We start from the raw sequence: 72,089 nt of genomic DNA on the forward strand, positions 1-72,089 counted from the left end.
GTGTAGACCTAATAGCCATCAGGACAAGCAGTAATCGGATGTCCCAACTAGGCCCGGCATCCTCCACAAACTTGTTTAAAATACTCACAATTGTCTTGTTGTATCTCTCTACCCCCCTGCTTGAGGCTAGGTGGTAGGCAATGTGGAGTTTTCCTTTTACCTCTAGAATCTCCCACATCTTTGCCATCACTTCATTAGTAAAATTACTTCCTCAATCCGACTCAAACCTTTTCAGGAGGCCGAAATGGGAGAAGATGTGGTTGATCATTAGTGCAGCAGCTGTCTCCGCCTTGCAATTCGGGGCTGGAAGACATTCTACCCACTTTGTGAACAAGCATGTTACAGTTAACATGTACTTGTTTCTTCTAGAGGAGCGAATCACTGACACGATACAAGCGACTTGCAAATCTGACCAAGGCAGTTTCATTCCCCTTTTCTGTAGGGGAGCTCTGTGTATGAATGAACTGGGTTGAAATTGAGCACACACAAGACTCCCCTTTAGGTAAATGTCAAGGTCCTGGCCCATTTGTGGCAGTAGGCAACCTTGTGCAAGATTTTTAATGTTGTGTAAAACCCCCTATGATGGGCAGTGGTCGTGTCATGGGCAGATCGGGCTCTCCTTACCAACAAGCCATCTTGGATCCGGAACATCTTGGAAAAACTCAACAGCACCCAGTGATCCTCTTTACGGGCATAATCCGATTCTGTTAGCAGAAAACTCACTGGGTCTTTAACGTGTCGATAACATTTCCAAACAATCGGGTCCTCTTTCTGTGCACTTATCAAATCTGCATCTGGGATATCTTTAATTCCCAGGGCAGTCAAGAGTTCACTGTTTGCATGGCATTGTGTCATGCCTGCGCCATGGGCGCATCCATTTGCACTCAATATGGACTATTTGTTTATCATTTATTTACAACAGACTCTTGGATCAATCTATATTTACTTTGGGGACTTTATTTCCCATTTGCGAGACTTTGGTGCTTTATTATTTTTTCCATCAAACTACACATACCACAATGCACTTGGCTATAATCATCGATTCCTGGCTGTTCCTATTGGTCATCAAAGGAACTACACCCCCCAGATGCCCTAGGGTTTGGCTCTGCTTCCACCAGCTCAGGAACAGAGAGGGAGGTGGGCGATTGTCTGCAGGTGTGCTTAGCCAGGTGCAACCAATTAGCCTGCCTCTGTGCTGGGCTAGGCAGTATAAAAGGCGGCTGCCTGCAGTGGCTCAGCCTCTTGCATTGAGAGTCCTACCTCCACCTTTCGCGTCTTTCTACGGATCTTTGTATGCTGTTTGCCATCACTCCTGCTTGGACCCTGCCTTGCAGCTTGCTACACCCTGCTGTCTACAGCCATAGCCTTCCAGGCTCCCTGCCTCACCGCCCTTGCCCTGCCGGGCTCTCCACATTGTAGCCAATCACACTCTGCGGCCTTCCAGCCTCCGCCCTTGCCCTGCCGGGCTCTCCACATTGCAGCCGATCACGCTCTGCTGTCTTCCAGCCTCCGCCCTTGCCCTGCCGGGCACTCCACATTGCAGCCGATCACGCTCTGCTGCCTTCCAGCCTCCGCCCTTGCCCTGCCGGGCTCTCCACATTGCAGCCGATCACGCTCTGCTGCCTTCCAGCCTCCGCCCTTGCCCTGCCGGGCTCTCCACATTGCAGCCGATCACGCTCTGCTGCCTTCCAGCCTCCGCCCTTGCCCTGCCGGGCTCTCCACATTGCAGCCGATCCGCTCTGCTGCCTTCCAGCCTCCGCCCTTGCCCTGCCGGGCTTTCCACATTGCAGCTGATCACGCTCTGCTGCCTTCCACTCTCCGCCCTTGCCCTATCGGGCTTTCTACATTGCAGCTGATCACCCTCTGCTGCTTTCCAGTCTCAGCCCTTGTCCTCTGAGCCTGCCTCACTCTGGCTGCCTACAGCCCTTGTCCTCTGGGCTTCCTACTTTGCAGCTGATCACGCTCCGCTGCTTACTACCTACCCTTTTCCGCTGGGTTCTCGGCCTAGCAGCCCTCTACAGTCCTCTGCAACCTTCTACGGTCAGTGGCCCTGCCCCTCAGGGCTCACTCCTTGCTGCCCGGTCCTTCTGGGTTCCTTGCCGTGCAGCCTGCTTTACTCTGCTGCCCTAAGCCCTTTCCCTCTGGGCTCTCTACCTTACAGCCCTGCTCCTGTGGGCTTGCTCATTGCTTTCCTGCTCCTCTGAGCTCTCAACCTTATTCCTTACTGTCCTCTGCTATCCTATCCTGTTACACGACTTTCCCTTCATTTCCTTCTGCTAGTTTGCTATCAACCTCCTTTTCCTGGATTTGTCTGTAAGTATCTTCTCTTGTCCTATTTGTAGACCCTTTTGTACAGAGATTGTCTGTTGGTTCCCATCAGTCAACCTCTGCCCCTTCCCTTGTCTCGTTTCTACATTACAGACACCCATAGCTGCTGTTCCAAGTCATGAGCAAACAGCGTGGGCCTCTGTTATAGCAAACTGTGCAGAAGGCTTGAGTATTTCCTAAGGTTCGTGGAATACTCTTTTCCTATATCTGCATACACCCCAAGAGGGAATTCATTCTGTACCTTTTCCTTGCTACTCTTGCCTACTCTTCGTTCTCTTTCCTTTCAGCTGTGTGTGTGCTTCTCTGTCCACTTTATTTAGGCCCAACCACCCAAACCCTTTTTGGGTGTCCTGTGCCACTCTTAATAGAGTGCCATCCCTGACACATTGTGACCTGGTGACAGCACTTGGATTTCACCTGGCAGGGATTCCTTTTCTATGAAATCAGCTTGCAGTGTTCTGGTTTTAGCCAACTGGTTAGCCACATCATTCCTGGTCTTATCTAGCCCCTCTAGTTTGGAACAGCCACTTATTTTCTTCCAATAGATGGTCATCTCATTAGAGGTCACGAGATTGTCAATTGACTGGATCAATTTGCCATGCTTTAATGGTTTGTTGTTGGCACAACATGCCTCAATTCTTCCAGTTAATGAGATGTTCCATGAACCCAATCCTGACATAATCAGAGTCAGTCATTATGACCAGTTTGTGGAGTTGGTGGTGCACTGCAGTGAGGATATCTTGATGTATCACCATCAACTCTGCCACCTGACTACTTTGGGGTCCTATTTTGTAACCAGCAGAGGGTTCCAGGGTTTAATTCACCAAGGCATTCCCAATATCCACCACCAGTTCTTTTTCCCCATTATTGTCAACTTGGTAGGAGCACCCATCCACATGAACTGTGGGTACACCCTTACATGTGTCTTCTTCATAGACCTTGAGCTGTGAAGTTAGGTACGCCTCCATATTGTTGTTGGTCATCAGACTTTCCTCCTCAAGACAGTTTTCTTGAGCACAATCATGCAAGTCTGCCAAGCCTTGCGCTAGAGGACTCTTTGTGTTTTGGCCATATCTGACCTCTACAGGAAAGCCTTGCATGGACATAATCCAGGAAGCTGAACTGGATAACCCAGCCCTTTAAGATGAGTAGCAATTACCCTGGAGATGGACAGGGATACATATTTGTATTCATACATCAAATAATAAAAATGACTCAGTTGGTAAAAGGAAAACTGTTTTAATATCAATTATTTAAAACAGGGAGTACAACGAACATCAACGAATTCGCTCGATCCTCTTACTCAATTCATTCTAGAAAAAACTGAGATTTTATACACAAAACTAGTCATCAATGACCTTATCCTGCGTTTTTACCAACGTCATCCTACGTGGCAAACTAAAAAAACCTATGAGTATGGTTGATTGGCTCTGAGTGAACATCTAAGTATACGAGCTATACTAATCTAAAAAAGTGTGACTATGTGATTGGTTACTTAACATCAGGTGAGGCAACTAAGTCCTCCCCTAAAAATGAGCACTATGAACGTCACTAAATACACAACGTACCATTGGTTTACACAACTATAGGACCCCCACTTAAACAGTCTCCTACAATTGGTTGGCACTCTAACCTCTGTCAGTACTTTTCCACCTACGTCTAGCAGCATGTAGGCCAGCCATCCAGGTGCTGTTGAGCTCGCTTTAACCATTGCTTCCCACCAATTAGCATATCAATCTTTCAGCACCTCAGTGGTCTACTGTCAATTAGGCTTTGAAACTGGGCCTTGAGATTGTTCTTAGCTCTGTGAAATTCAGGGAGTTAAAGCACGCTCTGCCCTCATGCTTAGGTGTGACCATCTTGTTCATCCAACATCATCCTTCCATGTGACTGGAGACCATGGAATCGAGCTTCTGGTGCTTTTTAATACTATTTTTTAACAGACCTCTGACGTCTTCCTTGTTTTGATCTTGCCTTCTGAATAGGAGTTCTGTTCTTTCACACGATTTGTATCCAATGTCAGTTTATCCCAGTTTGATAAGACCTTGGCATCTTTGGCTCATCCAGCATTGTCTGCTGAGTTTCACGTTGTAATTCAATTTGCTTTTCAACTGCAACATTCTGGAAATGAGACTTTCTCAGCCTTCTTGCTAAAGTCCAGCACTGCTATAATGTGTAGTGGAAACATCCATCCTTTACTTGTCCATATGCATATATATATATATTGGCGCTTGCCGCAATCTATTCATTATAAAGCTAGCCTCAAGATTACTTTGTCTGCTTGCATTTTTTTTGCATCTGTACACGTGCAACATAGCTTGATGTCTTCATCTGTTTCTGTGGCATAAGCTTCTCCACCTTGTTCCCAAGATGTCACTTATCCTTGTAACTTTTTTGATGCCTTATAGAATATGCATCTCTTCTAGGTACGTCAGTTCAGCTCTGTGTGACAATTACTTGGTGATGGTTGGTGATGTCACCATTCTTCCTTACCATTTATTTGCTCTGCTTCTTCAGGAATCTTATTTAAACAACCATCATATTTCCTCGTATGCTGGTATGGTTTTCTCAATGGGAATCTTGCCTCTAGGATTCCTTTTGGCCTTTGTCGTTTCAAGTGCTCCGTGTATGTCACATACTCTGGTTTCCAACATACAGGCAATAGGGTAGGAAGGGTTGAGGTGGGGGTACTTGGCTCCTCCTCTACAAAGCAATTCTGTAATTACTAATGTTCCCCGCCCAGATTCTTTCACTTTGTAGATATTGCAAGGGTTGGTCAGGAGTCTCGACAATTATGTACCTCCCCACCCCCCTGGATGAATGGACAGTAATTATTCAATGCCCACACTGGTGCTAGGAGTGCCTTTTGGCAGTCATTGAATTTTTCCTCCACAGAGGACAAAGATTTGCTTGCATACAATATAACTTTGTTGACCTTGTCATACTTTTGATAGAACACCAATGTTAGGCAAGTATCTGAGAAACCCATCTCCAAGAAGACCTCCTTGTTCTTTATGGGGTAAGCCAAACAAGGATCCTGGGAAAAGCTTATTTTCACTTGTTTAACTGCCTCGGCTTGTTCTGGTGCCACCTCCCACTTTACTCCAGCCTTTAATAAATGGACCAAAGCTCAAGAGACCTCTGCATAGTCTTCAGTGAACCTTTGACTATGATTAGTGAGTCCAAGAAGCCTTCTTAATTCTTGCACAGTTTTAGGGTCTTTTAATTCAATTAAGGGTTCCACCTACTAAGCCTTGGGATTGAGACCCCCAGGGGTAATCTTGTGCCCTTTGAAGTTCACTCGAGTCTTACACCACTAGGCCTTCTGAAAGGACAGTTTTGCTCCGCTTTCTGCAACGGGTCAGACCATAGCGGATTTCTGCTATGTGTTCCTCCACATTTGAGCTCTTGATCAGAACATCATCTGCGTAGGTCGGTCTCCCCCTTAGCCCAAATCGGTCATGTCCTTATGCTGAAAGATGTTGAACCCATTGCCAGAGTTTATATATCCAAGGGGGTTCGGGTCCACGTGTATTGCTGCCCCTTATGGTAAAGGCAAGCTTGTATTGGCCTTCCCTACTCACAGGTACTGTCCAGTAGCCATTGGTCAAATCAATGGCAGTGTACACCTTTGACCTTTGGATCTGTGCCAGCCCTTGATTGAGTAGGGAAGTTCCCACCTGGACATGTGGACCCATTTGTTCAAGTCCCTCAGGTCTGCACATAGTCTTCATTGGCCATTTGGTTTGAGTATCCCCAGTACCAGGTTGCTAAAGGTGCTGTGGATCGGACAAAGCATCCTACAAAATTCTAATGTTTTAATAATCTCTTTAAGGGACTCCATGGATGTGAGAGGTAGCTGGCATTGTTTCACAAATACTGGAGCCATCCCATGGCCCGTGGGTTGTGTGGGTGAATTAATAGATGTGCATCCATAATCATATGAGTCCACTGAAAAGATATCCTGGAATTGCAGGAAGACCTGTTTCAGTTTTTGTCTCTGGTCCTCGGTCTCACAGGTATCAGCCAGATTGATCCATTCTTCAACAATCTGCTTGAAAACGTGGGCATGGCAATTTCAGTGGTATCTTCTAGTTGGGTGGAGAGATCTCTTGTTATGATGTTTTCCTGGACTGGAGGTTCCAGGTATGGGAGGAAGTCGTTATTAACTCTGAATACTTCCCCATCCCGCCTGATGTCACAGTTCACCTCTTCGACCCTATAATGGCAGGAAGAGTACACCAAGAAATTCCCCCCATGCTTGGTAAAGATCATTTCTGGAGGAGTATCGTTGCTGATGTCAAAACAGTCATTTGGAATCAGTCCAACGATTTCAATACCTAAGTCAATAGAATAATGTTCAGCATCAACGCCATTCCAATAAAGGTGTCTGCGTCAAAAATGATACTTCAAGGGTCGCTGTTACCCACCAAGATTCAAATGGTGTTGTGTTCTAGACCGACTAGAGGTGTTGGATTCAGAGACAAACCTTGTTGTTGGAGATGGGAATTCAAATTTATGTAGGCATCCTGATATTTGAGGTTATTTCCTCGCTTAATTATGATGTGTATTGTGAATTGTTGCACCTGTCCTGGGATGGTAACTTCTTCTCGCTCTTGAACTTCAACCACATAAGGCAGCAATTGAGCTGACCAGAATGTTTTTTCAGTGTTGTCGAAGTCCATGTGGTTACCCCCAGTCATGACCAGAATTTATTATTAATTAGGTCCAAATTTATTGAGAATCATTTGAGAAGGTCACTACCTAAATAAAAAGCAGGAGGGACATCTCTCACGACCCATCACTTACGTTCTATGCTTTTGTCACCAATGGAAATGTTTAGCATACACCTGCTAGGCAGGAGCTGTTTGGAATTGGGGTTTTCCAGACCTATTTCCTATTTATCAATCAATTTAAATGTGGGAATGGTCTGATCTTTTGGAATTTTCCTGAATAATACTTTGCTGATGAAGCTCCTATTTGAATTGGGAAAATGACTGTTTGCTCTTTTTTGAATGCACGTCAGACATTGAGCGGTTTCTTCTTTGTCTGGTTTCACAGGACTCAAGGTTTCTTCTGATTTTGGACTGGTGTAAAATGTTAGTGTGTTCCCTTCCAATATGGATTGCCACCTACAACTGGGAGGAAGGTTGATTTTCAAGAATGGATTAAGGGTTTTCATCACCAGTTTGTTCTCCTACAGCAATGTCTAGGACTTGGTTATTCTTGAAATCGAATTCTACTTTCCCGTACAGTCGATCAATTAAATGGCAGATGCCATTCAAACTCATATAATATGTGCTCTGTTTTAATTTGATAGGCAGTTAGTCTGGGTCCAGAGGACTTGGTTCACACAGACAGTCATACAAGTTGTGCCCTATGGAGTCACGACTATAACTGGATGTTTCAACCGATGTCGCCCAATTTCTATTTCCAGATCCACAGCCCCTTCGACGGAAATATCATTCCCGTTGAAGTTTTGGAGTTGTCCGGGAGTTGTCCGAGAACTGGCATAAAGGGAATTTGGTTGCCCTCCCCCATCCTGAATTGAGTTGGTCAAAGGCCTTTTTGAAGAGGAGGATGGCTTAGGATGCAGTGTCCACCAGAACTGATAATTCACACTGACTCTGCACCCTTACCAGTGTGTACAATTGTCCCTCTTTCTCCTCCAGGGTGCAAAGCAAGTGTGAGTTATTGGCCAGCCGGGTGATCATTTTCTTGATCTTGAACTCTGAAACTGTGTGATCTTTGGCAATTTTCTGTGTCAGAGTTTAGGATTCATTGGGGAATCTTCCTTCTCCCCAGCTCCGTGGCTGTCCACCTTTACCTACAGACAGTTCTCAGAACCCATTTGGGGAAAAGACATCCCATCAGTTTCAGTTCTGTCTGGTTTGCCTTTTTGGGGTTGAAGAGTTTCTTGATCTGGGTTGATTTCAAAACTTACCCAGTTCATTTTAGGGTCTTTTGGGACCCATTTTTATTTGGGAGGGATCCCCGTTCCCGAAAGAGAAGATTTCCTTACCTTAATATCCAGCGATTCTTCTCTTTCAAAGGGGATGATCCAGAGTTCCTCCACGAAGTGGGTTCTCCATTGGCCATTCAGGCTCAGGTGCTTCCAGGGGTTCGGTTCTATGATATGATATGGCATTTATTATCACCTATACACAGGTGTTGCAATGCGCGAATCCTGGTTCTCTGGTGAGAAAGGAAGCTTTGTCTAGGGCTTGGCATCTCCCGTCCACCAGGGCCCCTTCCTCTGGAACCTGTTGGTTGCTTGAATTTTCCTTTAGTCATTTTCCCCCGAAGCATCAGACCCAGGTGTTGAGGTATTCTGGGCAGCAGGTTCCAGTTGAGGGTTCGAATGAGCCCTCAGCATGCATCCCAAATCGTTGGTCAGTTGTTGGATATGTCGCTCCAGTTGGGAGACTTTTTTCTGGGTTGTAGGGAGGTCTCTGGTCATGCAAACTGCTGCTCCCGGAAAGGGTAACTTTCACTTCTCCCGGTGTAGCTCGAGTACAGAAAATGTTCCCCCATAATTTTCCATTCTGGGTCTCCTTTCCCCAGGGCTCAGGGATCTTTTGTCCTGGATGTGGGGAGAGAGAGGGATTATTTTGGAAGTTCTGGTTCGGGGGGTGGGGGATCTGGGGTAAAGGTTCAGTTTGGGAGGTGGAGTGATACTTCTCTCCTGAGGGAAATTTAGAGAGAAGTTTCCCGCTGCAGTACCCTGCCTGGTTGCCCCACCCCCCCCTCTGTGCAGAGGTAATGTATACATACGCCAAGATTGGCCTGTCACCATTGTACCTAGGGCCTACATAGGTGGGAGGACCAGAGGGGTAATTGGTCTGAGATCCTGCCTATCTACCCTTCGATTGGGCTGGGTTCAAGGGTTTCCTCTGCCTTTCATTCTGCTTGTTGGCAGAATTAGTATTTTTAGGCCACCCGTCTCCAGATCCAATGGAGGGGTTGTTTTTACCTCTGCCACCTTCGCAGCAGCAGGGGTGTTAGATGGTGTGGGGGTTTTGGGGGTTTTTTACTCTCAGTGGGCTTCTGGACCTCATAGATCCTGGTGGCCTGTTCAATTTACCCAATCCAGGATCCTGTGCTTTTGAAAATCCTGCACCAACTGAGTCATTATATATTTGGGGAGTACATGGAAATATGTAGTTATGAACTTCCTACTATTTGTGTTCACCCACCAGGAAGTCTGAGCAAATGCCCGCTTTAACCCCTGCACAAACTCCGTAGGCGCCTAATCCTCTTACATTGCAAATTATATGCAGCCTTACGGGCCTCTTGTGGGTTCCTATGGGTGGAATATTTTTTCAAAAATAGCCGCCTTATAGGTGGACCATTTATAATGATTATGTTCCTCCATTCCCAAATAGAAACTGGAGTATTCAGGAGAGAACGTCCATTTCACAAACTCCATACAATTTACATCATTTTTTGTTCAAAATGAGGACATCATTTGTTTATACAATTCTAGATGTTCCCACATCGAATACATAGCATTTTTGTGGTATGGGGTCATGAATCTCTTTATGGCCTTGATCTGTCTAGTTGGGTCTTTGACAAAACCCTTTCTTTGTTTCCTTGTCTTCATTTTTCTCTGCATCTGAGTCCATTCACCTTCTGACTCAGAGCGTCTATTGGTACTCCATTCCATATCTTCTAGGCACTCCCTATCTCTATGAGACTGTGAATAACTCCCATGGGGTCTGGACTCCTCTTGCCTGTGCGCCATGAATTCTCAGGGTCATTTTCCATGTAGTCACCTTTTGGCACAGGATAATTCTCAGTCTCTTCCTCAGACTGGCCCAACTCTGTAGTCTCCCCCTTCCAGATAGTCTGGGGAAATTCACCCATACCCCTGAATGTATGGAGGTTTTTAATATGCCCCTCCTAGGCTGTAGCTTTGAATGGTCTTTTTCAGCAATACAGGCTAGGTGGTCTCTCTGCAATCTCATTTTTTTAAGTCCAACTCCCTAATTTTCATATCCATGGAGTTTTCATGGTCGGAAGTACTCACAGAATTATTCTTGACTTCCGAGAACACATTGGTTCGGCCACCTTCCCTTCTGTGTGGTAGAGGTGAGTATTCATCAATCTCAGATAAAGCCTGGCCTTCTGGATCAGTTGGCTAGGCCTGGGTAAGTCTAGGTGCCTCATCTTTCCTTGTGCTTTGTAGGTGGAAGATATGAGGTCAGTTAAGTCGGCCCATGGGAGGTTCTGGCTAACTGGCATGAGGTTCCTCATGGGGAGGGCATCACCCCTGGATCAAAGGGCCCTTTCCCCTACTCTGATTGGACAATGTCTGTTTGTATTTTTCAATTTAATTTGTCAAACTCTCACACCTTCTCTCTGTCCTTTTTCCTGATGGTCTTCAGAGAGCAGGCTTTTTAACTCTGAAATCAGGGCCTGATTGGCCTTGAGTACCTTACTCTGGGGGTATTAATCGATCTTTCAATTCCCTGATTTCATTCCAAACTGACTCCTTTTTGTTTTGTACGGCCTGGATTGTGCATGCATATTCAAAGCGGTTTGCTTTCTAAAGACCAATCTCTTTCTCTTGAGCGTTTCCATGCCGCGCTGCCTGTAACAGGTCAGCTTGTGCTTGCCTCATACTCGCCATGAGTTGTACATTGTCTTGCCTATTTGCAGTCAGTTCCTGAGAACCTGACTGACTCCTTTCTGCATCCCTTTTCAAATGATGCACCTCCTGTGCAAGGACACTATTCTCATGGTTCAAGATGTATTTTTCCTTCACCAGTTGCATTTTCTGTTGTTTTAAAGTATTTACCTTCTGGTATATCTGATCAAAGTCATTTTGGGAATCAGCCCCTTTTATATTTAATTCATTTTCAACTCCTTTATTTGTAACTGAAAGGCCATAATGTCATCTAACAGCCCTCTATTATAAATGGTCTGATCATTTACCTTATGTTACAGTGTGCTCACATTTTCCACACACTCTTTGTGTGCATCGTCACGCTATGCACTCTCTTGCTGCTAAGTTTCTTGAATCATTTTTGCGTTGTTACTTGAGTCTTTGATTTTAACTTAAAATTATGGCTCTGCTGTGCTCGATCTTTCTGTTTAAGTTCTTTCTGCGCCTCATTTAGAATCTCAGTCTGGATCCACACTCTTCTGCACTCACGCTTCACTAACTGCAAGTGGAAGTATTAATAAGCTGTGAGGTAAACCATTTGACTAAGTTCTTCTTGAGCATTTTGGGCCTAATAAAATGCCTCTAATGCTTTGTACGATATACCACCTTCACACCAAATGTCAATTATTTCTGATGTAACATCTTGCATCATTTTAGCTTGCCAGCTCCCTTCATCCACCTCTTTCCACTCCACACGAATGAACAATTTAGTAAGAAAATGTCTCTTGGCATCATCTAATTCAATTGCACTCATTTATTTAAATGGTCTTTTTTCAACCTTGTACATTTCTTCACAGTAACAAAACAGCCTTACGCTCTATTCTGTTGGGATGCATGTCCAGACCACCGCCCCTCCTAGACGATTTAGATTGCGAAAATATTTCAACATATGAAAATGAGCATGGGGGTGTAGAGGGGAGGGTTGTATGTTATGGGTGGGGATAATTGGCTGGGGAGAGGGAAATCATGCAGGGAAAAGTTATTAGTTAGTGTTGCACTTGAATTACGTAGGATGTAGTACAGATATATACACAAATATATACACAACCTGAACTAACGAGTAGGCCTGAATCCTTGCAGGCCGTGTTTTCACAGAAACACAAAACAACGAAGCCTTATCCCTCGCCTCACCATTGCATCCCAATTCCCAGGCGCAGCAAAGGAACATGCATATGCCCCCACACCAGTTAGGTGTTTGAACTTATTAGGTAGGAATGTGTGCAGCTGCAGAAGTAAAGGGCTGCAGCCTAGTATCAAGGTTGTATTCCTGGGAATGATGGCAGAGGTCTTGGGATGCCAAAACATGAACCAAGATTTAAGACACTAGCGCTTCACCGGAAAGACGGTCACTCTCTTTGAACTACAAGATGTGCAGGGAAAATGCCCTAAATCCTTCATGAACTGGATTGATTATTGGGACACTAGTTTCAGTCCTGTGGAGGGGAACTGATAATTGGGAAAGTGGGGAACGAGATGATCGATGTCTTAAGCCAAGAGAGCTAAGAATGATGCCCATACAGTGGGGAGAGCATGGTGGGGGTGCCAAAGTGTCTGGGATGAGAGAAGGGCTTCTTTGTTCGCAAGGACCAGGCTGACCACAAAGTTGCCCTCTCAGCTCACGTTGATAACCAGGTGCATGTCATGTGGTTAGGATCGAAGGTAGGGTGGTGCTAGTTGATGTTAACCAATTGCTTTTCAACATTCCATGATGGACGAGGACATTACTCACTTGTGGTGAAGAGGAGGGAGAAGACAGTAGAGCCAAATGGAGTATTGGCTATATGTAATTATTAGCATGTAAATAGGCAACAGCCGATGAGGGTGGGTATTAACACTGTATATTGAGTGCATCATAAATGACGATTTGAGAGTTTATAACCTGAATCTTGTACGAAAGATGTAAGAGAGCACTTTGGCAGTGGATTTGTAATACCTTGTTGCCTTTTTCTTTTGTATACAAAATAAAGCTCTTGTGTTTCTCGAAAAAGGGTGCACCTAGCCTTTTTCCCTAGCGGGTTGTATTTTCTTGGTCTGATCGCTAGTAGTTGCTCATATTTTTGGTGACCCCGATGTGAACCCAGTGACCCCAGCGAAGACAGAGGATTCCTGGCCGCACATCCGGTGGGGCGTGCACACCTGCAGGGACCAGTCCCCCTTCTGCACAACCTTTGAGAGGTTACAGAAGCTGTGTTATCAGAATTCCTGTCTGTTCTTTGGAACCAAGCACTATCCCCAGATTGTGCAAGCCATTGACAGGACCCTGTGACAGAGGACTTCGGATGAACACGCAGACGTAAGGGCACTCCCTTCGGAGAAAAATAAGTGAGGTATGAGGTGGAAGTATGAGTATTGGAAAGTATAAAGGAGATTGGGTATATGTATTTGACAAGGAGAGTTTGGTTCGATGAAGTAGAGAACCACGTGGTGTTGTATATATTTTTATTATGGATTTCATATTATGGTTGGTGGAGTATCAGAATCCATTCCTTAGATGTTCTGTATATTAGTGAGTCTTGGATTCCCCCGTCCGGTATAGAGGGGGGGTCGTGAGAATGAAAAGTAGCTTTGGTAGAGGTCCTTAGTGGCCTGGGAACTCCTCACCCAGTATAGAGGGGGTGTTTGAACGAAAAAGTAGAATTTATTGTGATTTTATTGTTGGTAATTTTTTGTGATGCGGTTATTACTGTTTGACGTAGGATTGATTGAGGTGTGACGTAGCAAGGGTGCAAGACGCATGCGTGTTTGTGTGTGTGGGCAAAGAGGGGTGAGTGTGGGGTATAAGAAGGGAATACGGGTTGTTGGGAATATTCACAACCCCACAGCGTCAGTAGCCGGGACGGGGAAGGGGGTGGAGGGAGATGATGCAATACCACAAAATGAGCTGATGTATGCATTAAGGAAGACAAAGGGTGAGTTGGTGCTAAAATTAGAACAACAGGATGTACAGCAACGCATATAGGGGTGAATGAATAGAGGTTGGGGGACATTTAGTTTTGTATAGATAGCACAGATATCAGAGATGTGCACATAGAAAAGGAACATGAAGATAGAAGGAGATAGAAGGAGGAAACGGGGATGGGGATTATACTGCGGCCAGGTTGGAGGAGGAATATCATTATACACATGAAGGAGAAGAGGGATGACATACGGTAGATGAATTGGAAGGAGCAGAGCAGCCACCTGTAATATCCCCATGAGTAGAACTTTTGTGGGCATCTAGGTCATGTAATAGATTAGGACGAATGGCAGTAGCGAAAAGGTGGGTAGTGGGAGGGAAGAAAGTTGGGGAGATGGTAGGAGCACAGTTCCCGTTGTTACACAAGGACCCGGGGAGAGCACAGTATTTTGCTTGGGCACATATGGACAAAAATAACCTCACAAAGACACTCCCATCCCTCACAGCTGGGGTTGGTAAGTGAATATACACATTTGAAAAAAACACAGCTAGAACTACTTTAGCTTTAGGAGATTTTAAAAGTTTGTTTGTGTCAATACTGGGAGATCAGGCTAATGACATATGGGTTAAAGGTGGGTATCCGGGTGTGAAGTTGGGTGATGATAGCCATGATGGAGTGCATTTTAACGACAGGTCCCAAGTGTGGGTGGCATTACAGCGTGCATACCCGGACTCATCCGACCTTCAATTGATTATGCAACGAACAATACGTGATTATTAGGATCCTGCCCAATATATATTACACATACAAAAGATGTGGCGAGTGGAGACAGAGTACTCATGGGATCGAGCAATTCCATTTTTCTATTTTGTGGTTAAAAGAGGTCTCCCGAAAGAGGCACAGAAGGCACTCAATAAGAGGGTGGGGATTGAGGCAAAAGGCTGGCTGGAAATTCAGTCTATTATTATTCATCACTGTAAATGGTTGAAAGAAAAGGAGAAGGAAATGGCGCAGTGAGCGAATGAAGCAAAACCGGTTCAAAAGAAGTTAGCGAAAGTTGCACTGGAGGGGGCTGCAACAGCAGTGCAGGCGAAAGTGTCGACGGACTTTAGGGCGATCAGGCGGATGTGCATGAAGCACCTTGGTGGGGAGGAGAACACGGGTAGACAGGTGGGTACCAACCTCAAAGTCAAGGAGGGTTTCCAAGGGGTGCCAAAGGGATAGAGGGGGATTTTCGGGCACCTCGAGAGGGCGAGTGGCTTTCGGAGTAATTGGACCTCGAGGAAACGGAGCTTTCCTATTTCAGACGTGTGGATGCATGGGCCATTTTTCAAGAGAATGCAGGAGCAGACAGGTGTATGCATATCCCCAACAACAGGAATACCCTTATTCTCAGGTAGGTCCAGTCTCATACCCTCAGTCATATGGACAAATGCCCCTGGCAGCCGCTTATAGTGTATCAATGCCTACGGCCCCACACGCTCCCCCATCAACTTTTGAAAAGTTACCTGCCACAGGATCTAGTAATGTGCCACCATATGCTGTACATCAGGGGCAGCAACAGGGCCCCCACATCCCAAGCAATAACACTGTTCCAAATGGTATGGTAACCCAGTATCAGGGAGCCACTGTGGTCGGAGGGAACCCATTAGTTTTTCTGGGGACGGACACATACCGAGATTAGAACAGCCCACAAAGAACCTTAGCATGCCCAGTTCTATTGGTCACTGCTGACCCAGAAGAGGAAACCTTGGTAGGAGAGGAGATAGCAAACAAATCATTTATTTTTATGGTAGATACAGGTGTGACTAAATCATGTATTAGTGAGGGAGGATTCCCCTTATCAGGTGAGGTTATGGAAACGCAGGGCTTCACTGGCACAGTCCAATCAGTTCCTTTTACAAAGAAATTACCCATCAAAATATGGGGCAGAGAGGTGTGGGCCCCCTTCTTATACTTTTTCATGACCCCAATCAATCTGTTCGGAAAGGACATTTTGAGTAAGCTCAACATGACAATCTCGTTCACAGAAAGGGGTGTGGTGTGTTCCGTGCCTGGTATGTGTGCTGTGAGGGTAATGTTGGCCTTGCAGGCATTAGGTGTTGAGTCAGTGGCAAGAGGAATACAAACGAGCTCCGATTTGTTTCTCTACAGTATTACCATATTACTCAGTGCAGTGCTTCAGGTGGCAAACAAGTACTGGCGAGTACCCTCTGAGTTTCTGCTCAGGCCCGCCCAGCCTCAGGAGATAGTTGCAAGTACCATTATTGAACTGGATATTAAAGGAGTTCTAATGCAGAAGACGAGATTGTTTTGATAGCAGTTGATTCCAACAAAGGGGAATTGCCATAAACTGTCACCTGCGTTACTTTTGGACCTCCTGGTCCCTGACCCATAGAGCTCTGAATGCAGTAACCCTCCCAACATGGCCGTCGTATACAAAACGTAGCTTGCCAGCCTTTACGTTCCGCGCTTCACACACTATTAAACAGACCCCCCCCCCGCGGCGCTACGCGTCTCAATGCTGCTGTTCGCCGTAGCTGGACGTGTGCCGCCAGAGTTCGCTCTGGGCTATCCTCTTGAATTTCCCCTTTCCCAGTTCCTTGATTCCTCCTCCTTTCCTTACATCCTCTAAACTTACCCAACTTCCTGGATTTTCACCGCGCTCGAGTCACGGCTACCGTGCCTCCATGCGCGGGCATTGTTCCTTCCTGGTTCTATCCCGGACAGTCTGAACGAAGGACGCTGGAATCCGAAGACCCGCACACAGCTCTATACAAATCTCGGACTGTGCGGAAGAAGTCACGAAAGAAGGTCGCAAGCCAACAGGAAAGACAGGTGAGAAGGGGAGTGACTTGCGACAGATTGAGATGCCCAAAGTCAATACAGATACAGGGATGGAAGCCACGGTTCAAGACCTCATGCGAGGCATGCAGGAACTTACCACTGAAGTTCAAAACCTTAAAGCTGAGAATGCTGCCTTAAAACAGCTGGTATTGTCTCGGGATTCTGCTGCCAAGGAAAGTGTGTTATTAGGAGGAGTGGTGGACAAATATGATGGCTCTTTCCACCCCTAGAGCAAAAGTAGGGTTTATGATATCACACATCACTGGCAACGCTTTAGTCTGGGCTACTCCCCTAGTCAATTCGGGTGACGGCCTCCTGGACGACTACAATGGATTCGTGGAAGCCCTAAAGGCCATGTTTGATCATCCTGAGCAGGTCTATAGCGCTCAAGAATGTCTACTTGATTTTAGACAAGGATATGCTTACCTATGTCACCCGTTTCAAACAACTTATGAAGGAAGCCTATTGGTTTCCAGGCCCTCTTGGATCTTTCCTTGCAAATTGATTTCGAATCCAGGAAAGACAGGCGGAGAAAAAGAAGTCGAAATCATCATTCCCAAAGACTGTCATTGATCATCCTACTAGTCCTGAATCCGCAGTTTCTCCGACCTCAGACCTAGAACCTATGCAACTGGGGGCCTTCCGTGGACCCATTACCCCACAAGAAAGGATGCGCCGTATTCACACTGGTCTCTGCATGTATTGCGCCTCCGATAAACACCTTGTGAGAGAGTGCCCTATTGCTCCTCCACGGCGTTCGGGAAACGCCACTCCTGACCCTAGATGGGGAACAGTTTCGGGAGAATGTCTGCTCCACGTCAATTCCTTCCTTGAACTCTCCTGGACAAACTAACCTTGTGATTCTACAGGCCTTTCCATCACCTTCCAAGAAAGAATCCTACCCCATCCTGGCATTAGTGGATTGCAGAGCCATGGGCATATTCATCGATCAGGATTGGGTCACAACTCATCGTATCCCATGTGAAACATGAGAAATTATCCAACCTGTCGAAGCAATCGATGGAAGACCCCTGTCTTCAGGACCCATAACCCTTCAAACCAAGGAGCTTTTTCTCTCCATAAACCACCATCAAGAAAAGGTTAAATTTGATGTTGTAAGATCTGCCCACTATCCAATGGTTTTAGGTATGCCTTGGTTACAGAAGCATAACCCCTACATCAATTGGGCAGCAGGCTCTTGTTTCTTGGTTCGGAACATTGTATGTCCTATTGTTTGTCCCTAAACACCTTACCAAAAGCCTCTGAAGACTTCCCAAAGAATCAACAAATACCAGTCACCGTCTCTAACGTCATCCAGATTCCCAGGGCCTATCAGGCATACTCAGATGTGTTTTCAACTGCCATAGTTCAAGCTCTACCACCCCACAGACCTGAAGATTGTGCCATCGATACTGAACCTTCAGCTGTAATTCCGTTTGGAAGAATGTTTATCTTGTCAGAACCTGAAAAGAGGGCCCTCGGGGAATACCTGGATACCAATCTGGAAAACTGAACTATTCGTCCATCCAAGTCCCCAGCGGGTGCCTCCCTGTTTTTCGTTCCCAAGAAGGATTCCAAGGAGCTTAGACCATGTCTTGATTACCGTGGCCTTAATCAATGCACTCTTAAGGACCGTTATCCACTGCCTCTCATCTCAGACATCCTGGAAGCCGTCAGAGGCGCTGTCAGCTTCACAAAACTAGACCTCAGGGGTGCCTAACATCTTATTCGTATAAAGGAAGGTGACGAATGGAAGACAGGCTTTAGAACACCCTTCGGCTATTTTGAGTATTTAGTTATGCCCTTTGTACTTGCTAATGCCCCAGCAGTTTTCCAACGCTTCATGGACCGGGTATTTTCTGATATGCTGTTCCTCTTCGTCATTGCATATCTAGATGACATACTGATCTACTCCAAGGACGATCAAAAACATGAAGAACACATAAAGGCAGTCTTACAACGTTTACGCGAACATAAACTCCTGGCCAAACCCGAGAAATGCCTCTTTCACGTTTCTACTGTTTACTATCTCGGATTTGTTCTTAGCCAAAAAGGGATTGAAATGGATTCTTCGAAGGTTGACTCCATTCTATCTTGGCCTGTTCCCATTAGCGTTGAACAAATTCAATCCTTCCTGGGGCTTGCTAACTTCTACAGAAAGTTTATTCCACTATTTTTGGAAATTGTTCATCCAATCGTCACGTTGTTAAAAAAAGACACCCCTTTCATTGGACCTCAGTCCAAGATTCGGCGTTTCGGCGATTAAAATTGGAGTTTACACAAGCCCACATCCTTGCTCAACCTGACACAAACAAACCCTTCATTGTCGAAACTGATGCTTCCAACTACGCCATTGGGGCAGTCTTGAAACAGGAACTTGGAGACAAACTAGAACATCCCATCGCCTATCTCTCCCACACATTGACTCCCAGTGAAACCCATTATTCCGTCCTGGAGAAGGAATTGCTAGCCATCCATCAGGCCTTCACTGATTGGCGTCATCTCCTTCTGGGAGCAAAACACCCAGTTCAAGTTCGCACAGATCATCGGAATCTCCAAGTATCACAATCCCTAGAATGCAGAAACAGTCACGAAGCTCACTGGACCTTCTTTTTTGCCCAATACCAATTCCAAATCCATCATTTCCCTGGAACACATAACGTCATAGCCGATGCTTTATCCAGACATCCCGACTATGAGCCCCTTGAGGATCGACCTTTCCTAAGATGTTTCTCCACACAATATTTGTTGCCCAAGCAATCACCCTCTTGGAGGATATTCAAACTCAAACCCAGTCCTCTGAACTATGGAAGGAGTTTAAAAGAAACAATCAATGGAATTTCAAAACAAAGGACGGATACCTGCTCAAGGACAATCGCTTGGTCATTCCCACACCTGGATTGAGACAAAGAATCACAAGCCTATCTCATGATACTTTCCATTCAGGGCACCGTGGCATCACCAACACTCTACATCTAATACAAAGACAGTTTTGGTCGCCAACGATGAAGGATGATATCAAGATCCATATCCACATGTGTGCAGTCTGCAATCAGGACAAACACGATAACAAAAAACCAGCAGGTCTCCAGTTTCAACCGGCGATACCAACAAGACCCTGGGAAATCATTGCCACGGATTTCATAGTGGAACTACCCTCTTCCAGGGGCTACACAACAATAATGGTTACCATTCATTTGTTCACTCGTATGGCTCATTTTGCACCTTTATCCAAACTGCCATCCTCATCTGAGCTTGCTGGAATTTTCCTGGAACACATATTCCGGTTTCATGGGCTACCTTCCAAGATCATTTCTGATAGAGGACCCCAATACATATCCCAGTTCTGGAAACAGTTATGTTGTATACTGGGAATCCAGCATGCCTTGTCTTCGGGATATCACCCACAGACCAATGGAGCTACTGAGCGTGTTAACCAAACTTTAGAACGATATCTTTGTTGCTTCGCCACCAAGGTCCCGGATGATTGGTCACTCTTAATACCTGTAGCGAGTTTGCATACAATAATTCGGATCATTCAGCTATAAAAACCAGTCCTTTTTTCTGTAGTCAAGGATTTCATCCTTCAGTCCTACCGTCCATTCTTCCACATCCAACCCCAGTTCCTACGGTTGATTCTTGGATTGAAACAATAATCAATATACATAAGGAAGCTAAAGAAAACCTGGAAAAGGCTCGAAGAACCGTGAAACTTTATGCTGACTCCAAAAGAAGACCATGACTTTCATATTCAATAGGCGATAAAGTCTGGTTATCCTCAAAACTCCTCCCACATCACTTACGTCCAAATAAACTGGCACCCAGGTATTACGGTCCCTTTCCTATAAAAGAAATCATCAATCCAGTGGCCTTTCGACTCCAAATACCTGAATCTTGGAAAAGGATCCACCCAGTTTTCCATACCTCTCTGTTAAAGCCATATGTCCAACCCTCTCGAACTGCTCCAAGAGCTACGCCAGTGATTGTCAAAGACCAACTCGAATATGAGGTCTCCAGAATATGTGATTCCAGGTACCGACGTGGTCAGCTGCAGTACTTGGTCGAATGGAAAGGATATCCACCTCGTGAGCAAACCTGGGAACCCCTTTCAAACATGAATGCCCCCAGGTTATGATATGATATGGCATTTATAACGCGCCTATATACAAGTGTTTCAAGGCGCGACAAGGCAGGGGGTGAACAAGGGGAGACAGACAACGATCCTACTAGGCCAGGTCTCATTCAGATCGTACAAGTGCAATGGTAGAGGGGAGGGGACAAGTGCAAGGGGGCAAGAGAGAGGGGAAGTGCAGTACAGGGTTAGTAGAATAACAAAAATAAATAATAAGGGCCAGCTGTTGGCAAGTGCAAGGTAAGTGCAGACAAGTGCTGGGAAGGGGGGCTGTAGGGATACAGAGACAGTCCCACAGTGCTGGGGTTGCCAGGGAGGCAGTGCAGGGGAGAGTGGCTGGGCCAAGGACTGAAGTTCGGTGAGTGGCCCAGTTGCAGATTCAGTGCAGTTTCAGTAATTTTAGCACGGGAGAGGGGGAGAAAAAGCGGAGGCAAAGAGGAAGGTTTTGAGGTGCTTCCGGAACCGGAGATGGTTCTCCTCAAGTTTCAGGGAGGCAGGAAGGCTGTTCCAGAGGGAGGCCCTTGCTGCGGAGAGAGATCTACCCCCAACTCGTTGCTTGGAGAAGCGGCTCACCCTGAGGGAGTTGGAGGCAGATGAGCGAAGAGCTTGAGAAGGAAGATATTTAGGAAGAGAGAGTTGAAGGTATTTTGGCCCAAGGCCCCAGAAGGCCTTGTGGACAATGCAGAGGGTTTTGGACTTAATCCTCGCAGCCACTGGGAGCCAGTGTAGCGATTTCAGTCGTGGAGAGATACGGTCCCTGGGCTTGAGGCCAAGGACAAGTCTCGCAGTCCTGTTCTGGATGAGTTGCAAAGGGTGGAGAGTAGAGGCAGGCAGATTTAGATAGAGGCTGTTACAGTAGTCCAACTTTGAGAGAACCAGGGCTCTAGAGACAGTGAGCTTCTTGGGGAAGGAAAGGAAAGGAAGGATACCTCTGAGGAGGTGTAGCTGGTAGTGTGACTTCTTAGAGACATCAGATATGTGAGGAGAGAAGGAGAGTGTGGAGTCGAAGATGACCCCGAGGTTTTTTGCCTTGCAGGAAGGAGCAGGAAGAGGGCCAAGAGAGAGGCCGGCCAGAGAGCTGCAGGGAAGGAGGGAGTGGGTGTGCCGATGAGTAGAATCTCTGTCTTACTGGCATTAAGGCAGATGTCATTGACGGCACACCATTCCTGGATAGCAGAAAGACAGTCAGAGATGAGGGAAGGAGAAGAGGAGGCGGAGGGTAGCCTGAAAATGAGCTGGTTATCATCCGCATAGCACTGAAAGTTGGGGCAGAGAGCGGCGATGTGGTGGGCAAAAAGTGCCAGGTACTGCTTGAACAGCCAGGGAGAGAGGTTAGATCACTGGGGGACACCACAGGTAGAGAAAAAGATGTCAGAGAGGAAGGAACCCAGTTGGACCTGGGAGGGTCGATTGGAGAGGAAAGAGGTCAGCCACGCCAGAGCCTGACCAGTGATACCCAGGTTATCACGGAGACGGTTGAGCAGGATGGTATGATTGACAGTATCAAAGGCAGAAGAGAGATCAAGCAAAATGAGAACACATGGAGTGTTAGAGTCAAGGTTCGAGAGCAGGTCCTCATGGATGTTCAGGAGAGCAGTTTCCGTGCTTCTGGCAGCTCTGAAGCCAGCCTGATGGTCGTGAAGACTACCAACAGATTCAGCATGGAGATTAAGCTGGGAGATGGCCAGCTTCTCCAGGAGCTTGCCTAGGAAGGGAGTGATAGAGATTGGGTGATAGTTAGCTGGGTAGGAGGGGTCGGAAGAGGGTTTCTTAAGAAGGGGGTGCACAAGGGAGTGCTTGAGGGGGCATGGGAAGACTCCGGAGGCGAAGGAGGTGTTGCAGAAGTCAGCCAGGGCAGGAGCCAAGGAGTCAATGTAGTCCTTGATAGTTTTGGAGGAGCATGGGTGGACCTGTTTTGACAAGACTTTCATAGATCAGACTTGTCTCGAAACCTCATCAGCAGAAAAAAGGGGAAAGGCAGAGAAGGGGGGAGGAGGGGTGTCATCAGAAGGGCCAGAGGAAGAGCAGGGCATAGAGGGGGGGAGGTGATAGGAGGAGAGTGAGGTCAGGATGTCCTGAGTTTTTTTAATGAAGTGAGAGGCCAGTGCCGTGCAGAGGGCCTGGGAGGGGACAGGAGCGGTAGAGACTGCAGCAGGGTTGGCCAGCTCCTTGCAGATTTTAAAGAGTTTTGCAGAATTGTTAGATGCCGCGGAGATGCGGGCTTGGATAAGGGCTCTCTTCTTGGTGAAAACGGAGAGCCGGTATTGGCTTTGGAGTAGGCGGCAGGCCAGTTTGTCAGAGGATGCACATGAAGCACGCCATTTCCTCTCTGCCACCCTGCACTTGCATTTAAGGGTGACAAGATCCGAGTCAAACCAGGAGGTACATTTGGCTTTGGGCTTCAGGCGGATTCTCATGACAGGGGCAAGGATATCAAGAGTATCAGATATAGCAGAGTGAAGAGTGGAGAGGGCTGTGTCAGGGTGGGAGTCAGCCGAAGAGGGAAGGGGGGGTGAGAAGATGGCAGCGAAAGCCTCAAATGACACGCGCTTCATGGGTCGGATGACCAAGAAGGGGGGCGGCAGTGATGAGGGTGGCTTTGCCTGTGGGGTAGAGAAGGTGAGGTGGGAGGATAGGAGAAAGTGATCACTCCAGGAGAGAGGAGTGGAGAGAGGGACAAAGAGGGGAAGGTCAGAAGAAATCAGAGCATCAAGAGTGTGCCCTGCAGAATGAGTCGGCCCAGACAGGAGAATAGAGAGCGAGAGAGAGTCGCAGAGGTCACGAAAGAGTCCAGAGGGGGGACAGGAGGCATCCAGGTGGATGTTGAAATCGCCAAGAAAGAGGAGTTGAGTCGATGAGGACAGGCGTGAGGAGGAGAGGTCCGCCCACTCAGAGAGGAAGGAGGAAATTTGACCAGGTGGCCGATAGATAGTAGCCATGGTAAGGGAATGGCTAGGAGAGAGAGAGTCGGCAGACAAGACATTCAAAAGAGGAGTAGATCTGCGTGGGAGTAACAGTGGCAGGAATGCACTCGGGGAAGATAAGGGCCACACCCCCCTCAGCACGGTTGGGCCTGGGCACGGAGAGGATCTTGTAGCCGTCAGGTAGGAGTGTGTCAAAGCTGGTGACAGAGCTGTCCGTGAACCATGTCTCAGTGAGACCGAGGACGTCAAGGTCCAGTTCCTCAAGAAGGTGACAGATGTCAGAGGAATGTTTGACAGCAGAGCGAGAGTTAAGAGTGGCAATGTGGAGAAGGTTGCCAGCCTTGAAGGACTTCCGGGCAGGGGTACAGATCAGAGGTACGCCCTGTGGAGGTGAAGGAGCACAAGAGGGGGTACGGAGGGAGGGTGGAGGAAAGGTAGCCGAGGACAGGGGAGGGGGGACAACAGGAGAGGAAAGGAAGTTAATGAGGCGCGGGAAGCGTCTACCAAAGAGGTGAAGGTTGGCCTGAGGGCCTTGGACCAAGACGGTCCCATTAGCGTAGACATTAATAATGGCCTTAGAGGAGTGGAAGGAAGCCAAGAGGACATCCCAATGGGTGCCACCATTAATGGGAGAAGAGGAGAAAGGAGAGACCACAGAGACCATATGAAGGGTCCATAGGTCAGGACAAGGCACGAAAAAGAGGATGTCAGTGAGAGTTTCCTTGGAAGAGGCACTGTTGTAGGTGTCAGCGATAGGGAGGCCTGGGTTGGAGACCAGGATGTCCTTTTAAAACTTTTTCCTACCAGATTTAGTGCGGAAAGCAGGATAGTCAATGGAGAAGCAGTTAGAGAAGATAGGTGAGATAGAGAGCACCATGGAATAGGAGGGGGGGGACAGACGAGAGCAAGCAGACAGGGAGTGAGCGGCAAGCCCTAGTTTACCACATTTCAGAACAACAGTATACACAGAAATGCGTATTAGGTACCCAGTGGAGAGGCCACCTAAGTTTGAGAATCCTGCGAGGGGAGAGAAAAGCCCTAGTTTACCGCAAGTTGCAGAACACGATATGCAAATATGTAGATGGTACCGTTACAATCAATTTAGGTTGATTTGAAGATACCACCTTATCCATCCAGGCAAACCCGGGGGAGCTGGGCTTCAGAGGAGGCATGCTGTCGTGATCTGTCGCCTGCGTTCCTTTTGGACCTCCTGGTCCCTGACCCATAGAGCTCTGAATGCAGCAACCCTCCCAACATGGCTGTCGTATACGAAACGTAGCTTGTCAGCCTTTACGTTCCGCGCTTCACACACTATTAAACAGACACACCCCTGCGGCGCTACGCGTCTCAACGCTGCTGTTCACCGTAGCTGGACGTGTGCTGCCGGAGTTCGCTCGGGCTATCCTCTTGAATTTCCCCTTTCCCGGTTCCTTGATTCCTCCTCCTTTCCTTACATCCTCTAAAGTTACCCAACTTCCTGGATTTTCACCGCGCTCGAGTCATGGCTACCGTGACTCCATGCACGGAAATTGTTCTTTCCTGGTTCCATCCCGGACAGTCTGAACGAAGCATGCTGGAATCTGAAGACCCGCGCACAGCTCTATACAAATCCCAGACTGTGCGGAAGAAGTCAAGAAAGAAGGTTGCAAGCCAACAGGAAAGACAGGTGAGAAGGGGAGAGACTTGCGACAGGAATGGCGCAAGGTCCTATGTATTGATCCCGTGACACCAGTGAAAAATGGCTCAGACAAGGAGTTGTTTGAGAACAGAGAAAATGAGGGAGAAATAATAATACTGGAAGTATATGTCCCCTGTCAAATAATGATATAGTTTGTCCCATGCTGCTATTAGGGACTGTTCCTTCATCACCTCTGCAGATTTGGCTCAAGTTCCAGACAAATTGTGGACGAGCAATCCACACGATGTGGGACTTTTAAAAAGTGTCATGTCGATACGCAACACCCTGAAACCCGCCACTGTGTTGCCATGAGTAAAACAATATTCCCCATTGAAGGCAGCGGAGAAGGGAATTTACGATATTATTATGGCCCATCAGAGCATCATACTACCCTCAGACTCGCCCTGCAACACGGCTATTTATCCGGTGAAGAAATAGGAGCTAGCTGGAGGATGATTCACAATCCACTCCTTCTTAATGACATTGAACAGGCAGAGTTCCCAGTGGTTCGGAACCTTGCTACAATATTGTGCAACATACGTGTTGAAGCCACCCATTTTACTGTTTTGGACCTGAAAAGGCTTTTTTCTCAGTTTGCATTCTGATTCACAGTTTCTCACTGTGTTAACGTTTGCTAGAAGCCAATCTCATCATACTACGCTTCCTCGCGGGTACTGTGAGTCTCTGAGTATTTATAATAGGGTGCTACATGAAGATGTGTGTAACATCGCTGTTCCTAGTACCATTATTCAATATGTGGATGACTTGTTGGTATGTTGCAGCATGGAACACCAATGTAGGGAGGACTCTATAGCACTGTTACAACTGTTGGTTCACAAAGGGTACAAGGTGGGTCTAACAAAATTACAATACTGTCGACAAGAGGTGTTGTATTTAGGACAGTTGATTCCAGTGCATGGTAAAAGAGTAACTCCAGAACATGCGGCAGCGGTGCGTGCCACTACCCAGCAAGTGACAGTAAAGGATATGCAGACATTTCTCAGGTTATGTAATTGCTGTAGAGCATGGATTTTTGATTACATGTCATACACTAAACCATTGCTCCAGGCCCTCAAAGAAGCTCAGCGGCCAAACAATAATATAATTTGGACAGATTAAATGGTTAGTAAGTTTTAGCAGCTTAAAGATTTTATTTGTACCACCCCAGTATTGGCTACTCATGATTATATGCATTAGTTTTTATCTCATTTCATATTCTGATGATCAGATGATGACTGTTGTACAATGCAGCACAATGGGGCATAAACCTTTGCCCTACTACAGTGGCATGTAATATTCTGTCATGCAAGGGCCGTTCCTGTGTGAACAAGCAATGGCTGCTGCTGAATTCACTATTGAGAAGTCTGTGACTACTGTCATGGGATGTTCATTAACATTGTGCAGCGAGCATGCGGTTTTTGCAAATCTAGAGAGGTCCAAATTCACCCTAACTACTCAAAGGGCTTCTGAATATGAAATAATGCTCTCAAATCCGTCTATTCACATTGTTCGTTGTAAGACACTGAACCCAGCTACCTTTTTGACTGAACCTATTAATGACGATGACGAGGTGCATGACTGTGTCACATATGAAGGTCAAGGGGATGCTATTCCTAAGGCACGTGACTATGCTTTAGATGAAGGAGAAGTATACTTCATTGATGGGTCTATCTATAACTATTGACCAGGAGACAGGCCATAGACATACTGGGGTGGCAGGGGTGCGTTTGGTTGATGGAGAATATGAGGTTGTTTTCCAGCCGAGACTGCCCGGACATTATTTAGCACAAGCAGCAGAACTAATTTCCCCCATTGAAGCACTTGAGGCAGCACACGGGTGCTGAGTAACAATATATTCAGACTCGATGTACGTCACAACAACTGTTCATTCAGGGCTGTAAAGATCGATGAAAAAGGGTTTCACAGAGCAGATGGATCCCCTCTACATCATGCAGCGTTGTTAGACAGACTGATTACTGCTCTTGCACAAACTACACTTATACAACTGGTGTGGATTTTGTTTCCCTTGGGAATGAAGCGGCAGATACAGCAGTGAAGCAGGCTGCTTATCCAGCATTTGTGATCATGCAGTTACAGTTACAGGTTCCATACACAGTCCTCCCAGTTACCGACATTATTGAGATACAAGGCCAGGCCCCGCAAAGTGAAAAATGAGTATGTCAAAAACAGAGAGTTTGTGCACACTCCCCAATTGACTTGGTGTGGAGACAGATGAGTACAGGGAAGGTTGTGATGCCCCAAGCATTGGCTTTGGTGGTGTTTCGTCCACCTCCATTACCCTGCCCATGTATCTAAACAACATATTGCAGCAAATATTCAGGAAGATTGGTATGTGCCTAATATCCAGGAATTGTTATCCCTGTTCACATGCAACTGTGTAGTGTGCCAGACCTATAGTACGGGACACACTTTGAAGACATTAAAGGGTACTCTGCCACACCCAATTGGTCAATTACGTGATTTACACATGGATTTTGCTCATATGGAAGTGAGGTGTAAATCCTCATGAGTTTCTTAAAGAAATTGCAGCTCTTCTAGGAATAAAGCACAAGCAGTGTTCCATTTATCACCCTCAGGCCAACAAGATTGTATAAAGGATGAACGGTCTGCTTAAAACAAAACTGTCCAAGTTATGTGCAACACTGAAAAGGAATTGGGTGCATTGTCACCCATTGGCCTTGTTCAATTTAAGGACCTAGGCCTGTAAGGACCATCACCTCTTCCCTCATGAGATTGTGACGGGGAGACGTGTGCATACACCACTAACTCCTGTGTAGAGTGCTTAAGATTCTCACAGGGTTGTGTCGATTCTAGGGGATGAATTCCATTTGTATTTAACACAGTTAAAGTGTATTAAATATATTTTTCAACATATTGCGCCACGGCGGTGAGAAGACATCGACAACAGCACTGCACCGGAATCTGCGAGCTCACCACCCTTGTAATTGTTCCCTAATGATAAATGTTATGTTATAAATGTTGTGTGCCGGTGGACTGAACCTCGTTACAATGGTCCTTACACTGTAGTATATGCTACTGCCCTGGCTGTTAAGTGAAGGAATTGCGTTATTGGGCACATTTGTCTGATGTTCGAAAAGCACCACAAACCGTGCTGCCACCTACGATATTATATGATGTGGCGTTTATAACGTGCCTGCAGACAACTGTTTATAGGTGCGATAAGACAAGAAGGGGGAAACAAGGGAGGACAAAATAATGATCGTACTAGGTCTTGCATCATTCAGATCATGCAAGTTCAGGGAAGAGGGAAGGGGGTGTGTGTGATGCTGGAAATGCATCAGAGGGACAGGGCCTCCGTATCCTTGTCCTTTACAGCTTTTTATCGTGTGTTCTGTCGTGTTTTCCGTGCAGGAGTTCATGTGGGACTCCTGGCGGTGCAGCTCTCTCTCTTGTTTGGTGAACGGACCCATGGGATTTTATGGCACCCATAGGTAGGGGTGCAACCCTGTGCCCCTAGTGTATGTTTTTGGGCATCTGTGTGTGACCCACAGAGCAGGGTACGGGCTGGTGGCAGTTACGTGCCCTGAGCGGCCTCCATTTCGGGATGCCCAGGCCCTGTCATTGAAATTGGTAGATTCCTGATGGAGACAAAATGGCCCCCATGGCCTCTTGCCTTCAATCGCCTGTTACATTGATCTTCCCGAAGTCCAGGGAAGCCCTGAATCTGTCCCTTCCCCCTGACTGGCTGTTGGGTGGAAGTTCCATATATGGTAGTGTGGGGAAGTGCTGACCAGACTGGCTGGAGCCTTCCCAACGACCGCATGTTGTGGGTACGCCTGTGGGTGGGACCTGGGTGAATGGAGTGTGTGACGAATACGCATTGTATATTGTGGGTGTCTAGTATCTGGTGGTTGACACAATGACTGAGACAGCCCTGGCCGAACCGGTATGAATGCAGTGTGGAGTGTTGAATGGCTCGGTACTTGTCCCAATACACATAAGTTGTTGTGAGTGTCTGGAGAGGAGCGAATGGCCTGAATGTGCTACGTACCTGATTGGTTGCCTGCCTGCATGAATGCCCTTCGTAGTGATTGGATGCTTAAGTGTGACCCAGCGGAATGAATGGGAGATCAACAGTATATCTGGGGACCTCTCACTGCTAGGAATCGTGTCCAGAAGTGTTCAGAGCTGAAGTCCAAACTACGAAGAGTAACTGGAGTGAAACTGACGCTTGACCTTGAAGCCCTGCTGGAAGAGAATAATTGCTGTTGCTCTCCTTCACAATCTGAAAGCTGCTGTGTCTCCAAGGACTGACCCAGAGAGGACCTGGTAAGGCACCCTCTTCCCGAGCTACGAGGGACCATCGTGCACCAGCTGACCTTTGCCAAAGCTCCCTGGTAGACAGACCTTCGACAGGCTGCCGACCCGATACAGGGACTGCTACGGAATTCCAAGGAGAAGCGCCCGGACTGTTTTCCCGACTGTCGATGACTGCTGTCGCCGACCGGAGCCGCCCTGCTCCCATTTGCCTAAGAACTTCATTGATCCAAGGATGCTCTCGTCCGCATCATCGCCACTGTATCCTGCCGGAGAAGGCCTGACTGTCGATGTGCTGAGGAGCATCCAACCGGTGGGTTTCCCGCCACCCAAAGACCACAGAGACGCCGACGACTCAACGCCCTTGCTGGGCCACAGTTCTTCAACTCTTTGCGGTCCAGAACTATCGGCACCGAGGTGCCCCGCACGCCTCTTCCTTGCAGGACGTTTACTCTTCCCCGCCAACGAGCACCGCTAGGAACGACGCGGCCACTTCAGCATCGTAGCTCGACCTGTTCTCCGTCGGACGTTCGACGACCCTTGACTCCTGCCTTAAAGGGAGGGCACTCAAGAAGGGATGTTGATTCCCCGATGAGGAACGCTACAAAGCCAAGGTACTTTGGGGTTGCAGAACTATTGGAAAGTCTAGTGTGAACAATATATGGACTGGGCTTCTGATACATCTTTGCTTTACAGGTTGCCCAGGTGGGGGATCTCCACACAGAACTGTGTCTAGGTAGTGGGACCAGTATTCTGCCAATTGTTCAACCATCTTGCTTTCCTTCCTTTCTCTACTGCTGGTTTCCTCTTTATTTTGATCTGTGTGTCATTCTGACCGTATGCACTTTAATGAGATCTGATAACGTTAGTGGTACCACTTTAGAATTGTATATATTTACCATTGTTGATTTTCAGAGTACAAAGTGAGTTATCGTGATAGTGTATGTGACCTTGAATATTAATTATATAAAGACTGTGTTTTAACCCATACAGTGTGCGGACATTCCTTTGTGGGTGCTTGGGTACTACACTGTACTTAAGAACCAGCCCACATCACCTCCTGAGAAGCTAGGCCTTGATTGCTTGACCACGTACCAATAATGGAGAATCTTGGCTGGGGTTCTCTGTGCCTCTCCTCGACCATATAGAGAGCGGAAGTACAGACACCCCCCTCCAGTCTTTACAGTGTGGAAGGGGCCAGTGCAGCTAACTCACAAGTGCAGCCAGCGGGTGGCTGATAAGTGCGGAGAGAAGGGACTGTAGGTTTGCAGATACAGACCCTTAAGTGCTGGGGAGCCCAGAGGCAGTGCGAGGGCAACTGGACATGCAGGAGCCTGGGTCCAAGTTCAGAGGGTGAACAGGTGATCAGTGCGCAGAGCAGTCCGGTGCATCAGCACGGGAGAGGAAGAGGGAAAGCGGAAGCCAAAAGGAAGGTGGTTCTGCTCAAGTTTGAGAGAGGCAGGGATACTGTTCCGGAGAGAGGCCTCAGCTGAGGAGATAGCTCTGCCCCCAACTCTCTGCTATAAGCATTTTGACAGAGTGTTTCTAAATTGCTGTTGTTGGATGATTCTAGTTTTTAACACTTACTGCAGTATTAGTGTTATTACTTGTTTTTTCTAAGAGATTTTGTTTGGGTTTTTATTTAAATATTTTTAAATGTCTTTCATGCACCATGTTTATTCAAATGACTAGAGTATGGATCAATATTAAAAATGTGTGTTCTGTGCGTAATTGCAGTGCTATACTGTATTCACTTATGCGTGAATACTTAACCACCACAGTAATACATTTTAAGCGAACAAAGGTTCAGAATACTTTATTTGAGATTAGAAAATACAAGTGAGAAGGGGTTTGGAGGAAGAAAAGGAGTAGGACCAGTACAAAGGAGTAGTGTTTGATACAATATCCAATGTGCACCACCCAGAGTTTAACAATATCTGGTATAGTTATATGGACTCAGTGGGGAAACAGAGGAACAACGGGAGTACAACCGGAGTAATGCCTGCACCCAAAACGTAGGTACTTCAGGAGATATCACCCTTGGAGGCTCAATGTCTTGTGCATTTAGAGCTGTTTTGGGTTTGAAGTCTTTTCCAGGGGCTACAAGCACAAGTTGTAATAATGGATAAAGATGAAGAGAAGTGTGCAAAGGGCAACAGTGCCCCTCAATGCAATCCCCGGCATATGTTGAAATTGGATGGCGTATTGTTCATATGAAACAGATGGGAGAAGGTGGTCGTGAGTTGCACGGCAGGGGGTTGGCAGGGTTCGGAGAAGAAGTCATATGGAACATTGATAAGAACTGTTTTGAGATATGGTCTGCACACATATCTCAAATAACATGGATTGAAGCACGTAAAACACAGGTAAAAGTGCAATCAGGGGATGAATACCAGTTTTGTTTTTGAGGGCATGGAACTGTTCCAGTAGACACTAACACTAAGTGCAATAAGACATTGCTCATCCTAGATGTTGCAGAAGGAACAGCGACATTGATGGACATGTATTGGGTATGCGGTCAACAAGCAAACCTGCATCTTCCACCTTTTTGGTAAGGCACCTGTGCATTGACAACCTTGCACTCAGCTATCCTGGTAGTGCCAGAAGTACACTTGAAAATAGCTTCCAAATGTGAGGTGTTACAATTTGTTTCACTGTCCATCCACCCCCTTCCCCAAAGTGAAGAAGAATAAGCGGTCATCGAAGTTGAGAAGGAAGAAAGAAAATTATTTGTTGGAATAATCGTCCAAGCTGCTTAAAGCAATCCCAGATAAATATTGATTGTACACCAAAACAGAAGTATTCTTCTCTTCCCTTAGGGCCCCAGGAATTCAGGCTGCGGCGAATGCAAGTGTTTACAGATTGTTCAATGGGAGGTGATACAGTTGGCGAATTATACTGAGCAAGATCTCAAAGCAATCAAAAGTGAGTTGACTGCGATCCGGTAGATGACATTCCAAAACAGATATGTGTGCAAGAATATTGGCAGTGATCATGCAATATTGAAAATTAAGATTCCTATTTTGCCTATGATTCTCCATGACTAAGACAGAACAGGGGCGGTGACTGTGAATATTTCCCTAAATAGAATTGGATGGAAACAATGATGCAATTATAAGTTATATGATATGATATGATATGATAGGGTATTTATAACGCGCTTAATACCCAGAGGTTTCTAAGTGCAGACCCGGGGATCGAACCTGTGTTGCTCTGTGTCGTCTTGCTTCCAAGGCGAGCACGTTGCCGCAGAGCTATCCTCCCAGGAGGATTATGATTATTATGAGTAATCTGGATGCTGTATACAAAAATTGTAATATCCCCAACCTAATAATTGAATTGATTAGCTTGATTACTAATTGTTTCTTAAATCAAGGTAGAGGCACTTTGTTTAGGTTGGTATGTACTCATGTACACCAATATGATAAGGCTTTAGTTTTAAACAAAAAAACAATAAGACAAGAGATAGGAAAGGTAAAAAACCTTAGTATCAATATTCAAAACAGACACATACAAATTAAAATGCTTAAAAACAGATACCGTTCGTGGTTAAGGTGGTATCACCTTTCATGCTGCACAATAGTGTGAAGGGACTTATATGAAGTTATTCTCTAGTACAGTCACAGTCCTCCATGGTTAACTCAATCTCCAGCAAAACTTGGGAATTGTATGTATATAGCAAATTTGCTGCCAAAAATCCTCTCATCCTGCAATCTCTGTAACCTTTGAATCTGTCTTTCGACAGGGATAATTTGATTGGCATCATAAGTAAGCTTAAAAAATCAAGAACTCTGGAGCTTGACAGAGTCTCCAATATTGTTATGCATGCCAATCCTGTTTTTTGGGCAGACATATTGCTTACCCCTTTTAAGCAAATTGTGGAGAATGGAAAAATTCCAGATTCCTGGAAGGTATACTATCTTCAAACAGGGAAAAAACAATGCCCCTTCAAATTACAGTATATTATCCCTATTGGATGGTCCAAGTCAAAGTTTCACCAAATTTCTCTTATTGAAGATTGAAAACTGGATTGAGGAAAATCATATTCTTCGCAGTTTTCAGTTAGGATTCAGGATGGGTCTCTCAGCAAACTATAACGTATTTATTCTGAGTTCACTTATCAAACAAGTTTGTGCTAAATCCACCACACCACTTCATATATTATCTGTGGAATTCGCCTCCATGTTCGACAAGATAGATTGTTCACTTCTGTGGGATAAACTAAAGAAGCTGAAAATGCCAAATGATTTATTTATAACCTGCCAATTACTATTTAAAAATAATACTGCACGTGTGAAGTTGAACGGAAATGGTTATTTGTCTGAACCGATAGAAATTGCCTGGGGTGCATATTGGACCCTGCCATATTTAATCTGTTTATGTAGGATGTGGGGGGTGCAGGATTTAAATAATACCTGTAACATCCCCAACAAATTTGGTAATCTGAAAGTTCTACATCTGGCATACGCAGCCGACCTGGCGATTTTCGATACCACCTATGTCGGCATATGTAGAGTGCGTACACATGGAATGAGTAAGCCAAAATTAACTAATTGGTTGTTAATTACGATAAATCCAAATTCATCTGTTTTGGTTAACTAAAGAGACTTAATTAATGCATTGTGACATCAGAGGGGATGGTGTACCAAGTGTTTAGTTACTGTTACCTAGGATATAGTGTTGAATTGCATCCAAACTAGACATTGGCTCTAAAAAGACGCCATACTAAAGCTAGTGCCATAATGCTAGCAATTAAGAAATGTGTCATTTCTAGTGCAGGGTTCAGCTAATTGGGATCTTGTAACAAGTATTTCATATGCACTGAAATGTTCTTATATGAATCATGACCATTGGGCCAACCGCCTGGAAGATTTTACATGGCGCTGTATCCTGGGCCTCTGAAAAGCGATCCCCATACAGGCTAGCAGAATCGAGTTCAGCCTTACCTCTTTGAGCACAATTATAAACGTGAATAGAGGTCATCTATTTATAAAAGAAATGTGCGATGGGTCGTCATCTGTATTAGGTCTGCTTAAGATGGAAATGCTTAAGGGCTCTAGTCAACCTCTATCGGAGTTTAAAGTCAGGATCTAGGAATGTTTTTCAAGATTGGCATGGTGCGCTGCTTGGTCTGACAGCCTGGGTTCCTTGTTAAAAACATTTAAAAACAGCACCCAAAAATGGGATTGGGCATGCTGCGATGATCTCATAGGTGGATTATCCTTGTTATGTACTTATTGTAGGCTATTCTTTCCCTATCGAAAGGCCCAAAAGTACATCTATCAATTTCCCAGTCCCATTGTCATGTGAATATTCATGCAGATGCACCTAAATAATATCCCAGTAATGCAGGTCAAAGGGGCATGGATGCATCTTTCAATAAAATAACTCAGTTGTTGCTTATGTAAAAGAGAGGGTGTTATTTAATCTCTCAGACACGTCTTGCTGATAGTTTGCAGGAACTACTGGATGAAATGTTCTGGTTAAATTGCTTCTCTGGTTGTAGTATATGCTGTTCCTTAGCCTTGGTCAAGGTATGGCAGGCTTTGAGTTTGAACTTTTTTGGCAAGCAGAATAGTTCTCAGCCCGATTGTTATTATGATGCTCTCTTACTATAAATACATATACTAATTACACTGATGCTATGACTATCTGGCAATATTGATCTATGTAAACGTTAATTGTTTTAATGTTAATGTTGTATATGTTTAATATGTTGGTTGTAATTATTATTATTTTTTAATATCTTAATCTAAACTGTTGGTATTTGAATTGTATTTTCTAATATATGGTTATTTATTTTTTTATTTTTCTTTCTTTTACTCTTCATTATTCTCTTAATTCGTTGTAAATTTGTGAAAAGTTCATAATGAACTATGAAACAATAACATTTTTTTCCAAAGACCATTAATTTTGGCTTAGTTTTATTTAATTTCAAACTGTGTTTTTCCATGTATTTATTAGCATAACAGAACCCTTGTTGAAGCCCCCCCACTGGTTTTATATCTAGAAGGACTATGCCATCCACATAGAGAAGCACGAAGTTAGCAGACAGCCCTGTTTGACCCCCTTATTTGTTGGAAAAAACAGGGTGTTATTGCGGCCCTTGAGTATCTCACCAATGCCATATTATCCACATAGAAAACTAGCAGCCAAAGTGAGCCCCACTTATAGGTCTTAACGTTGGAGTATGCTTATTCAAATGACAAATCAGTATTTGGTCTCAACCAGAATTCCCAACTACACCATGCCAGGAAAAGGCTCAATTCTAGAAATGACAGATGAGATCTCTCATCAGTTCTGGTGAGCACCCATGTAGTAAATATAACGTCATTGATCACAAGTATACTAACATTTACATTAAAGTTAGAAAATCAAACTAAACAAAATTAAATAAAAGAAAATCTTCAAGGTGCCAATCTTTTAATAGCAGACTTCTTCATAGCTGTAAATGCAGAGACTGAAGCAGATGCATTTCGGACAAGTCCATGCTCAGGCCTATCTCTGCTTCTGATTGCACCCTTTTCACCACAAAGAACAATCTGTCTGTTGATGTGCAAATCTCCCCACTATTCATGAGTCTGGGACTGGAGGTTATGTGGAGTACCAATGTTAAAACGAATTCAAGATTCTTTGAATGTTTCCTCCAACATAGTGACTCATTTGATGTGTGTCTATGCTTTGTTGCCGTTTATTAGGCAGTCACACTCAACTCAGGGAGTTCCTTTACCCCCAAGCAAGGTGGTGTGAACCCAAAACTCTTATACAGATTCAACTTTAGTGAAACCTCCAGCCCGTCTCGCACCGACCCCAACAAATACCTTATGTCACCATTGGACTAGGAACCAGGCCGGTGTATACTAAGAACATATATATTTATTTAAGGTTTAACAAAATGGAATAGCAACCAAAAGATCAACCACCAATGCTGTGGCACTACACAATATCACAACTCCAAATTACTTTCCGTTAATAAAACAACACAGGTAGAATTTTGAAATATGCAGTCACAACTTAGATGGGATTTAATTGCAAATTAACCAATAGAAAACATTCAAAATACAATGGAAACAATCATGTTGGCTTTATATTTAGAAAGGCAATGTTTGAGAAAGAAACTGAATGGGAAAATCATTTTTTAGGCTTTTATTTGAAAGGCAAGGTTGGGAAAAGGAACTCAAAGGTGGAAATCGTTTTTCAACACACATTCAAATTAGAAGCAATGCTTGGTAATTGTGGTTTGGGATGCAAGGGAATAAATTGGGAATTTCGTTTGCACCCTCTACATTCACTTGAAAGGTAGCGTTTCAGATGACTTCTTTTAGGATTCAGGACCCGAACTCTGGACAGAAGTCAGGGGTTTTAGAACGACAGTCACCCAAGTCTTTATTGTCTACACCGGCTATGACACACTCGGCATGAACTTTGTTAGTTTTGAATTCTAACAACACTCATCCCGTGATTTTCTTTATGGGAATTACTTGATTTAACTTCAATTCAATGTTCTAAGGATCTACACAGCTTCCCCACTCCCCACAATTTAATGAAGGGATTAAGGCAGGCTGTCCCCAACACAATTCAATTTAAATGGATAGGGTGATTTTCTATAGTGGAATTAATTTGAGTTGGATTTAATAAAATGTGTACAGGGTCTTCCCAGTACCACCACCCCCTACCCACTATGTGAGATTAAGATTAAGGCTGGCAGTTTCCCCCCTCACACGTTTGATGGCATTTAGGATAGCTCTACTTAGATAGGAGGCTTTAGTCAGGGAAAAACGGCAGGGCTCCTCTGAGGACAGCACAGATCTGGTCAAGGGCTTCAGTCAAGAATTTCCTCCTGCACCCAGACTCCTTCTGGCTCCTCTGATTGGGATCCCAGCTAGCTTCTAGATTTCCCTGTCACTTTGTCGAATGCAAGGACTGAGGCCTCTCTGCTAGTCGTTACTTGCAAGAGTCCAGCATTAGACTATCTCCAGGAATAAACAGGAAATGTCCTGTTCTGATGCAAAATTGCCCTCTTATAGGGCTGATGACATTCATCCATTATCATAATTCCCATGATAGGGATTGATTAGCACTCTCCCTTCACCTTCCACCAAGACGCCCACTGGCTGCTGATAGGACCAGGAGTTGGGAGATATGTATGATGTAGGCTGAGGGAAGAGAAAGTGGGTTTTACCTTATTTGGTTCTGAAAATCTCACAACATGGCAGCTATGCTAATTTTTCAGATAACTACATATATCTATATATTTTTGGATTCTACATTTTATGGCGAGTCGGAAAATACTAATTTTATTTCGACACGCTCTTCCTGGGTGGAGCCACCATTTTTCCCAGTTTGTTGCTGCACCACAATAGTTACAACTTTGACACTACACCCTTACAAGATTAATTTCAACGTCTATCATTCTATTAATATTTTCAATTCCTCAGATTTAGGAAAATGCCAGAATCATAATTTTGATAATAACTTAAGTTACGTACACCGAAGAAATTGTGTTTTTAAATGGTCCCAACTGGCTTTTTGTCCCCTTTAAAATGAACCCGGTGTGAGCCCACTGGGAAATACGATGCTCTTTATTTAGGAAAATGTCTTCAATGTTAAACATATGGCAATGCATTATATAAGAGGTGGTTTTGTTTCTGATCAGCCCAAACAGTTTCATTTCTCTTCTATGACCAAATCAGGACATCTGGCTGGCCAATATTTATTCTAAACTCTTCTCCCGAGCTTCAAAGGGTCTTTGTTCAGAGCTAATGCACATGTTATGGGGAACCTGACCTTAAAGGTCATTTCTGTTGGTCATGTTATCTGTATCACAGTAGCTCCAATCTCTCTCTCTGTATTTTTTACATTTGGACTGATCATCAGACCTGTTTCATTTGTGGGCCCAGCCCCAAATGTCTTGGAGTGAAAGTTTCAGCTCAGGAAGAAAAACAAGCTGCAGTTCACAATTCTGAAAGGCTAACATATTGCATTTACCCGCCAATCTCGGTTTAGACCGCAGCACGGTACAGAGACAGCCTTAATTGATCTCAAAGTACAGATTGATGAGCTCAGTGACAAGGGAAACACTGCCATGCTACTCCTCCTTGATCTGTCGGCGGCCTTTGATATGGTGGATCACACAGTCCTGTGCAAACACCTGGCATCGGCCGCCCACTTTTGAATCAAGGCCATAGCCTGGATCCAATAATTTTTGGACAACCGCACAATTTGAGTTTTCTCTACATTGGCATCAGCAGACCCTACCAAAATAGTTTGCAAGGTACCCAAAGGTTCTTGCGTCTCGCCAACTCTGTACAACATCTTTACCAAGTCCCTATTTGAAAAAATTGGACAGACTGGGTTTCACCTACACAAATTATGCAGGTGACACTCAGATCCTCATTCCCCTTTCGGGCAATTTTGACTCTGATATGGCCTTGGTAAACAAAATATATCTCATCATTCAGGCATGGATGGCCACGCACAGCCTCTGCCTGAACGATGATAAAACAGAAATCCTGCTCCTCGGATCCGCTGCCAACCTAAAACAATGTAGCCCTAACTACTCTGCATTCAACATTGATGGCAACATAATTACAGTTCCCAAGGTAGTGAAAACACTAGGTTTTTACCTTGACTCTTCCTTGACACTGAAGAAACAAGTGAACTCCCTAGTATCCTCTACTGCCTACACTTGTAAGCTCATTAGGACATGCAGAGCCTTCCTCACCCTAGCCATCAGCATCATCCTTGCCAACGGCCTAATACTTTCCAAACTTCACTATTACAATGCCTTGTACTTGGGAGCCAACAAATACATCACTGACAAAATTCAAACATTGCAAAATAATGCCCTTAGAACTGCCCTTAACATACCTTCTAGAGAACATATCTCCAACATAAGAAGAGAACGTAAGTGGCTAAAAATGAGTGACAGACTTTCACTTAAAACAGCGTCACTTACCTTTAAATGTCTCAACAACGCAGCCCTCCTTACCTGGCAGCTAGAATAGTGAGAAGAACTTCGACCCGCCCTACCAGAACTGCCAACTCCTACTGCCTACAGAAACCCAAATTCAGACTGAAGAAAACAGGCGGCATGAGCTTCCCAGTTAAGGCAGCCCAGTATTGGAATGCTCTGCCACTTGACATTAGAACAGACCAATCCTACTATAGCTTCAGACAGAATATTCTCACATAGCTACATTCCAATGACTCCCAAGATTAACCTTGTCACAACCAACACTTATAGATCTTACCCAAGCTGACTGTATATATGTACATTCCTCCACAGATTTGCCGAGACAACTACCTATAATGTTTCATATGTATATTGTGCCTCACCTTGTAACTAAGTTTTTAAGTATCCATGTTTTTCTGCTCTCTGTTGCGCCCAGTTACCTTCGGGTTTGGCGCGCCATACAAATCAATAAACAAACAAACAAACAAACAAACTTGTACATGCAACTTTCAATACTGCAACAGGGCCTGTTGTTCACAATATAATCTTTCTTTATATACTGTATAAACAGAAATAAGTTCACTCTTGGTATTCTTCACATAAATATGCCATAGTTGCATAAGAAACCAGTGTTAATATATGAAAAAATGAAGTAGGCCTTTCCCTAGGAACGTTATCCTTTTATGTGCTGAAATTAAGTCTCTTTATTCCTCATAAAGGCAATTTGTCCTTCGACTTTATTTTTCAAATGTAAGTCATCATTCCTCCTATTTAGCTTCCAAAAGCACAGTATTTCAGATGTATTTATTTCCTTTCATGTGCACTTCTGCAGCCTTACATCTGTCACATGTGTCTTTACACGAAGTCAGCATTTGCAGTGCCACATGTCGTTTGGAATCCATTAGGCACAGTTAACAATATTTTAGTTCTAAGTCTCACTTTTCTTTGGCTCATTGCCTGTACATTCTAACAAAATGGAGGGAGGACCATTCTCGCTCATTCACTGGGCCTTATGTCAAAATTACTGTTTTGTTCTGGCTTTTATATTTCAATGGAACTCCACAGCTTCACTCTCACAATGGGGCCTAGCATGGCCTCTCCATCTCTGTCGCTCTGGGGCTGTCTTTTTACCCCACAAGTTCCCCACCCAGGCTCTTAGATTCAGATGACTCAGAGAAAAAAGCAAGGAGAGAGTGTGGGTTTTGTTTTATCTTTTTGATTTGGCTCATTCCATGAATTTCCTACTCAGAGCACGTCAGCTCTTTTCCTGTCCTGAGGGATTGGCACTCTGGTCTGAACTCCACTCTTTTCGGCTTTTGGGTTTTGGACCTGGAACTCATCCCTTTCTGGAAACTTCAGCCTCCCCAGCTGTGAAGGTATGGAGTTATTGAATCTACGCAGAGTAAAATAGAAGTTAAGTATGTTATACGGTCCTTCTTTCCCTGGTAAATACGGATACAACTTGAAAACAACAGTTTATACATTGCAACCAAATGTTAACATTGATTTCACTTGACATACACAATTCAACAACGTTATCTTTCTATAATGTGTGTACATTCCTTACAAGTATGAATTCTTTTACTGCCTGCAAATGTGTGATATTTTCCATTCAGGTTTCCCTTCTTTCTTTTCATTCTTCAGATGGTTCCTGGGCTCTATCCTCACTGGGTTCTTCAATCAGTTGTAGCACCTGTCTGGGATGACAGCTCTTCAACTGATTGATATGGACCCATTTCCCTTCTGTATGTTCTCCTTTAGGGATGCAGACCTTATAGAAGACTGGTGAGATTTTATCGACAATTTCAAAGGCACCGCGCCAAGAGAGGAGGAACTTCTGCTCCTTGATCTGGTTCCTTTCGAAATTGTACAGGTAGACCCTGTCTCCTACTTTGTACTCCTTATTGGTAGTTTTTAAGTCATAGTAGGCTTTCAGTTCTTCTGCCAACTTTCCTAAATGGTGCTGAGCATAAGCAAAAGCGTGCTGAAGGTGTTTCCGTAGATTCTCAATGTACTCATGGGTAGTGGATGCGTTGATCAGGGTCTGCTCTTCACTTCTGTAGAGCAGATGCTGAGGTAGCACCATTTTCTGTCCTGACATGAGCTAAAATTGAGACATTTCTGTTGCAGAATATGGTGTAGACCTTATGGACATCAGGACAAGCAGTAATCTGGGTCCAGAGTCCTCTGGGTCCAACTGGGTCCAGAGTCTGCCACAAACTTCTTCCAAATGCCCACAATTGTTTTATTGTACATTTCAACTGCCCTGCTTGAGGCTAGGCAGTAGGCAATGTGGAGTTTTTGCTTTACCCTGAGTATCTCTCAGATCTTGGTCATCACCTTGCTGGTAAAATGACTTCCTTGGTCCAACTCAATCCTTTGGGGAAGGCCGAAACGAGAGAAGATGTGGTTGATAATTAGTGCGGCAGCTGTCTCAGCCTTGCAATTCAGGGCCAGAAGGCATTCTACCCACTTGGTAAACAAGCATGTCACAATCAAAAGGTACTTGTTTCCTCCAGAGGAGCGAATCACTGGCCCAATGAAATTGACTTGCAAATCTGACCAAGTCAGTGTCGTTCCCCTTTTCTGTAGGGGAGGTCTGTGTGTGAGAGAACTTGGCTGAAACTGAGCACACACAAGACACCCCTTTAAGTAAATGTTGAGTTCCCGGCCCATGTGTGGCCAATATGCAACTTTGTGCCATATTTCTAATGTGGTGTGAAACCCCCTATGACCGCCACAGACCACGTCATGGGCGTGAATTAACATCAGGCTTCCGAATGAGGTAGGTACCACCCACTGGTCACATCCAGATATGGATCTCCATACCAACAAACCGTCTTGTATTTGGAACATTTTGGAAAACTTCATCAACACCCAGAGTTCCTCTTTCCCGATATAATCGGATTCTGTCAGGGAAAAATTCACAGGGTCTTCAATATGCTAATAACATTTCCCAAAAATTGGGTCCTCTTTTTGTGCACTAATCAGATCTGCACCTGGGGTATCTTTACTCTACTGGACAGTTGAGAGTTCATTATTTGCATGTTTTTGGGACCTAGTGACAGCCATGTCCTGGATTTCCCCCAGCAGGGATTCGGTTTCTATGAGATCCCTGTGACTAGCTCTGGTTTTGGCCAACTGGTCGGCCAAGCCATTTCCAGTTTTGTCTGGCCCCTCTAATTTGCGACCTCTGATCTTTTTCCAATAGATGGTCATCTAATTAAAGGTCACCAGATCATCAATTGATTGGATTAATTTGGTGTGCTTGAGTGGTTTGTTATTTGCACACAGCATGCCTCAATCTTTCCAATTAATCAGGTGTTCCACAAACCCATTCCTGAAATAATCTGAATCAGTGATTATGACCAGTTCTTTGAGTTGGTGTTGCACGGCAGTGAGGATTTCTGGATGTTCCGCCATCAACTCTGCCACCTGACTACTTCGGAGACCTATTTAGTACCCAGCAGAGATGTCTGGGGTATCATTCACCCAGGCATTCCCAATGCCAGCAACTAGTTCTTGTTCCCCGTCATTGTCAACATGGTAGGAGCACCCATCCACATAAACTGTGGGTATCCCCTGACGAGAAAAACTAACAAACTCCAAAAAGATATCAAAGACTTCAAAATTGAAGTAATATACCCTTACACCACTGATGACTACGTTAACTCCATAAATAAACCAGGGACACAATCGACACAAACATCTGGAGCAAGGAGAAAGTGGGTTACGTTCCCCGGGTCGAGCAGTAACTCTTCGGACAACGGGTCGGGATACAATTACCAGCCCGGGTTATATAACCGATTTGGACGGCCTCAGTTACCCCACCCCCTTTTTTAGGCAGAGGTGAACAAGGAGGAGGATGGAGCCCCCCAGTGTGGAATATACCTGCCTATGAGAACCGGCGCACACCGAAATACAGACAGAGGTAGCTTGAACAATTGGAGGAGAAAAAGATATTCCCATTTTCAATTTTGCTCAGATCGATCTTACAACAGCACAAATTTCAGTTCTAACCAAAGGACTTTCTTTTGAACAACCGGTCAGTACTGACTGGTATAGTGCTGAGATGGAGATAAGACGTTTTTATGAACGGTAAGTGGTTTAAATATGTGACCACATGAAATATTTGGGGACAAGACGACACTTATACACAACATCTGTGTGTCCTTTTTTCCCTGAACGCTACCCACTGCGGAACCTGTAGGTCTACCAATACACATGTACTATGAATCTGCAGCACCGATGATTTCTCCACGACAATGCATTTTCTTGCTGCGCCATTCCAGCTGCTGCCACCCCAGAGGGCTCCAGCATCCATTTCTGGGTCTCCCTCACGGTAAGAATTATTTTTGCCTAAGAGGGGATATCCTGATTGTCCACCCCCCCCGTATTCTAACTATATCTCCTCTTCATTAGACTTAGCCCCGTGCTTATGTGCCACCACTTCTACACAGCCTATGCATTTATTTCCCCCTTCTCTTTCCCCACGGGGTCCTCAAATTCATGCACTGACGAAGGTGGTTTTACCTGCCCACTTGCCACCGAAACTTGACAATCACAATGGGACACAGGTGGCCTTCAAAACACCACCTGCTTTGAACAAGACTTTGTACTCATTTCTTACTCAGTTATTCATTTTCCCCTGCCCACATAGGCAGACCGAATGGGGGTTTCTTAAGTTCTTTTCCATTTTTTCATCTAAGCAAGGACACTTTGATTTAGACATGCCACAATAGTGGTAATATAACGGCTTTGAGTCGTACACAAGCAAAGTCACTGGTTTTTTGAGCTGTCTACATTTATGAAAGATGGACAAATTGGACTAACATATTGAATTTCAAGATGAAAACTGTACTCTGAAAATGTTGAGAATTCAACCTTGATGCCACGATTGCAGAATTCTTCTGCTTTGATTTAATCAACTCTCTTTCCTCGTTTGGTTTTCGTGGTACCGTACTATCCTGGTTTTCTTCTTACCTATCTAATCGAACTTTCACCATGTCCTGGGGCGGCAATATTTCTCCTTCTCTCCCTCTCGATCACGGAGTCCCACAAGGGTCTGTTCTCGGTCCTTTTCTTTTTTCCTTGTACAACTCCTTTCTTGCCCCTGTTATCTCTTCCTTCGGAGTGTCACATCACTTCTATGCGGATGACACTCAGCTCTTTCTCTCCTTCTCATCTTTCACACCAGACATCCAGTTCACCCTCTCATCCTGCCTTACCACTATTAAGTCATGGATGACTTCTCATTTTTTACCCTAAACGCCGAAAAGACCGAAGTTCTTTTCTTTCCTGCCAATGTTCTTCCATCCCCGTCTCCTCCTTCTTCTATCCTTTTTCCTCCCTCTAATCTCTTGATTTCTCCTAACGCTTGTAATCTCGATCTTTACCTTGACTCTAATCTCTCCTTCCCCATCATATCTCCCTCATCTCACGTGCCTCTTGTTTTCATCTCCACAACATTCGTAAAATTCACCCTTGTATCACTTTCCATGCTGTTAAGCTTCTGGTTTCCTCATTAGTCTTCTCTCGACTCTTCTACTGCTCTGTTCTATTCTTTGGTATTCCCTTCTCTCACCTTGCCCCTCTTAAATCAATATATCATGCCTCTATTCGCTCAATTTGTCTGCTTTATTACTGTGACTCAATTTCTGCCTCTCTTGATTCTTACGGATGGCTCTCTTTTCACTCTCAGCTCAAATACAACTTCCTCTGTCTAGTATTCAAATCTCTCTATGGTCTTGCCCCCGATCATCTTGCTTCTCTTCTCCCTCTCTGCCTCTTTGCTGTGCCCGTCTTTTCCGACTTACTGTCACTCGTGCCCCCTGTGCACCATCCTGCTTCTGTTCTTTCCAACTTCTCGCCCCTCTGCCCTGGAACCTCCTTCCTCTATCTCTGCGCTCCATTACCTCCTATTCTTTGTTTCGTTCTTCCTTAAAAATTAGTTTATGTCAGTCATCTGTCTGATTGTTACTGGTCGATTTTGAACAATATTGTCTATGCTTATTTTATTGTACTGTTGACTATTCTTGTGAAGTGCTTTGGTAAAAAGCGATAGATAAAATATAATAAAATACAAATACAAATCACAAACAACTGTTTTCGTTGAAGTAGGTTCCTTGTAATTCTGTCCCTTCTTCTTTCTACACCCTATTTGACTACCTTTTGGGGTATTTATTACGCTGTCTCCACACTGGGTCTTGTCTATTCATCAATTATTACTATTTCTGGTCAAGTGTGGTTTTTTCCCCATTGTTGACATAGTTCTACACTTTCAGTGTATGACAAATGGTTTTGCTTTACCCTAATTATTCCTTCTTCTCGTGAACCGATAATGGATCAAGATTGAATGTTGTATGTTCTGCGTATGAATCACTTTATGCTTTGTATTCCTCTGTTTTACAATCATTATTTTGTATGATGGAAGAATAATAATTTTCTAACTTTACAGGCTGTGTTTTCGTGATTTGTTGGCATATAATAGAGGTCTAGAATGGGATTTAGTGTTGCATAAACCCAGAGGTTGAAAGCCAGCAAAAGTTGTATTAGAATAGCAGTTAAGAAATCAACAAATAGCAGCATTTTTTCTACTTCTAACACATATCCCCTGACGCGTGTCTTCCTCATAGACTTTGTGTGGGGAAGTAAGGTATGCCTCCATATTGTCATTGGTCTTTAGACTTTTGTCCATGAGACAGTTTTCTTGAGCACAGTTATGCAAGTCAGCCATTCCTCGTGCTCGATCATTCTTCTTGTTTTGGCCATATCTGACCTCCACAATTTCAAAAATTCTTCTACCTTTTTCATCTGGGGATTGAGACCCTAAGGGGTTATTGTGTGCCCTAAGAAGTTCAAGCAGGTCTTACACCATTTTGCCTTCTGAAAGGACAGATTTGCTCTGGCTTTCTGCAACTGGGTCAGAACATAGCGTATTTCAGCTATCTGTTCCACCACCGTTGAGCTCCTGATTAAGACACCATCTGCATAGGCCAGGTTTCCCCTTTCACCCTAATCGGGCATGGCCTTATGCAGGAAGATGTTAAATTAATTGCCAGAGTTTATGTATCCCAAGGGGGCTTGGGTGCACCTGTATTGATGCCCCCGAAGGTAAAGGCAAGCTTGTACTGGTTTTCCCTACACACGGGTACTGTCCAGTAACCATTGGTCAGGTCGATGGCGGTATACACCTTTGACCCTTAGATCTGCCCCAGTCCCTGATCATGTAGGGAAGGGGCCATCTTGAATTGTGGACGTGTTTATTTAACTCCCTTAGGTCTGCACAAATTCTCCATTGGCCATTGGGTTTGAGAATCCCCAGTACCGGGTTGTTAAAGGTACTGTGGATTGCACAAATTATCCCATAGGATTCTACATTTTTAATAATCTCTGTGAGTGACTTCATAGACGCAAGAAGTAACCGGTATTGATTCACAAATTCTGGAGCCATCTTGGGGTCCATGTGTATGGTGGTTGAATGTATCTCTGTGCGTCCACAATCATATGAATCTACTGAAAAGATATCCTGAAAATCCAGAAACACCTGTTTCAGCTTCTGTTTTTGCTCCTCGTCTCACAGGCATCAGCGAGATTGATTTGTTCTTCGACGAACTGCTTAAAGCCTGGAAAGACCCAGAGCTTGGCAATTTCAGCAGTATCCTGCATTTGGATAAAGAGATCTCTTGTTATGGTGTTGGCCTGATGTTTCAATGATGGGATGTAGTCACTGTTGACTCCGAAAACCACCTCATCCTTTCTGATGTCACTGGTCCCCTTTTCCACACCATAAGGGCAAGAGGAATACACCAAGAAATTCCCCTCTTGCCTGGTGAAAATCTTTTCTGGAGAGATACTGTTCTAAATGGAAGCAGTCATTTGGAAATGGTCACATGATCTTATTACCTAAATCAATAGAATAATGTTAGGCATCAACCGTCGCTCCACTAAAAGTGTCTGCGCCCAAAGTGATACTTTGAGGATCGCTGTTATCCACCAATATGCGAATGGTGTTGTGTTCTAGGTCAACTTTGGGCGTCAGATGTAAATACAAACCTTGTTGTTGGAGATGATAATTCAAATGTATATATGCGTCCTGATTTTTTAGGCTCTGTCCTCTCTTAATTCTTAGGGAAATTGTACATTTTGGCACCTGTCCTGCGATAGTAACCTCTTCTCTCACTTGAACTTCAACAGCATACGGCAGCAATAGAGCTGCCCGGAATGCTTTTTCAGTGTTTTCAAAGCACATACGGTTACCCCTCACATTTGGTACCAGGCATTGTTATTAATTAGGTCCAAATTAATTCCGAATCAATTGAGAATGTCATTGCCTAAGTATAAGGTGGAGGGGACATCTCTCACTACCCAACAATTATGTTCTATGCTTTTGTCACCAATGGACATTTTTTGCATACACCTGCTGGGCAGGTGATGTTTGGAAGATGGAGTTTCCAGGCCCATTTCCAACTTATCAATCCATTTAAATGTGGGAATGGTTTGATCTTTTAGGAGTTGCCTGAATAATGCTTCGCTGATGAAGCTTCTTCTGTTATTCAGGCATACTCTGGCAAGAACAGGCTCATCCCCCTCATTTACTTGAATGTGGAAAAAACAGCTGTTCACCCTTTATCTGGATATCGGTCAAGCTTTGAGCTGGCTGGTTTTTCATCATCTTTTCTCATGGGATTTGAGTTTTCCTCTGATTGTGGATTGGTATAAAACGTCAGGGTATTTCCCTCCAGTGTGGAATGCCACTTAAAACTGGGAGGGAGGTTGATTTTCAAAAATGGAGAAGGGTTCCTATCACCAGTTTGTTCTCCTACAGAGATGAAGTGATGTCTGGCACTTGATTGTTCCTAAAATGGAATTCTATTTTGTCATGCCACCGTTCAATCATGTGGCATGTACCATTCAAACTCACATAATTTGTACTTTGTTTTAATTTGATTGGCCGGTTAGTCTGAGTCCAGAGGACCTTTTTCACGAAGTCAATCAGGGGTCGGTGATAACCTCCAAAGGAGGTCATTTTCCAATAGACAAGGTGTGCCTCTGGAGTGACAACTATTACCAGGTGTTTCACCTTATGTCGCCCAATTTTGAGCTCCAGATCTGCAGTCCCTTTGATGGAAATATCATTCCCATCGAAGTTTTGAAGTTGTCCACAAAGAGGTTTGAGGGGAATTTGGTGAATCTCCCCCCTTCCTGAATTTAGTTGGTTAAAGGCCTTGTTAGACAGGATGGTGGCTTGGGATCCAGAGTCCACCAGCGCTTATAATGCACACTGACCCTGTACCTTAATGGAAGCATAAAATCTTCCTTCTCTCTCCTCAAGGGGGCAAAGAAAATGTGCATAATTGCCAGCTTGGCAGTTAACTTTTTTATATTGAACTCTGACACTGTGTGATCTTGGACAGTTATCTGTTTTGGAGTCCAGGAATCTGCAAAAAAGATTTTGCACCCAGAAACAAGTGGTATTTCCCCCCACTCGATTCTTTGCCGTCCCCCTTTTCCTGGAGACAGTTTTCTCAACCTGTTTGGGGGGAAAATATCTCAGTACTTTCAGGATCATCTGGGTGACATTGTGTGGGTTTAAGAGCTTCTTGCTCTGGATTGGTTTCCATACTTACCCCGTCAACATCAGGGTCTTTTGGGACCAATTTGTCCTTGGAAGGGATCCCTCCATCTCTGAAAGAGAAGATTTTCTTCCCCAAATCCTACAAGGATTCTTCTCCTTCGAAAGTGAAGATGCAGACTTCCTCCACAAAGTGGGTTGTCTTTAGCTTTCAATTTCTCCAAATTACCCTCTGTTCTTTAGGTTCTAGCTTTTCAGGGGGTAGAAGATTTATGTTCAGGCTCAGAGGTTTCCAGGGGTCTTGTTCCAGGGGGAAAGGAAGCTTCCTCTAGGGCTTTGCATCCCCCTTCCATCCGAGCCCCCTCCTCTGGAACCTGTTGGTTGTCGGAGGTTTCTTCTTGTCATTGGTCCAGGGCACCAGACCCGGGTGTCCAGTTATTCTGGGCAGCAGTTTCCAGTTGAGGGTTCTGCTGAGCCCTCAACATGCGACTCAGGTCTTGAGTTAGTTGTTGGACTTGTCACTCCAATTGTGACATTTTCTCTGGTTGTTAGGGAGGTCTTGATTCATATCTTTGCTGCTACCGGAAAGGGTAGCTGTCCCTTCTCCCAGAGTAGCTCAGATATTTGGAGTTTCCCTGATAACCTTCCATCCTAGGTCTCACTTCTCCCTGATTTGGGAATCTATTGTCCTGAAAGTCCTAAAAGTGGGGGGTGTGGGGGAGAGGAGGATTGTTCTGAGAATTGGGTTTTGAAGGGTATCTGGGAAAGAAACTTAGGTTGGGGGTGGAGTATTTCTTCTCTCCTGAGGGAAGTTTGGAGGAAAGTTTTGAGGGAGGTTTTCTGGGGCAGTACTTACATGGTTGGACCCCCCCCCCCCTTGTGCCGGGGGAGTCCATACATACCCCAGGATGGGCCTGTTACCCTTGTATCTTGGACTGATATAGGTGGCAGGGTCAGATGGAGCATTGGTCTGGTACCCTGCCTGGCACCCACCCAATAGGGTTGGATCCAAGGGTCTCCTCTGCCTCTCATTCTGCTTGTTGGTGGGAGGAGTATTTTCAGGCCCGTCCATCTCCAAGTCCAATGTGGGAGTATTTTTCACCTCTTCTACTTTAGCAGTAGCAGGTGTGTTTGATGGTTTTGGGTTTTTAGGGTTGTTTTTATTTTCAGAGGGCTTTTGGAACTCAGAAATCTGGGTGACCTGTTCTATCGCCCAATCCAGCATCCTACGCTCATGGAAATCTAGTTGCGTCATAATGTATTTCAGGAGAACGTGGAAGTATGTGTGGATTTACACCCGGCTACTGGTGTTCACCCGTCTAGAGGTCTCTGCAAATGCTTGCTTCAGCTCCTGCACAAACTCTCTAGGCGGATGACCTTCCCCACACTGCAGGTTGTATGCAGTTGTACGGGCCTCCTGCGGGATCCTATGAATGGAGAAGTGTTTCAGAATGGCCACCTTGTAGGTGGACCATTAGTGGTGAGTATTCAGGGGAAATGTCCATTTGGCAAACTCCATGGAATTACTATCACTCTTATAATTATGATTGGTTATTTATAAGACCCTTAATACCCAGCGGTTTCTAAGCGCAGACCCGGGGATCAAACCTGTATTGCTCCACGTCGCCTTGCTTCCAAGGCGAGCACGTTGCCCCTGAACTATCCCCCCAAGACTCTTAATTCCAAATTAAGTCATCATTTGGTCATAAAGCTCTAGATGCTCCCATACTGAGTATTTGGCGTTCTTATGGTAGGGAGTCATACAGCTCTTTATGGCCTTTTTCTGCCGAATTGGGTCTTTCACAAGACCTGTCTTCTGTTTGTTTGACTTTCTTTTTCACTGCACCTGAGTCCACTCACCCTCTGACTCTGTGTTGCTGCTATTGGTGGTCCATTCCCTGTCCCCTCGGCGCCCCTACCTCTATGACACTAGGATAATCTCCCAGAATGACAGGATCTGGGACTCTTCTCCGCTGTGGTGCTGTGGGCTCTCAGGGTCATTTCCTGTGAACTCCCTTTTCTCACAAGGGATTACTTATCTTCTTCATCCCTCCTTCTGGGTATGGCGGGGAATTCCCCCCACCTCCCTGAATGTGTGGAGGTTTTTAAGATGCTTTTTTGAGGCCTTACTCCTATCCTTCTCTTTCTGCAAAGTGAACCAGGTGGTCCCTTTGTAACTTTATTTTCTGCCAGTCCAAATCCCTGATCCTTTCATCATAGGAGCCCTCCTAGTCAGAGGTACATGCCAGGGTATGTTTAAATTCCAAGAGCCCACTGGTCCGGCCACCTTCCCTTCTACTGGGTAGAGAAGAATATTCATCAATATCTGATAAGGACTGGCCTTCTGGTTCAGTTGGACTAGGCCTGGTTGAATCCAGTTGCCTCATGTTTCCTTGTTCTTGAAAACTGGCAGGTATGACGTCAGCTGCAGCCCGTACATATGAGGTGGTAAGTTGGCTTCAGGTCCCAGGTAAAGAGGTCATCACTCTGTAATTGGAGGGTGCTTTTCCATACCCTGACTGGTCGGGGCGCCTCAAAGACTGTTTATACTTGGCTATTTCACTTTCTAACCTTTCACTTTTGTTTTCCTCAGTCCCTATCTCTTGGTGATATGCAGAGGCCTGTGTTTTCAATTCTGACACCAGTGCTTGAGTGGCTTCTAGCACTTCATTTTGTGCCATTAATCGGTCTCTAAATCCCTTGTTCTCTTCACAATGGGACTCATTTTCCTTCTGTGATGCTCGTATCGTCTGCGCATATTCAGATCGTCACTTTTTCAGGAGACTAATCTCTTCTCCTTGTGCAATGTTGGTCAGTGTTGTCTGCTCTATGTCAACCTCTGCTTGTCTCACATGTTCTATTAATTATGCATTTTCTAGCCTCATGTCAGGCAGTTCCTGAGAACATAAATCCCTTTTCTCAACATCCGTCCTTAACTGACGCACTTCCTGAAACAGGGCAGTATTGTAATTTTCTTCCCTCAACTGCTCTCTCTGCTGTTTCAAGGTGTTCAGATCTTGGTGCATCTGATCAAATTCACCCTGAGAATTAACCTCCTTAATGATAAACTGGCAGTTTTCTGCTTTCAGTTGCTTAATCTGTGCTTGAAATGTGAAAATGTCCTCTAAGCAGGCTCTATTGTGAACAACCTGCTCATTTATTTTGTGCTGACTTGCACTGAGAATGTCAACATATTCTTTATACTCACCTTGCAGTGCAAAAAGTTGAGCCCCTCACTCAGCATTCGCTTCCTGTTGTGTCGCTAACTCATCTTTTAGCTGTTGAATAATATTTTCTGAATTTTGGCTCTGTTGCGCTTTTGCTTCTAATTGTTTCAACTCTCTCTGGGCATGATTCAAACGCTCAGCCTGGTTTTGCACAGAGTCCACACTATCCTAGTGTCTTTCTTCCATCATCAGCATATGGAAGTACATATATGCTATGAGCTGAGCCATTTTAATTTGCTCATCTTTGCCGGTCTGTGTCATGTTAAAGTTTGTCAGGACCTCATGTAACAGCCCATTATCCGGCCACATATCAACATTTGCAGAGGTAATCTCCTGCATCATTCTAGCTTGCCACTTTTCATGTTTTTGTTCTACCCATTCAGCTTTAATAAACGATTTGGATAGGAGGTGCTTCCTGGCCATACTGATTTATTGGTGCTCATTCTGAAATGCGTTCTGCATCTGATATACTCTCCATGTAAGGGCAAAAATCCCAACCCTGTTCCTGCTTAGTTTCCACTTACAATGACAACTCAAAATCAACCCTGTGTTATCTATAAACTGCCCTGAAACCCAGGGTACAGGTCTGAATGGCACCTTCACAATGCAACACAACTTTCCATCCATTGTAATGCAATTAACCCAAATGAATAGTCTGCTTCTACTGCACAGTCACAAGTGAAGACTCTCAACCAAAACACGGCTACAAGCACCCAGCTTTGTTGTTGTTTATTAGGCGGTCACACTCAACACAGGAAGTTCCTCCCCCCAAGCAAGATGACACACACCCAAAGCGCTTGTACATATTGAACTTTAGTGACGCCTCCAACCCATCTCGCACCTACCCCAACAAATACCATTACTCCTACGTCCCATCCCCTTTCCTCCATACTTATGGGACATCTCTTCGTCCTGTGGGATGGGACTGGAGCACTTTGTAAAAAACATCCACATTTTTCCAAAAATGTGTTCTTCCTCTCTTTCTTGCGTGGTGCCCGGCACGCGGCCATAACCCTGCACACCTTGGCCCCCCCGCGCATTGTCCATCTGTCCTTTTCTCCGCTCGTTCGGGACTGGACGCACTTGCATCCTCAGAAGATTTTCTTCCCTTTTTCCTCTCTGGCTCTTGCTAGCGATTGTGTACTTGTCTGTCTATGTCGTTCAAACTAGACGTTCCAGATTGTTCATCGTGTCACTGTCGTTTCGCGAGGGCAGATCCCCATCCTCTTTATTTAGATTTCTTTGGTCCGGATCACCGTTGGGACGAACTCCTCCTTCACATTTTCAGGCATTCATCGACGAGAAGAAGAAATGCCCGGTAAGTTCTCTACTTTTCAGAGCACCCTGGCCGGGGATACCTTTCCGGGTTCCTCTCGGGTCGGGAGGGGCGTTGATCGCTCTGCCACCGGGGTTCGCCCTGAGGTGCCTGTTGGGCCTAATAATTCTACCAGAGTTTTCTCCGAGGGTCTCCGTAAAGGGCCTGTGGATACCGGAGTACTCTCCGCGGCCCCTCCTGTGGGGGCTGTTTGTAGACCCAGTTCTACTGAGTCGTGGGGTACAGGAGCTCGCTCTGAGGCCTCTCTGTCGGCTTCCCTCAAAAATAAGACCTGGGTGCGCCCCGAGGCCTTAGGTGGGCTTGCTGTTACCGAACGGATGTTCGAGGCCCGTGCAGATAAGGCTGTTACTAGGCGTGGGTCCGAGGTCCCTCGTTCAGAGGCTAAAGCTACCAACAGTTCTGAGAGGCCTGACAAGGCCTTGCCAGTGAAAGCTATTTCTAACCGTTCCCGCTCTTGCAGTGACACCAGACCTGTTGAGGGGGCAAAGAAGCAAAGTTCTACTTTTACCGGCAGTGCCGAGGTCCTTCCTTCGAAGGCTAAGTTGGCGGTTGGTATGTCACAAAAACATTCCAGGTCTCACAGTACCAGCTCTGCCGTGGTTCCTTATGTTAAGGCTAAAGTTAAGACCCCTGATCCATCAACGGGGACCCCTGCCTCACTTCCTTACATGTCGCAGTTCCCCTCAGATGAGGACAAAATGGTGCCCGTTCCCGCCACGACCGCAGCGGCCATTTTAGGTGCTACCCCTACAACTACGCCATCGGCCTCAGGTGTAGGGCTTGGTCCCTTGGGTGAACATAGAGTCCCTTGTGCGCATCCTTATCGGCCAGTTTATGACTGGAACGCTCGGATGCCTCTTCCGCACAATGTTTCGTTGCCTGCAGGGTCAGCACCATTGATTTATGTGGATATGTCGGTGGAGGGGCCAGTGTGGCACCCTTCCCTGTTACGTCCCTGGATTTGTCCACCTCATGAGAGGCCTCCTCAGGTTCTGAAACAGTCTCCACAGGACGCTTTTTTCTGTAAATTTCAAACGCTTATGCATACCGACCCCATCAGGGAGTATTTCAAAGGGCTCTTTAGGGAGATATGTCCTCCCGCACCTCCGGCACCATCTGTTCCTCCGGTGGTTCCGCCGGTGCCTCCCTTGCCTAGGGTGCCTCCCCCGACTCTTCCGCCTTTGCCCCCATTGTCCCCTGTGGACGAGGCAGCGCCCGACACGGTTCAGCAGGATCCTGATCTGTCGGATGACGCACAAGGCAATCAGGACAGCAAAGACCTTCCCCGCTCTATCAGAGCTTTTCATGATGAACTTCTTAGATGTTCCAGTGCCAGAGGCACCCGCTCCGCAGGAGGGCATGCTTTCTGGGGCGTTCACCCTGTTTCCCTTGGAGCATACTGGGCTGTTCTTGCAGAAGGACGTTCTGGCCGAGGTCCGCAGTGTCTGGAAAAAGCCACACTCTGGACTTTTTGTCAATAAGAAAATTGACACTAGATACAGGCTGCATTCTTCGGAAGAGATGGCCCTGTAGTCTTGTCTGCTCCCCTCCTCCACAGTGGTGGCTGCCGCTACTTTGCAGTCCAGACCTGCAGCATCCTCTTCCACGACAGCTACTCAGGTTCTGGGAAAGGAGGACAAGCTCCTCGACTCCCTTGGGAGGAAAATCTTCGCTAACTCGGCCTTGCAGCTCAGGCAGACCAACGCTGAATTGATATTAGCGGGAGCTAACATGCAGATGCGGAAAGGTCCGTCGGAGTTTGAGGAGTTTATCCCGGTCGAGAAGCTGGAAGACTTTAAAGGAGGCCTTTCCGACGCCAGGGTCTTGGCCCAGGATCTCCTGGAAGCTGCGCTCATCACGTAGACACCTCGGCTAGGGGCCTTATGCTGGGGGTTGATACCTCACGGCAGGCGTGGATGCATGCAACTAAATTCTCAAAAGAAGTGCAGGACAAGGTGCTGGACCTTCCATTCAACGGGAAGGAGCTCTTTCATGCTACAACAGATGTAGAGCTCACCAAGACGAAGGATAGCACTCTCACAGCTAAGTCCTTGTCTGTCCTGGTTAAGGCGCCTTTCAAAACCCAGAGACCGTTGTCGCAAAGTCAACCTTCCTCTGGCTTTAGGGGCTTCATCGACCGCAAGTCTCACAGAGTGGATACCCCTTTGGGGAATAACCGCCGTAGGCAACAACGGATGTGGTTTTTCTCCCGTTCCTCAGCCTCCTCCTCAGGTTCAGGTGGCACCGCCACCGATAAACCTACTAAATGAGGGTTTTCCACGCTCGCACGAGACCCCGGTGGGAGGACACATTGCGTCTCATTGGGAGGCATGGCAGGCCATCACAGAAGACAGATGGGTCTTGTCAGTCGCTCGAGTGGGCTTCTGCTTACCTCTACACCCTACCCCACCCCCCAACCCTCCTTTTCAACTGTCGGGCTCGCCCTCTATCAAAACAGAGGTTCAGAAACTTCTGGACCTCAGAGCTGTGGAACCCGTTCCCCTTGGGGAGCGAGGGGAGGGCTTCTACTCCCGGCTGTTTATGGTGCCCAAACCCAACCAGGCTGGCCTGCGCACCATCCTAGACCTTTCCCAGTTCAATCTTTTCCTACCCTAAGAGAAATTCAAGATGATCACGCCCAGCCAGATATGGCCCTCCTTGCAGATGGGCGATTGGCTCGGCGTTGTGGATCTTCAGGATGCGTACATGCATATCCTGATTTGGAACCCAAACAGGAGATATTTCTGCTTCTCTTTGGGAGAGGAGCACTTCCAGTTTTAAGTGCTTCCTTTTGGCCTCAGCTCGGCGCCGCGTGTCTTCACGAAGATGATGTCGGTGACTGTGGCCTAGCTTCGTCTCCAGGGTATCCATGTGTATCCATATTTGGACGACTGGCTCTTACGCAGCCCTTGTCTGCTGGCAGCAGCGGGCAATCTCCAGTCTCTCCTTCAGCTCCTGTTCCATCTTGGGCTGTCGGTGAACTGGTGGAAATCTTCCATGACGGTCTCTCAGGACCTGATTTTCCTAGGTTTTCGCTGGAACACGATCGACTGCAGAGTGTACCTGACCGGGGACAGAATGGCGGATCTGTTAGCCACGTGTGAGATGTTTGCGCAGTCGGAGAGCATGTCGGCCTGGTGGTTCCAGAGGCTTCTGGGCCTCATGGCCTCGTATGTGCTGGCTCTTCCTCTTGCTCGTCTCAAGATGAGATGGACCCAGATGGCTCTTCGGAGTTCCTGGCGTCAGGCTGTGGACCCGGATTCCAAGCTGATAATGATTCCGGATTCCATGAGAGTGGACTGGGATTGGTGGTCATCTCTCAGCAGCCTGTCGGTGGGTGCAGTGTTTCAGGACGATCACGACTGACTCCTCCCTTCTGGGGTGGGGTGCGACGTTAGATCTTCTTCAGGTTTCGGGCCTCTGGTCGCCTCAGGACAAGCTCCTGCATATAAATCATTTGGAGCTTCTGGCGATCTTCCTAGCGCTCAGGGTGTTCAGACCGCTCATTGCCAACAAGGTGGTCCGCATACGCACGGAAAACGTGGTGCTAATGTATTACGTCAACAAGCAAGGGGGAACGACGTCTCCCCCCCTCGTGGACCTGTCCATCCAGATATGGGAATGGGCCGTGCTTCATGGAGTCTGGCTACTTGCAGTGCACATCCCGGGCCAGCTGAATGTCACAGCAGATGCCCTCAGCCGGCGGTCAGTGGTCAGCTACGAGTGGGAGTTGAAGGCGGAGGTCCTCTCATGGATTTTCTTGCGTTGGGGCACACCGGAGGTGGACCTCTTCACTACGGCGGCAAACAAGAAGTTTCCTCAGTATGCCTCCAGAGGGGGGCTGCGAGCCTCCTCTCTGGGGGATGCTCTCGAGATTCCATGGCGCAACATGAGAGCTTATGCCTTCCCGCCTCTGCCTCTAGTCCATCGAGCAATTTGGAAACTGAAGAACTTGGTGAACTGTTCCCTTCTGCTCAGAGCCCCGTGGTGGCCGGCCAGGAATTGGTTCTCAGAACTTCAACACCTATCGGTGTATCCACCGATTAGGTTACAAGTGACCCCTGATCTTCTTCATCAAGGGGAACAGCAGATGTGGCACCCCTCCCCACAATCACTCAGCTTGGCGGCATGGTGCCCGAGTTCAAGTCTTTAGAGCATCTTAACTTGTCTACGGATAACATGCATATTATCCAGGCAGCCAGGAAATCCAGGAAATCCTCGACCAGATCCCAATACAGGAGTAAATGGCTCAGGTTTTGTCATTGGTGTTTGGAAAAGCAGTTGGATCCAAGGGTGGCTACGATTGACACAGTGCTGTCCTTTGTGTCCTCCCTAGTAGAGTCGGGTGTTCACGTTCTGTTCACGTTCTGTCATGCAGAACTTACCTTTCAACGGTTTCCGCTTATCTTTCCACAGACCAATGCTCTTATTCTCTGAGTAACCCAGTGTTTAAGAGGCATTTTGCAGGCTTGTCATGCCTCTACCCTCCGGTTCGTAGTCCGCACCCGCCCTGGGACCTAAAACTAGTCCGGACGGCATTGTGCCATAAACCCTTTGAACCAATGGCCACGGTGGACCTCAAGTACCTATCCTGGAAAGTGTCCTTTCTGGTTGCCGTTACGTCAGCGAGGAGAGTGAGTGAGCTCCAGGCCTTGTCAGTGGAGCATCCTTTCTCGGTCTTTCACAAGGACAATGTAGTCCTACGGACAAACCCGCCTTTCTACCGAAAGTGGTAACTGAATTCCATATGAATCAGTCGATCTCCCTACCGGTCTTTTTTCCAAACCCTGCCTCAGAGGCTGAAAGGGTTATGCACTGTCTTGACGTCAGAAGGGCTCCTAAGTTCTACCTTGACAGGACTTGCGAGCTTAGGAGTTCTTCTCAACTTTTTGTGACTTTCGGCAACCCTCAGGGTAAGCAGGCGTCTAAGGTGACTATTTCTCGGTGGATCCCTGCCTGCATCACGGAGTCTTTCACCGTCCAAGGGCTGAAACCTCCTAAGGGTATTCACGCGCACCTGGTGCGGGGCAAGGCAACCGTGGTTGCTTTTCAGAAATATGTCCCCTGGAAGTCCATCGCTAGGCCAGCTACTTGGGCCTCCCCATCTGCTTTTTGTAAGCATTATTGCCTTGACATGAGCTCAAGAGCTGATGATCAGTTTGGACAGGCTGTGCTGAAGAACCTTTTTCAGTAAGGGGTGTTTCCATCCACTGGTAGTTCCTGTTAGGAGTGCTTGGGAATCTCCCACAAGTATGGAGGAAAGGGGACGGGACGTAGGAGTATAACCAGGTTACTCACCGTAGTGACCACATTACTCCTAGTTCATAGTCCCCTTTCCTCCATACGCCCGCCCGCCGTCCCCTCTAATAAGGTTCCTCTGTTATTGCTAATAGGTCTCTGACCTGCCGATAGAAAAGGACTGATGGGCGATGCGAGGGGCGGAGCGAAGGTGGGCGGGGTTACGGCCGCGTGCCAGGCCCCGCGCAAGAAAGAGAGGAAAGACAAAATGTTTGGAAACATTTTTGGATGCTTTTTACAAAAGTGCTCCGGTCCCATCCCACAGGACAGAGAGATGTCCCACAAGTATGGAGGAAAGGGGACTATGGACTAGGAGTAAGGTGGTCACTACGGTGGGTAACCTGGTTATTTTGAAACATACAACAAATAAAACCAAAGCAGCACCATGTATGATACATTCCGAAGGATCTGGGCATACAGCAGAGCAGAATTCAAGGCAAGTAAAAATCATAAACATAAACGCATGGCAGGGGAGTCCTTCTCCAGGTTCTTGGCTGCAATTTCAGCCTCCCATACCTGTTGTGAGTGGGCCCTACGTTTTACCGCCACCAAGGATACTATTTCTCCTCTTAGTACTGCTTTGTAACCCTCCCAGAGCACTGCTGGACTGTCAACCGACCCTGTGTTAAGTGTGAAATACTCTTCGGTTCCCTTCCGAGATGTCCGGAAAGCCAAAGTAATAGTTGTGGAAACGCCACCCAGTTTGATGTCCCGGCCTGTCGCTCTCTAGTTCCATGTAAAGCATGGCGTGGTCAGAGATTCCTTTCAGCGGGAATCTGGCTGGCACAGGTGTGCCTTCAGTTGTGGGAGAAAGAAATAATCTATCGTAGACATGGAGGCATGTGTCCCAGAGTGGAAGGGGTAACCCCTAGAGTGTTAATTAACCATTCTCGAAACATCACATAGGTTGAACGCGTTTCTGAAGGTGCGCAGCTTCGTGGGCACATTTGGATCCCATCCCGAAGATGTGTGTGGTCAATTGATGGGTCCATGAACTCATTAAAGTCGCCCCCCAGGATCCACAGTTCGGGCTGATGGGAGATTATCAGGCTCTGAATATTGTCTTGGAGGTCCATGAACAACAGGAGAAGGGCGCTGACAGCCAGAAAACCAACACTGGTCCCCCACAGTTCCCCAACCACCAAAACAAATCTTATCCGGGGGTCTTTCCTGGCTTAGAGTATCCAAAGGGGCAACCTCTTGTGAATGAATACCATTACCCAACAGGAGCCCCGGAAGAGGCCTGCATGTGTTGCGCTTGTGTAATTAGTTCACCTGAAACAATTGCAGTCTGAACCTGCTAAGTGGGTCTCGAGGAGGAGAGACACATCTGGGGAGTACATGTCCAGGAACTGGAGAACCATGCCCCATTTTACCAGGGACCACAGGCCATTTAAATTCCAGTAAGAGAGTGTGGGTATGTTAGGTTTATAAAATACACCTATGCTTTCATAATTCAAAAAGAATTGTACTGAGTTAATGATTTTTTGTAATAGTGATTGTTAGTAAAATTAGGTAGTGGCAACATTTTCCATTTGGAGGCACGTGCAATTGTTTTGCCCCTACCCGGGCTTTCTCAAAGCACACATTCGTAATGAGTTATTTAAAGTTACAGGTGTGAGATATTTAGTATAGTCTTGCACATTATTTTTCAAAGAATACAGTGGTAGTGCATGATGTTTCAATTAGTACAGTTATGACTGACTTGCTTTCCGGCGCAAAAACTATGTTTCTTTCTGTTGCACCACAGTGTTAAAGCATATAATTTTCATACAAAATAAAATCCTAACAATTGAACAATTTATTGGTGTGCAGCGGTTAGTAGCTCTAAAGGGAGAGAAAGGGGGGTAGGGAGGAAAGGAGTGGAAGGGTGTTAATTTGATAGGGTTAGGTCTAAGGTTACACGATCTAGCACTGTCATGTCATGTGTTGAGTATGTGTTATATCTTACCTAATTTCTCAAAAACGTTTCAGAATAGCTTTTTTTTCAGGTTTTAAATCCTTAACTTGCTCATTAGCTATGAGTATTGGGTGTGGTGATTACATTGCCAGTTTCTCCTCCGATTAGAGTATTCCTGTTGTTTTAGTGAGGTAGGAAAATATCTTAGAAAAATGAAAATTCAATTTGTAGAAACCTATATATGCAGTATAGTAGACTGAATTAATTAAACTTTGTTAAGTTTTATTACCTTTTGGTCTTATTCATCAAGGTGTCCCAAGTGTTTGTTAAGTAGTCCTTTATGGTTACATTTCCAAGTTCTTCTTAAATACAAAACACCTACAAGATTATTATCATTAGTGCCTTAAAGGCTCTCATGTTGCCCTCTTTAGGGTTCTCTTACCTTACATGTGTTGGAGAATACTGGCTTCCCATGGACTCTTTCAGGATGGCGGCGATCCGCATGTTGCTAGATCGCTGCCATCCTGAAAGTAATCCTTGATTGCGCAGTGACGTAATCCACTGTTGCGTGATGACATCATTGCCGCCAGCAGGCGCTACCAACATTGAGGTAGCTGGGTGAATTCATCCTGTATCCAAGTTAAAGGTTATAGTTTTAAAACATCAAACCTTGTGCAAGGATTACCCTAGAATTCAGGCAATAATGTTCCATTTTGAAAGTGATGTAAAGTGAGTTAGAAGCTAGCAGTCTAAATCATAATAGATATTTTTTCATATGGTAGTGACAGATTGAGAACCCAATGGTTGGTTCCATGTTTCGTGTAAATTGGTAATTAAAAGTCCGATTTTTTCAAGTGAATCCCTCCTAAATTGGGGCAAAATTAACCAGTTACTAATGTATATATCCATGCCATTCATGGTCATTAGTAGAAATAAAGTCCAATTGCTGCATTTTATGTCGGATAAAAGACCTTTTTAAATGAAGTGAATCACAGTGAGACCTTGTGATTCACTTCCTGATCTACTTAGTCATAATTTGTCTATTGTATATAAAAGTCGAAGGCATTCAAGTGAGAGTATTATAAACATTATCTATTGTGTGTCAACACTGATAGTTACATAGCCTTAGGGATAATGTTGTATGTGTCAATCAACACATGAAGTCAGTAAAGATCCTTATATCTTTGAAAGTTGGGGTGGGCTGCTAGGCTGCTTAACCATACATTCCAAAGAAATGTGTTAATACTAATAAGGTTATTCTACTGATGAGTACGCCCTTTGTACTGCTGATACCCGGTTCAGTATCATGAATTTGGTCAATTCCACTACTCCATTTCAAAACAGGTTAGAGTTACATCATTGGATGCCCTGTCAAAGGGTTTGTTAAAACGTGCATCGCTAGGTGTCTAGAAAATTGTTAAATTAAGCAGCATTGCTTTGTTAGTGTTTGAGCCCATTGGGATGGATTACCCTGGTGTGGTATCATGTGAGTGGTAGAGTCCAGTCCTTTTTTTCAACAAGGTTAGGTTACTTAATTGGATGCCTCATTTTACAGTTGGTCATATCGTGTAATCCTAGGTATCTTTAGGAAAACTTTAGGTTCAGTAATTGTGCAGTATAATCCTGTTGTGGGAGTACTGGATGGACGACTTGTCGGTTATGTTCTGGATACCTGTAATCCTAGGGTACCTAGAGTTGAAAGAGGTCAGTATATTGAGTTTCCAATGATCTTGTAGTTGTTTTCTGTTGTCGTTCCAACTCATGGTTCTTTATTTAATTCTGAAACTAGTCAGCTGTGTTGCGCCAGTCGTAATGGGTCCTGAGGCTGAGGTTAGTCCTTCTCCATTTCATAAGGCATTCTGTTGTTCAAGGTTCATTCATGAAAGATGGGGTTGATTAACATTATTCTCTAACCTGTGACATTACAGTATATTACAAGGGGGTTACCTATGCAAGTGCTCCAAGAAAATCATATATAAAGAGCGTGTACAAATAAGCATTCAGTTTATTGAGACAGCATAAACTGAACTAGTTTTATGTGATTTACACAACCACATATGTCATTTCTTGTGAGATTAGTGTTAGTTGGTGATAAGTACAAACTTCTATTTCAACATGATGTTAATGACTCCTATTCATGGCAATACAACAAAAAGAGCAATTGACTTTTTCATATCGTTCTTAGATTTCTTGTTGGCGAAGGGTCTTTTCTTGATCGCCCAACCTTGCGTCTGGTCTGATGTTTTTAATGCAGAAGCATGTTATGTCCTCCTTCTTGTTCTTAGGGTGCTCTTCTGACAGTGTTCAGCTAATTCAGATTTGCATTCTGGTGATGTTAGATTCCCGAGAGGTTCCCTGATCCTTATTCTTAATTTGCGAATTGTGCTGCCCACATATATTTTGTTGCATAAACATACAATGATGTAAATTACATAGGTTCTACAATTGATAAACTCCTGTATTTTGATGGCTTTTCCATTGGTAGTCTTGCATGTATGGATGTTGTTACCAACCAACCAACTACAGGCCCATCACTACAGTGCCATTCTTTCTAAAAAAAATCCTGGATCGAGCTGCCTATCTGCAGATCCAAGATTATTTGGAAAGCAACAAACTCTTGGGACTTAGACAATCAGGATTTCGTCCGCGTCATGCAACTGAAACCACCCTGATTGATCTCAAAACACAGATTGAGGAAATTAAAGATAAGGGTAAACTTGCCCTCCTACTCCGACTTCATTTATCTGCGGTGTTCGACCTGGTAAATCACCATATCCTTTGCCGCCACCTCAAACTTGCAGCCCATTTCTCTGACAAAGCTACAGCCTAGATCAGCTCATTCCTGGACAACAGGTCTATGAGGATCTTCTCCCCCTCAGCAGCCGCTGAACCTTCACCTGTCACATGTGGGGTACCACAAGGATCATGCGTTTCCCCCACACAATATAATGTGTTTACGAAGCCACTTTTCGATATCCTGGATTATCTGGGTGTCACCTACACCAACTATGCGGATGACACCCAGATACGCATACCCATTACTGGTGATGATACAGCTGACACACTTGCGGTTAACTCCATCTACCAAGTCATCCAAGCATGTATGGTGCAACATGAACTCTGTCTGAATGATGAGAAGACAGAGCTTCTCATCATAGGCACCCATCAAAGACTCAACAAACTTGACCCCGCGTTTAAATCCTTCGTCATTGATGGCAACATCATTAAAGTTACTAAGGACACTAAAACCCTAGGCATTTATATCGATTCCACCCTCTCCCTCTCTAGGCAAACCAACTCAGTATCTTCCGCTGCAGCGTATACCTGCAAGCTCATTACAGCCTGCCGCCCTTTCTTATCACCAGCTAACTGTACAACTTTAGCCAGGACTCTGGTAATGTCTAAAATCGACTATTGCAATGCCCTCTATCTTGGTACTAACCAAGGCAACCTTAACAAGCTACAGATTATTCAAAACAATGCTATTAGAGCTGCTTTAAACATCCCCAGGAATCATCACATCTCTGGCACCAGACAGAGTCTCCGCTGGTTATCAGTAACACAAAGAGTATCTGTAAAAACTCTGGCATAAACTCATAAATGCCTCACCAATCAAGCACCTAGCTACCAGGCCAATAGAATTACCATCCACACCTCTAACAGACCCCTCAGAAGCACCCAGTCTAACTGCCTTTCTATACCCCACTTTAACCTTCAGAGATCGGGGGGGATAAGTTTTCCAGTCTTGGCAGCGAAACTCTGGAACTCACTACCTAACCGTCTCAGAGCGGAACCCTCCTTACCAGCGTTCAAAAGGCAGGCCATAGCTTGGCTATCTGCCCAAGACCACCCCTTGAGTCAGACTGTTCGCTCACCACCCTTATGCTCAGGGCTAATTAATGATTACTTTCTGTTGTACATATGTAACTCTGTTGTCCATATAACTGTGAAATTGTATCTTACCTGGAATAACTCCATCTCCTGTATATTACCTGTAAATCTGTACTATGTTTTCTGTGTAAAGTGATGCACCCGGATGCCCTTGGGCCAGGTGGGCTATATGAATAAATAAAATACAAATACAAAAATTGTTCAAATACAAAAATTGTTCAAGGCATGTCTGCACATGCTGCAATTACTGCATTTGTAATAGCCCCTAATAGGGTTGCCAGTTAAGCTGCTAGTTTGTTGTTTGTGTCTGGCCTTGTCCATGAAGCTGGGACTTAGTTTTGTCCCCAATGTTTGAGCTTTTGTGCAGGTTATGGTTGGTCTTTCTGAGATGTAGTCTCTTAAGCCTGGATCCAATTGCAGTAGGTGCCAGTTCTTTTGAACGATAGTCTGGACCGTTTGGTTGTTTATGGAACATTGTTTGATCATTCATACGGTGGTCGGTCATTTTTGGAAAAAATAATGGCGAATGACAATTTTTTCGAAAAAAAATGTCGAAAAAACAATTTCGAATTCCGTTTTTTTAAATTATATATTTATTTTGGGGTTCGGGATACAAAAATGGGTAAAACAAAAAAAAATTTAAAAAAGGGGGTTACGGGGACCCCCCATTTCGAAAAAAATGCATTAAAAAAAAATTCGACATTTTTTTTTCGACATTTTTTTTCTCGAAAAAATGACTTTCGACATTATTGGTTTCTACATTATGACTATAAACCCATTCATACTTTGACCCTGTCCTCATTGTTTTCTTTGCATTTGGGAGTTAGGAACTCCATACGTTGTTTGCTGTTGACCTTGCTTTTAGATTTGGTGATACAATTCTTGGGCTATCCTCGTGTCAAGAACCTATCTTCTTTGAGCTTGCATTCTACGTCATATGTTGTGTCTTTGCTGCAATTCCTCCAGGCTCTGGTGAATTCTCCTATTGGGATGTTCTGGATACTGCTTTTCAGATGGCAGCTACAAATAAATAATACAAAAAATCACTACCTCAATACAATTATTTTTGAATTATGAAAGCCCAGGCACATTGTATAAACCTAACATACCCACAGTCTCTTACTCATACCTTTTGACTGACTAGTGAATTTCAGTAATTGTTAGGTTTTGCTGCCAGGCAACAATACTAACAAATCATCAATTGTATACCCAGCGCAGGCACACTGAAAAATATTAACTTTTCTTATTTACATTTACATTCCAGGACATCAACTTGAGGTTCCTGTTCACGTCAGTGTCCCCCATCATGTTGTGAGGAAGGGAATATAGTCAGATCCAGAGCGGTGCCCTGAATACACCCGGGATGCAACCCCCCACCATCACATCTTCACATCAACATTTTGTGCTGCATAACAAACATTACAAACCCCAACTTCCCGACGACCCCCCACCCCAACTGGAAGTACCTGCCGCCCAAACATGTCACCAACCTAACAACAAAAGAGAGATTGCAAGGTCAAGGGCTGCAGGGGCCAAATCAAAAGAAATAAGAAAAGCAAAGGACAAAGAGGAAATGAAGAAAGGACACAGACATTGCGGTCAATTCACTGGTGTACAGTCGGGCAGCGGCTAGGATTTGTCCATTCTTCAACACTCAGGCAGCAATTCCATGTAGTTCAGGAGGTTTCAATCTACACACCACGATGACTGCGAGGCGTCCACTTGGGTAGAGGCACCTCAGGCAATGGAGATCATAATGCATCAGAGGGTCGTAGTCAGTCAAGTATTTCCATCGGGGTGTTCCCACACCTGCACCCCTTGGAATCTGTTCCAAGGTGAGTCTCTGCCCATGGCCATGCTGTTTGAGGATCTGCAAAGGTCTAGATCGTCCCATTGTGGCATATTTTGAAAAGCGCTGAAAATAAGAGGGCGGCCATGACCCTGTGTATATGGAGATGTTTCTTAATTGCATCAGAGGACTGGTGAGCCCTCTGGACTCCCTGGTGTAGTCGGGGGGAAAAGGAGACCTTAGCACCATTGTATGTTATGGGCCCCTTCACTTGGGCTATTGGGGATTCCTGAAAATCCCTCACTAAAACCCTGCCTAAAGTCTTCTCCCAGGTGGCCAGGAGAGTGCAGATGCACCCTGGCTTGCAACATTATGTGTTACTACTGACTTCTGCAATTGTGTTTGCTCTCCCCTCTTGCTTCTCCACTCTTTTTGACTGCTTACTCTCTGTTCTCTCCTCCTCTCCCTTTCTCGCGTTTCCTATTTCATCCCCTCCTCTCCTTACTTTCTTCTATGCACTTACTCTATCAGAATTGTCCCTAGACCTGGTATGATAGCAACCTCCCCCTGTTATTTGGTCCCTCCACCCCCCAGCACTATCTGAAATGTTGTCAGGCCTAGTACAATAGTCGCTTGTTTTGTTCCTCCCCTCCCTTTCTGCGCCCCTCTCCCTCACCTTTTGTTTTTCAAATGTCATCAGGCCTAGTACAGTAGTTGCCTGTCTGTTTCCATTTGCGTCCCACTCTCCCCTCCCTTTCTTATCTACGTCTTAGCTCTTGCACTCTCTAGAAATGTCGTCAGGCCGAGTCCGATAGTTAATTTCACATCCTTACTGTTCATGGCCTGTAAGAATGTCATTGTATTTTCCCTTGTTCCCTCCCTTGCCTTGAAGCACTTTGAAACACATTGTGTATAGACGCTATATAAATAAACTATCATATTATATCATATCAATCCTTGGGATGGTGTACTGCGGGAGGATCACCTGGGTTGAGACAAGGCCCAGGGTGGGTGGGAAATTCCGTGGGGTGAGACATGGTATTCCTCCTCTAAGAGGGATACACTTGCCACTGGTTTAAAGGAGGAACTGCCTTACTGTCACTTTGATATATCTCAACCTCCTAGTGAGGCTGAAAGGGTAAACTCCAAGGTTGTAACCCGACAATGTGTTGTATCAAAAGAACAGGTCTTTTGTATCCCAAAAATTAAACATCTTCCTCAGTGCCAAAGTTATACCAAAAGGAATAACAGAAATGTGGCCTTTTCAAAACCATCTGTCTCTGATAAGGTTAAACCCCACCACCCCTCTTCTAAAAATATTAAGGGAATTAAAACCACTCTTAAAAGTATTAAGAAGTAGAAAAACCTAATGTCCTTGAAATGAACTACGTGTCCCAAAATCCCTCAGGGACTGTGATGAAGAAGAGGGCTGAGGAGGCATGCAGAATTAAAGGACAAGCAAGTAAGCCTAACAACCTTTTTCAGGGTGAGGCAATTAACATTAAGGCCGTGCACCTGAAGTCAATTGCCCCACCTGAGAGGCATAAAAGACTGCAGCAGGAAGGAGCAATAGGAAGCAGCTGGAGCATGAGCTGGAAAGTTGGCACTAGTAGCAGAAGGAGAAGAGCACAAGGCTGGCAGTTCATGAGGAAGTGTGACCACTTAAGGGACGCCGGAATGAGCGAAGAACAGAATTCACCTGCAGTTTATGAGTTGGTCCTGTGTTCACAAACCCTTTCTGGCTGTGGCTGCACTGAGAGAGACTTGGAGAAGTTAAAGGTTTCCCCAGATGCACCTAGAGCTCTTGACTGCAGAGCTGAGCTTGTGCAGCTAGTCGAGGCCTGTGTGCAGAAGCAAGCCTAGGGAAGTAGGAGAGAAGGAGGCCCTGTGCGTTAGAGGCCAGATCAGTGACACCTGTGCTGCCGAGAGGTGTGGGTCCCAAGAGAAGCTGGAAGAAAAGTCAGGAAGTGGAAGCCACCTGAAACCGCAGTGTTTTGGAGCCGTTGAGTGAAGCTCCGTACTCCAATTCATTGAAAACCTATTGCCCGTAACTGTCACCAGCTCAAATAGAACTTGCGTAGAAGTGAGAGCGAGCAAAAGTTGTTTGTTGCCATGGGAAGCCTTGACAAGAAAGGAAATTTCTCCCACGCCCAATTAGCACAAGTCAAAGTGCTCCCGTTTAAGAAGAGCCTTTTATTTTCCGTTTTTGTATTAAGTAACTTTACAGGGGTGGTCAGTGACTCCAATTAAGAGGGAGAATGCTGTTTGTAATAACTCGAAAGGTAGCTCCCACACTGTTACAAGAACATTTACTTCACAGAAAGGTTGTGCATGAATGACTGTTATTCCGATGCAGGTTAAAGCAGCATTCTGTCTGAATTAAAGGTCTTTATAGTTCTTTGAAGTTAACATTCTCCATCAAAGAGTGGTTGTGTGTACCTAATTCTGTTTCCCTTGTCAAACCTGAATCAAGTATGTTGTAAATGTAGAAGTTGCAGAAGTCGCGAGAAGAGCAAGCATTACCCAAGCCAGTCGGCAAATCCTTTCTAACCTGAAACCAGCCATATTAAGATCTAACAACCTATATTTTGAAATTGTCAAAGCTGTTACAAATCCAGTTTCGTCTGATACAAGGGTGACAAGGTTATCCAAGGCTGGAAGAATGGTAATACAACTTTGGGGTAACTGCTGGAATGTGTGCATAAAGCTGGGGAAGGGAGCTGGGTGCTTGTTAAAAGAACTAATCAACAATCTGTAAAGCTGAGACTGTTGAAGCTGAGAGAACGAGAAGTAGTCTAGAAGCCAAGGCAGAGTCAAGTGGTAGCTGTAAGACAGACAGAAGAGGCAAAGAGGCTGGCCATTTCTTATGGCTTAGGAAAGAAGAGTGCCTTCCTTACCTGTGGAGTTCAAAATGTCTTGTCTTTAAGTTGTCTGATTAATCTTCAAAGTACCAAGTTGCAGCAGAACTAACAGAACTGTGGTTGCCTGGCGTGGGTGGACAGGTCGGCAGGGCTGGCGCATCTCCCCACTCAGGCAGCTGATCGGGTGTGCAAGAGTATGGCTGCACTGGGGCTGGTAGATTTTTGGCTGGTCCTTCAGCTGCGAGTGTTGGAATTCTCATTCTACTCGTCCCTGCATGGTACATCCTCGAAGCTGGACTACGTGTTGACTTGCCCGTATTTGATGCATATGACGTTGGACTGCTCTCTTCTCCTGAGAACTCTGTCAGATCACTCCCTATTCTGTAGTTGCTAGATATGGGGTAGAAGGCAGTACCAAGGCCACACTGGAGGTTTAAGGCTGTGGCCCTGCCCGATATAGTGCTCCACAGTGAGGTGGTTGATGCTGTGAAATCATACTTTGAAGACAATGTAGGCTCGGTCAGCTCGATGGCCATGGTTTGGGAGGCGTTTAAAGTCGTGCTCTGGGGGAAGGGCATGTCCCTAGAGTTTGGGGTGTTGAAAACAATCAGGAGGCAGCTGGCAGACCTAGAAAAGAAGATCAAGGCTAGTGAGGCTGCTCTGTTGACAGCTGACGACGTGGTAGCTAGGTCTAAATTGCAGAGTGCTCTGGGCCGGTTCGGTGACCTTGCAGACCATGCGGTTAAATACTTAGCACGTCCTGCTATGGTGCGCATTACGGGGAGGAGGGTTAATTGGGTCGCCAGTTGGCGGCTATGCTGAGTTGTGAGAATGGGACCCCGGATATCGCCACGGTAAGCACGAGGGATGGGCACATGGTGGCTGACTCTGACACTATCCCGGGTGCTTTCTGACAATATTTCGAGGGTGTATATGTGTCCGGGGGCACGCATGCTTTGGATGATATAGTGGAGTTCCTGGAGGAGGTGGGACTACCGGTCTTGAGTGTAGAGGTGTGTTAGGTGCTGGCTAAACCGATTACAGAGGGTGATATCCTGGCAGCGTCCATGGGCTCCTCGTTGGCTAAGGTCCCTGGGTTGGATGGCGTCTCAGCAGAGTTTTACAAGGAGCTAGGCCAGAGGATGCAAAATACATGGTGGGGGTCTGGGAGGTGGCTATGACTATCGGTCGGCTGCCTCCCTCAATGCGTGAGGCAGTGGGGATTTTACTGTTGAAGGAGGGGAAAGGCCCTATGGACTGCTCCTGGTACCAACCAATCTCTTTACTCAACTTAGATACCAAAATCTTTGGCAAGATCCTGGCGGACAGATTATTGCTGTTTCTCGCAGGGATAGTCCACCACAATAAGTATGGTTTCCTCCTGATGAGATTGATCTCGTATAACCTGCGTAGACTCTTTCTATATTGCTACAAATTGACCCGGGGTGCAGGCTCTGGCTGCGTTCCTTGTTATGGAGAAGGCATTCGACTCCATGGAGTGGGGCTACCTGTTTGAAATGCTGAAGATGGTGGGGCTCCCACCGTATTTCTTCTCGGCAATGTGTCTTTTATATTCGGGTGATGTGGCCAAGATTAGCTGGTTTGGAAGGCACTCAGGAGTGTTTGCTTTGGGGCGCGGCAATAGGCAAGGCTGCCCGTTATCCCTGCTACTTTTTGCTCTTGCCATAGAAACGCTAGCGCCATGATTGCAGAGGTTCCATCTTGTGCGTGGACAGGTGATGGGAGGGACGAGAGAACTGGTGTCGCTATGTGCCGATGACACTGTGCTATATTTTAATTTATGGTATTTGTCACGGGAAGACACCGTTTTACGCAGGGCTTCAGGTGAATGGGGCCAAGTCCATTCTGCTCCGGCTCACTGAGGCCACAGTAAGGCCGGAGGAGCTGGAGGAGTTCAAGTGGGAACAGTCCTCTGTTAAATACCTGGGGGTGGCGGTCAGCAGGAACTCCTGAAGGCCTTGAGGAGCAGCGTAGACATGTGGTGTGCGCTCCCCTCTCCCAGCTTGGCAGAGATGCTATAGCCATGATGGTTGTGATCCCCCAATTCTTCTACATGTTTCAAAATATCCCAGTGTGGCCAGGTGCAGCCTTCTTTGCAGAGTTGAGTAAAATGTTAGTAAAACTGTCATGGCATCCTAGGGCTCCCTGGACCAGCTAGGACACTGTGGCCCTTCCCTGGGATTGAGGAGGTATAGGCGCGCCAGATATGGAACTCTATTTCTTGGCTGCACAAGTACATTTCGTCTCCTACTGGATGCCGGGTGCTCAGGTGTATCTGCATTTGCGTATTGAGAAATGTTCGGTGAGCCAGTATTTGCTCCAAGGGGTTCTGGCATCTAGAAGGGTTGCTAACAAGTGCAAGTCTGACCCGGTGACTTGTACAGTACATGCATGGAAAAGCTCCTTAGGAGACTGGGAGTGGACTTTCCAAACGATCCTGGGCTCCAGCTTTGGAAAATTGAAT

This window comes from Ambystoma mexicanum, chromosome 9, assembly GCF_040938575.1.
Source record: "Ambystoma mexicanum isolate Mex_15411 chromosome 9, UKY_AmexF1_1, whole genome shotgun sequence".
Classification (NCBI taxonomy): domain Eukaryota; kingdom Metazoa; phylum Chordata; class Amphibia; order Caudata; family Ambystomatidae; genus Ambystoma; species Ambystoma mexicanum.